Below are 72,089 nucleotides of genomic sequence, written 5' to 3' on the forward strand. Positions count from 1 at the left end.
ATGCACATCAGCCTTCGTTCTGCCCATGCGCGAATTACGTGATCCAGGCGTTCACGTGACATGCTCCGTAGCGTTCTGTTCACAGAAATTAAAAGATTTTTCCGAGTCTTATATATTTCTTACAATGCAAGTTATTTTTTATAATAAGAATAGCCCATTTGTCACAAATAGGATTGGTGGATTAGGATATCTTTTCCCAGAATGAGCATAGTGACCATCACAACCCGACTCTTTTGTATTGGGATGCGTCGTTTATCCATTGTGGATAAAGTATAGGCGCCTTCTTTTTATCATATATGATATGTTTAAAAATCTAAGGTAAACGATATTTTAGGGATTCAATAACTATATTATTGTTAAGATATTCAACTATTTTTTAGCTGTAATTTGGCGATCTTTCGTTACAGATTGCTCAACTAAGGACACATCTCTTCCCAAGCTTGCTTTCACAGGGAACCAGAACAAGCATCATTTTAACCACCTCCCTTCCTTTACTAAAACAATCAGTCCAATTAATGATGGAACTTCTGCCATGTCTTTTTGTTTTCATAAATCGTGTACAAATTATCATATGCTACTGAAAAGGAATTTCTAAGATAAACGTTAAACTTTAAAGCCGTTCGTTGCTCAAGTACGACTGAGTCAACCATTTTTTGTCACGTCATCTACATATTGAGTCATTTTTATATTGTGACGTCCAAACGTGGAGCAAATATCTACTATTTATAGAACATGTTTATGACTAAATGTGTGCCAAATTTCATTTTGATCTGAACTGTGGTTTTGTTTTTGTTTGTTTGTTTATATTGTTTAACGTCCCTTTCGAGAATTTTTCTCTCATATGGAGGCGCCACCACGTGGAGAGCTTAGACTTATATACTCGGCATGCAGAGCCATTGAGCAATGAGGGATCTTTTTCGTACCAGCACCTACTGCGACACGGGACCTCAGTTTATACGGTCTCCACGTCCCACAGTGGGATTCGAACCCGCGACGTAAGGATCAACTCCTTACTCTGCGACTCTAGAGCGAACGCTCTAGCTACTGCGCCACGCGGGCGACCTGTGGTTTTGTAAATAATGAGATAGTTCACGAACTTTTTGATCACCCCTCGTAGTTCACTAAAATATAAAAAAAAAAAGTGCACATATAAATTTAAGAACATAAAATATCACAATCATATATCCAAAAATACTTTGATTTACTATAGTGAAAACTTTGATACTGCAAATACAGTTAACTTTGGTAAACTATAGTTTTTTTTTTGTTTTTTTTTTTTTGTTTTGTTTTTTTTTTTTTGGAGACTATCAGTGTTTTTCATATAGCGATCCTGATACATGCCCAATATATATAGTGTTTCATAGTAAACGTTATTAAGATACATTCGTTTTTTTCCCTGACAATAATTGTAAGTACACAAATTACAGGGGAAACAAGAAATCTATGACCCAGTGCTCTCTAGTGATACCCCACCCGCACAGACAAACGGACAAGATTTGTACCAAAATGAATATCACTGTATAGCATGCCGAACCAAATAGTGTATTTCAAGCATCTGCGATGAGTTGTTGCAGAGAAAACTGCGACGAAAAAAATGTTTCAGAATGACAGACAGACACAAACACTCACCCCGTACACACAACAGAGATATTTGCAGGGTACAAAGTATATACCCCCATTTCCTTCGAAGGGGGGTTTTTATTATTCATGCAATAAATAAGGATAAATGAACCTAAAAGAGGGAAAAAGATATTACATGATATTAAAAATGAAGCAGTATAATTACAGTTAATGATAGCATCTCCATATTGGACGCTTCATATGCCGTGCTTTCTCTAATTTTTCCTTGTCTAAAAATAATTATACAATACGTTTTTGTTTCAATGCAATGGTGTATCCAGAAACTGATACATGTAAAAGCTGGGGTGGAGGCAGGTTGAAAGCGGGCACAAATTTTAAGCTAGAAGTATGGGGCCACAAACATGTCCTTTAAATAGTTTCCGATAACATCCATTCCATACAGGTATATCGTTGTCAGAAACATATCATATCATATCATTTTCGGAACAAAACCTGTGAGAAAAAAAAAACCAAAAACCAAGAAACAAACAAAACGGATTATATATACGAGTATATAATGATAGCTCTATATATATATATATATATATATATATATATATATATATATATATATATATATATATATATATATATATATATATATATATATGAATTTATTCTCCTCAATAATGTATACTCAATATGAATTATGAATTTATGCTCCTCAATAATGTATACTCAATGGGATGCAAGCAAAAAAAAAAAACATACCACGTACATTGTATATCATGCTAGTATTGAGAAGTGGCGTTAAGGAGGGGAAGGTACTTGCTCCTCCTCCAATATACATTTGAAAGAAAAAAATCAGGAGACTCTAGGCCTTCACCGACCCTCCCCAACATCGGATTAACGCATATCACACCACATTTCTAAAGGTTTAATTATAAAATATAGTGAAAAAGTAGGGGGTCAGATTTCTACGGGGGTCATTTTTCAACATGTGTGCAGTCGTAGAATTACTGGCCTGGAAGGGTTTTCTACGGTCGAAAAATGACCCTACTTGCCGTAGAAAATTGACCGGGGGGTCATTTTTCTACGGAGAAATTTGACCCCCCGGTCAATATTCTACGGGGGTCACTTTTCGTCGTTACACCGGCGACAATATGTACCGAGACGAGCCTTATTTTCTTCCTGCATAATGGACGACAAAATGTACAGTCAAGCACCAGCACATATTGTCGTCGGCGACAATATGTACAGTCAAGGTCGGCATATATTGTCGTCGATATATTGTTTTGACGAATACTAGTATTTACTTGAGAAAGGAAAGAGAGATTTACAAACACACACACACGCGCGCACGGAGGGAGACAAACAGCATTTCTAACAATACTGCATGTAGGGAGAAAACTTTCTGGGCAGAAAATTGTGTCCAGGATTGATGTACATCACTATGATATGTCAAAATACCGTAATTCTTTGAGACATCTGATAAATCAGCCTATTCTTTTTTCTTGTAAAATATACTTGGGAGATTGAATACACGTTTTAGTTTTTTTGTTCAGTAGTAATGATTTTTTTGGAAATTAATTTTGCGTTTTTCTTATATACAATCATATGTAGATTAATTGGTGTTGAGGTTCACATTTTTAGATCACCTGAGCTGGAGTTCAAGTGAGCTTTTCTGATCGCATTTTGTCTGACCGTGCTTCTGTCTGTAAACTTTTCACAATTTCAGCTTCTTCTCAAGAACTACTGGGTTAATTTCAACCAAACTTGCCACAAAGCATCAGTGGATAAAAGGGATTCAAGTTTGTTCAAATGAAGGGCCAGGCCCTCTTTCAAGGGAAGAAGTTAAGGATTAGTAAAAATTTAGTGACATCTTTTAAAAATCTCAAACACCACTGTGTCAGAAATGATGAAACTTATGTGAAAGCTTCATTACGACTTGTAGATTCAGTTTTACATGTATTCAGATCATGTCCCTCGAGGCTACAATAGGTGATCAAATTTTTTTCAAAGAATATTTAGAAAAAAAAAATCGTTCATTTTTTGTGCTGGGTCAGAAGAGATGATACTTATGAGAAAGCTTCGTTTTATAGCGTACGATCAATTTTGCGTAGCTGGCACGAAAAAAAATCCCTAACTGCTCAATGACCATGAGTGCCAAGCATAGATCTAAAGAACTACACACGCTAGCTCTCGATTCCCGCCTACATTTTACACCCATTTAATTCAATACTAATGACAATTTGGCCGTAAAATCTTTGTTGAATGCAAAGAACAGTTCAATAGTAATTTTAATTCCAGTGTTAAATAGTTATTTACCTCTAATTCCAGCTCTTTGAATAAGGGGGGTAGACGATATTTTTCATTGAAATCGGGCTTTAAAGCATCACCACGTTTTAAAATATTCTTGGATATGAATAAATTTTCCTCAGATCTTTTCTTATGTATTACTCATATAAAATTAAACATATATCATTAATAAAATGCAATGTTTTAATTGTTAACCCAAATGATATTGGTAAAAAAAAAAACCATTTTGGTAGTTTTTTGTCTGTAAACATATGTTCCCCCCGTGAAACAACAAAAGCTTTGGTATGAATTTGTGAAAGGACAGTCCATATTACCTGTAAAAAGGAATTTTGTTTCACGGGGGGGGGGGGGGGGGTCCGTTGTTTTCTATAGTGAAAAATCACAAGTTTTACCAAAATTATAGAGTTATCTCTCATTGTTTTCCCAAAGAAGTAATGTCTTATGAAAATTCATATGAATATCTATATAGAAATGAAAAATCATTCAAATATGTTAACTTTTGAAAAATGACTTGGAGGTAGGAGGGAGAACAATACTATAGTTTGCAGTTCTTTGCAGCCCTCCACCGGCAAGTGGTGACGTCTACGAATAAAAAAAATCTCTAGATGGTCATTATAAAAACAAAGACAAAATCATTTTTGTTCAAATTATGACCCCATGGAATAGGTTGGGATCACAATGGGTGATTAAAGTCTTACATAGGAATATATACAGAAAATATTTAAAAATCTCATAAACCAGACAGATATAGGACCGGTGCATCCCCCCTCCTCCCCCACCCCCCGGTTTAATTTTTTGTCTGCTTTGGTAAATTCTGTTTGTTTAACTTGTATATACTCTCAATTTAGTCCACAGATAAAATTTCATATTTCAGTAATTTACTTAACATATACAGTAACACACTTTTACATGCAAATGACTTTTTAAAAAAAATTTAGCTTGTCAAAAAAAATTCTGAACCACCGTCTCTTTTGTCTGGATCCACCACTGATAACAGCAGTAAGCCCGTGAATAATGATACGTATATGGGAGTTTCCTCAAGTAGCGCAGATTCAAGCATCTTCATATCAAACCGGGCCTAGGTTTGGGCCACAATAAGCGATCAATTTTTTACATAGGAATATAATTCTTTAATAATTATCTTCTCAAAAAGAGATTAAGGCAATGCAACAGAGCAAAACAAAGCAATGATTAGTCATATTTATATGGATTGTTGATTGATTGATTATTATTATTATACCTCTACTGAATTTTTCCCTATATAACATTAGATCGCTAGATGTGACTATTTCCCTAGAAATCATTTTAAAAGAATGGACTAATCCCCGTGTGTTAGTCAAGTGAGCTAATCCGCGCTTCGAAAGCTAATTCCCGGTTATCCGTAATCCTCTAGGTTTTACATTAAAATTGGTATTATATGTGAATGGACTAATCCCCGTGTGTTAGTTCATTGACCTAATCCCTGCTTTGAAATCGCGCTATCTGAATCCTCTAAATTTTACGTTTGTATCGGTTTAATGAAACAGTTAAAAGTAAATCATTGAGGCTTCGCCTCGGGAAATAGTCCTGGCCTTGGGGAACTGAAATCTTGCTCAATGATATACCTTAACTGTAAATTGTTGTTTAACACCGAGTTGGCAATATTTCAGCCATATTTAGTGTATATGGCTATTTTTGAAGTTCATAGTTTCTCTGGCCATATTTATATGGATCATTGCCGTGCATTGTCATGCGACATGTTCTGATGGATGACAATATGCACAGTGAGGGTAGGTACACATTGTCGCCGGCGGCAATATGAACAAGACGACAAAATGTACCGTCAAAATCACGCTGCATGAAATAGCATACGAGACACGTCAGTGTGATATACACCCCAATTACATTCACAAAACTACCAGAAAACAACAAAAGAAGTCTTTAAGCAACAATATCTGTGGGGCGACAATATGTACAGTGAGGGTGAGGCACATAATGTCGCCAGCGACAATATGTACATGTGTTACTTTTCAGCCGGCGACAATATTTACCGATGGACGACAATATGTGCAGTGAGGGTAGGTACATACTGTCGCCGACGACAATATGTATAAAAACGACAATATGTACCGTCACAAATGCTCTCCTCGCCTTTTGTACTCAATAAATCTTTAACTCCACTTGATTCTGAATCATTAAATTGACCTTAAAAACAGCAATGATTGTATGATGTAATGAGATCAATATATCATCGATTTATTCCCAATGAAGCTCAAGTGAGCATTTTGGCCCTTGATTTATTATTTTTATTTTGCCCCCTAAAAGTTTCAACTTTAATCCGTTCTAATTCACAAGGGGTCATTATTCTACGGGGGTCATTTTTCTTCACGTAGGGTATGCAGGTTTTTAGGGTTATGACACTTTTTCTACGGGCAAAAGGGTCATTTTTCGACGTCGAATAATGACCGGAGGTCATTTTTCGCCGTTGAATAATGACCGGGGGTCAATATTCGACGTCGAAAAATGACCCCCGGTCATTATTCTATGGGGGTCATTATTCGTCTTTACACCGGTCTATAGGGGATGTTTACTCCTCCTATGCACCTGATCTCACGTTTTGTGTTTCCAGAGGTTCGTGATTTTGCCATGTTTACAATTCGTATTGTTTATAAGATTACGAGATCATTCACCGTTTCTAATCTTTATCTTTATCATTATATGCAAAGAAATGTTAAATTTAGGTAGTCAAGTTAGCAAACACTTACGGACAGAAAAAATTCTCATTTTATGATTGAATTTCGTTGTTTATTTTCATTTCTGTGAAAAACTTGCTGTGTTTACATGAATTTGTGAGATCATTTTAATGATACAATGTGCTAAACAAAATCTTCTATATTAGTATATCCTTACATTGTATTTCTGAAATCTAATAAAACATATAGATACCTAACTTTGTCTCTGTTCGTCTGTTTCCAGCATTAAGATCAGACACAAGGATAATTAAAAGGTTTAAGACTTAAAATTAAAAATTGTACCTTGTCTTAAAGTTTTATAATAGACGCATATAAAATTAAAATTTTTATTAAAATTGTTTCTCTTTCACGTTGTAAATTTTCACTTTCAAGTGTCGGGATATAATAAATATTCATTTTATGAAATACTGAAATTCTGACTTAAGTCCACGACTGTTTCATGATCCTGGGCCTGCTTTCTGAAGTACTAGTAAGTGTACAAAGAAAATAACTTAATTGAGGCCATCTTTTAAAAAATCTTTGTTTGCCCTCTCAGACTGGCTGAAAATGGCCTGTCTCAAAACTTTTTAACCTCCAGGAAATAATAATTTTTTTCTTTTCATTCCTGAATTTTTTCATACCGTCAATAAGTATTTTAATTTTAATTTTATATTGATATATTTTGAAAATGTAATTGTATTGGGGAAAAAATTTACCACGTACCTACCGACTCAATTTTTTTTTTACCCGAGTGGGGAGAGGGCAACAAAACTACGGCCTGATATATTGTAAGAAGAAAAGATCAGTTATTCTTTTTTTTTTTTAAAAAATATTTATAATAGTACAAAATGTTATTCTTCAGTACAATGGGCTTGATTCAGGTACTGTACAGACTTAATCAAGGTGCATGATAATATGTACATGTAAACCACTTCACAAAATGAAAACAAGGTTTAATATGTGCTCTGAAAAAATATGAAGATACAAACAGTAATCAAACTCAAAGGTCCATTGGAACAATACAAGTTGGGAGCACAGTAAACACATCGACCATAGAAATTAACTGTCGAAACTAGGAAATCCTATTTGTGTGTGTGTGTGTGAGGGTGTGTGTGTGTGTGTTGGTGGGGTGGGGTGACTTTCTTTGACACTTTGGGACATTTTTTTTCTAATCCTGGATTTTGCCAGTCCCCAAAAGGGGGGAGGGGCAGCATCAAAATACTATCCTCAGAAAAAAGTTCTATTGGCTTGACTTGGAAATTTAAGGATAAATAACACTAACTTTTCTTCAGAAATATGAAATAATATGAAATATGAAATAATTCTAATAGATTTATGTTCTGTTCATATAGATAACTTGAATAATGTTATCCAGAGTAGATATTGAAATTTTGCAAAATTTTAAAGAAATGTCAAAAAATGTATGCATAAATTTTCACATAGAAAATGGCACAAAGTCACATATTTAAACACCAAAATTCACAATGATAACCAAATACAATTTTAGGTACATGTAATATTTTCATTCATAATTGCCGTTAATCAAGACATATCGAATCAAACAATATTTTAGCACCGGAACTATTGACTATAGTAAGTAGGGGTCAAAATTTTAAAATTTCAAAAGTCAATATCGCGCGTGTGTCCTCATCCGGCATTTACAGCAACTGTAACATTATGAGAATAAAATTGATCAGATGGTTGATTTTTCGAATAGGGATGATATTTCACTCCTTCATAAGTGCTTGCCCCAGCTCATTGGTAGGGTAAATGCGAGACAAAGATGAATTTTGATGAATAATCCTTTTAAAAGTACACATATTTTTATATTTAATTATGTTGATATATATATATATATATATATATATATATATATATATATATATATATATATATATATATATATATATATATATATATATATATATATATATATATATATATATCATATTACTGTACCGAAATAAAATACTGACACACTTCACCATTTCATTATGTAAATGTTGGGAAACGATTTATTTCTGATGGACATTTTACCAACGCACAACAGATTCGGCCCAAACCCGTGTAATTGATAAAATGAAATTTAGATTTCAACAAAATCACAAAAATGCAAATACATTATTGTATCCTTTTAAAATTGATTTAATTTAGACGACTGAATTTCTTCATATTTTATGTTGCGCTAGCAGTAATATACGGACTCTAGGTTTTTTGATGAATAAAGCTTTATCATGGCTTAAATATTAGAATTATTCATAACTTCAAATAATACAATTAATTTCATTCTAAATTTTTAGCAAATACTATAGCTTGAAAACGGCAGTTTCTTGGCGACATATACAATGTAATGCCCTGAACGCAATTTAATTCGCATTAGTTTACTTCGCATTAATTTACTGCGAATTAAACTCTCCGTGTGAACAGGGCATAAGAATCAGATATTAAAGTACCAACTCTGTGTGCAATGTCTTTGTTTTCGTCCGTCGTCGTGCGACGTGCATTAATATTTGAGCATTTTCAGCATCTCTCTAGAACCACTGTACCAATTTCAACCAAACCTAGCTTATAACATCTATGGGTGAAGGGGAACAAAAATTATAAATTTTATGGCCCCTGCCTTCCTGAGGGGTGGGGCAAAAACCATCAAAATTATAGCAATATTTAAATATCTTCTTTGCTCCTGGACATCAGGAAGTGAAATTGTTGGCATGATTGGAAAAAGCATTGAGCCCTCTACCAAAATTGTGGAATTCAGTTAATAGTGCTAAAGTTTGGCTCCACTGGTCTTGTAGTGAAAGTGCATTAATTCTTTGAAAATCATCTTATCTGCTCCTGGTCATTTAGAAAACAAATTAAGTGAATGGTTATGATGAGCCAAGGGTGCTTCTTCCAAAATAATTGTGTAACTCATGGCCCCTGTGTCAGCGATCCTATTGGTAGGGAGGGGCTCTTTGATCATATACTGAAAATGCATAAATTCTTTAAAAATCTTCTTCTCTGCTCCTGGGTATTTAGTATAGAAACTAAGTAAATGAGTGCATAGTTATGACAATTACGATAGCATCTTCCATAATTATGAAATTCATTGCCCCTGGGTCAGGGGTTATGGTGTTATGTCGAGGCTCCATTGCTCATATAATTCTTTTTTTATAGAGAAACTAAATGCATGGTTATGTTAAGCAAAAGTGTATCTCACAAATTTGTGAAATTTATGGGCCAGGGGCTATGGTATTACGTAGGGTCTCCATTGTTCATATAATGAAAATGCATTAATTCTTTGGAAGGTTTTTTTTAGTATTAAGCAGAGAAACTATGTCATAGTTATGATGAGCAAGAATGTATCTTACAAACTTATGAAATTGATGGTCCCCAAGACAGGAGTTTTGGAGTTAGGATTCTGTGATATCATGCATATATGGGAATTTTTACTCTGCTATAAGAGAATTCCTCCTTATTATTCACTCATAATAATTAATCAATGTAATTGATGTAAGTGATAGTAAAATTGAACAAAAGAATTCTATAATAATTTCTTATATATAATAAAAGAGTTCTTCCAAAGTCTTTAAAAATCAAGTAAACTTGTAAATAGATGAATAAGAATTAGACAAAATTTCCATGTACATTAGATATAATTCAATCAGGCATTTGTACAAGATTCCAGAGGATGGTATTTCCTGTATATTCCTACTGGAAATCACAATGCAATGCTTTGTTGATATCACAATTTGTGGTCTATATATATAATTTCAGGCATTTTGAAAACAGCTTAGAAATCAGAAGAAAAAAGTCATAAATAATTTTGGTAAATAACGAAGAGATGCAAAATTATATATTTAAGGAACATTAAGGAAAGTTAGACCTTTTAAAAAATCTATTGTTAACTTAGTGAGTGGACTCTTAATGTGGAATATTATGCAAGTAGGAAAAATGAGCCAAAATATTAGTTATATAGAATTAATTGAAAGGTATTTTTGTAACATTAAAACGATAAACATATTTATTATGTTGACATGAAACTTATTTATGTCAGTTTGCAACTTAATTATGTTAACATGCAGCTTACTTATGATAAAATGCTACTTTTCTATGTTGACATGCATTATGAATATGTCAACATGCATCTTATTTATGTTGACATGCAAAGTAAATATACTGAAATGCCATTCATTAATGTTAACATGCAACTTATTTATAATCACATGAGAAATAAGTTGAATGACCACAGGAATATGTTGCATGTCAACAAACTGTAGTAAATAAGTTACATGTCAACATAATATAGCTGTATGTCAACATAAATAACTTGCATGTTGACATGTTAAAAGTTACATGTCAACATGAGTAAGTTCCATTTTAACACAATATATAAGTCGCATTCCAAAATAAATAAGTTGAATGTCAACAGAAATAAGTTGCATGCCAAAAACAAACATAAATAAAGTGTATGTCAATACACATAAGTTGTATGTCAACTTAAGTAATTTATAAGTCAACATAAGTAATTTACAAGTCAACATAAGTAATTTATAAGTCAACATAAGTAATTTATAAGTCATCATAAAGAAGTTGTATCTGGTGGAAGTCACATGTAGAAAAAATTTTCAAATACTTATGTGGTCAACTTATTTTGCAATGTTGACATATTTATAATGCATGTTGACACTTTTATCTTGCATGTTGACATAATTATCTAACATTTTGATGCAATTGATAGAAAAATAACTTGCATATAGGGCCAGAAATATGCCACCATAATTTCCCATCCTGAATATGCGGCTGTATGTTAAAGAAAAATGTCCATTTACATCTTTATACACTTTATAGGCCCTTTATGAAACCTAAGTATGTAGGTTTTAGGCACTTATTTTCACCAAATGTGTCCACAAACAAAAGATAAACGCCTTTGCATTTTTGTGTTCCATGTGGGACTATCTCCAATACAAAAACACCTACAATCATGCATGGTTAGTCATTTTTTTTCTCGAACATTAATACATGTAGTTTTATTTGCTGTACATTCCAGTAGCAAGGTTCCATTTTTTTTTTTTGGGGGGGGGGGGTTTAAGTCATAATTTAACCAAGAATCTCGTTATAATTTTACTGACTGTAAAAGATGTTTTATATATATTATATATATATATATATATATATATATATATATATATATATATATATATATATATATATATATATATATATATATATATATATATGAAATAATTTTTACATGATAAAATAAACTTATTATATAATAATCATTTCAATTTTCAGAAAAATGAACACTGACGACTAGATCTGAGGAATTATTCACCATGCACCACATTTGGACACCTTCTACAGTGTAACACCTACATCTCTAGCCACATTTTCAGATAAAGTGATATATGGGCTTATTTACATGATTAAGCTTTCATAAGCCTTTTATATTGAGGAATGGTTATTAATGTCCATAGGCACTAAATCATAACAAGAAAATTCTATAAAATCAGGATTTATTTTTATTCCATCAATGTCAAAGATTAGTTTGTACGACTTCTTACATTATCATTAATGTATATCAAACATAGGCCTATAAAAGCTCCTTCAGATTTACATAAATTTATAAAGAACATTGTTAAAGTACAATTCTTATCCAATTTACATATAAATCACTACAAAATGCAACAAATTTTCTTGTACTTATTTAGTCAATTTTGATCCTGGTCATTTTTCCATGAATAAAAAAAAATTCAACACAAATATTAAGGAATACACCACATGTCTAGAAATCAACTATAATAAGCCTGGCAACAAATTTTAAACCAGAGATCCATGGCTACAATCCTTGGAGATTTACCTGAATAATACCTTTGCAATGAGACATTATATTCCTTCATAAAACTATTGAACCCAATCACTGAACCCTCTGGATTATGATAAAGAATAAAATTTAAATCTGCATTATAAAGGGATACTTGCCTATAGGTAATTACTAATTATGTTCTGCAGAAAAAAGATTTTTTTTAAAAGACTGTCATATGTATTATCATTTCCATGTAAAAATTCAAATCCATGTTATGACCTAGTCCCATTAGTCATGACATGTTAGATCTGCATAAATTTGTCTAATGTACTCCAACTGTTCTCGAATGAAAGTTTTTTGTTTTTTTTTAAAATCAATTCATGCACCTTTGCAAAAAATTAACCCATTCATGTCCCTCATCAAAATCTGATTTGGTTTTATCTGATTTTTGAGTTTTGATCTGAACAAACTGGAATCTACACTACATGGAGAAAAAAAGTATCTAAATGACACCACTGTTACAATGCAAAATGTAATAATGCAAAATGTAACTGGGATTTTTACATTTTGCGTCGATATCAATGCAGAATGTTATAACACAAAATGTTAAAATATACCTTTTAAGTTTATTACATTTTGTGTTATTACATTTTGTGTTGAATTCAAGGCAGAATTTATTACATTTTGTGCTATTTTATTTTGTGTTGAGTTCAATGCAGAATGTAATAATGGAAAATGTAATAACACGATTTTTGGATTATTACATTTTGCGTTATTACATTTTGCATTAATCTTGACACAAAATGTAATAACGCAAAACATATTAATCCTAAAAGTCTGTTATAACATGTTGCGTTATTACATTCTGTGTTGATCTTGGCACAAAATGTAATAAGGCGAAATGTAATAATAGTGATTTTTACATTTTGTGTTGTTATTACATTTCACATTGTAACACACTGCCCAATATGTGCCACTCCTTATTAATGATTTCCCCATTGTTTGTTGGTCTCTGGTTTAGTAAACTTGAATCTCCCTGGCTCAAAACTAGTTTGGTTAAAATTGAGCTTGAGATTCTAGAGAAAAAGTGTGAAAAGCTCATACATATAATGACAAACATACTTAAGCCAGACAAACTCGGATACAAAAAGCTCACTTAAGCCTCTGGTTCTGGTGAGGAAAAAAAAAATTTAACAACATTTTGAAATTAATTTTAGATTATCACATACAAAATATACTATAAAGTAATAGTACATATATATACTTCATTTCTATAGACAGTAATTTTTACAACAAGCAAGTACAAGTTAAAAGATATAATAAAGATAGTGGTTGAACACAACTCTGTACACATAAAGCATCATTGAATCAGATAACTCTCAAAGGATAGACCTATTTACTTGTGAACACTCCTTGTATGAGTCTATCACCTTACAATTACTTAATCAGAAAAAAAAAAATGTCAATCACACCTTTCATATTACAAGTACTAAAGACTAACTTTTGACCAACATTTAATGACAGATAAAAACAGGAAATCAATTCTGTAGGACAAAAATATAAACGACCAAAGAAAGGGAGAATCGTACAATTCTGTTTTGAAGTTCATTATAAATGCACAATATTCTCCGCTGTTGTATTTTCTATTCTGTTGTATGTTGTATTTTCTGTCTGGTTCTATTCTGTAGAAGTAGTCTTGCTTTGATTGATTTTTGATAACAGAGCCAAGAATTTGACAAAGCTTACTGGATCAGTCATCAGTACCTGACTCAAGACATGCGGCAAGAGAGCAAAAACAAAAGGCACCACTCTTTTTCTTAATGAACACTTGTGAATGTCATAAAAACTTTTCATTATTTATTGAATCTCAATAATTAAAATTTGATCATTATTGAAATTTAAACAATTTTTGAAGCAATAAACTGAAGTGTACATCTAGCCTAAGTGACAAAAATAGAAGTATACCTGCAGTATAATTTCAAAAGGAAGTGATCTGTAACTTTCTCATCTAGTTCCCTGGCAATTTAATTACTTCCTTCTGTACAAAGTTATCTTAATTGCATATATGTTAGTCATAAAAAAATTTTTGTCCATTTTTTTTTTTCAATTATATGAGTAATCTTGGCTGACAGTTTTTGGAATTTTATTATGTACATAGATTACTTGTATGTATGCACTCTGAAAGTGCAATCTCCATGTACATCATGGTTACAGTTGCCCACTATAGTCACAATGAGTCTACATCACAGGGGATGTTACTTCACAAAGCACTAGAACAATTTATATGTACATAAATTACTTTATAAAAGTATATATGCTTATATCTCAAAAATTTATTTTTTGCTTCATACTTTAAATGCAATATTATTTTCCATGGTTTTGGTTCTACCCACAAAACTTAAAAAGTAATCCTCATTCAAATATACAGACAAAGGAAATGACTCAGCACGAGGCCTGTGAAAAGAAGGGTAGAATAAAGAGGAAGCACAGTACAATATCTAAATCGCACGTACAGAATAATTCTACCTTTTAAAGTCGGTTCTGGTTTTACACTGACATTCTTACATGTAAGACTTGGTGCATATACTGAACACACTGCATAGTGACATGTAAACAAATACTACACTGATCAAGAATGCCATAGGTTGCTTCATGTACAATACAGTATTCCAATTCTTATTTTACAGTGTCTGCAACATCATAATATATAATAGCACTAGAAGGTTAACTGGTTTACTCTACATGGCACAGTGTCTGTCAGATGTGACAAACGAAGTTACTAGATGGTGCAAAAAAATACTGATCCATTCAACCCTGACGAAAAAGTAAAATAATCAAGGCACACAATTCAATACATTGATCATTCATGCATTCCCACTCATTGCCTCCAGAAATAGGGGTTTTGCTGCAACCTACGCTGAAAATTTTGGAACCAGTTCTGGACAACATTCAATGTGACGTACGCCTCGGAAGGATTGGGGGTCATCTGAGACTGTGTGACGGCAAATGAAGTCGCATAATTGAAGAAATTTTCCAGCATTTTCTGTGAGAATTCCACAAATGAGTCTACTTTGGAGACACTAGTTCCAGCCTCCGGGGTCTGCTGAGCCAGCTGACTGAGGGGCTCCACAGAAATTCCCACCTGACCCATGTGAGAAACATGTGGCATGGTTTCAGAAAATGGGTTCTCATTTATCATAGAACCTGTAACATGTATTCTGTATCATTAGAATCTGACCACTTTCTGACAGTTAATATACTACACACTGGGATTTCTTACCCTCCCACCCCTGACAGTCAATATACTACACACAGGGAATTCTTACCCTCCCACCCCTGACAGTTAATATACTACACACTGGGATTTCTTACCCTCCCACCCCTGACAGTTAATATACTACACACTGGGAATTCTTATCCACCCACCCCTGACAGTTAATATACTACACACTGGGATTTCTCACCCTCCCACCCCTGACAGTTAATATACTACACACTGGGAATTCTTACCCTCCCACCCCTGACAGTTAATATACTAAACACTGGGATTTCTTACCCTCCCACCCCTGACAGTTAATATACTACACACTGGGAATTCTTATCCACCCACCCCTGACAGTTAATATACTACACACTGGGATTTCTTACCCTCCCACCCCTGACAGTTAATATACTACACACTGGGAATTCTTACCCTCCCACCCCTGACAGTTAATATACTACACACTGGGATTTCTTACCCTCCCACCCCTGACAGTTAATATACTACACACTGGGAATTCTTATCCACCCACCCCTGACAGTTAATATACTACACACTGGGAATTCCTACCCACCCTCCCCTGACAGTTAAAATACTACACACTGGTAAGTTGTTTCAGTTGAATAAAATAGAGCATGCCCTTGCACAGAAGCATTTTTGTTGATATCCATTATAATCTTGTGTAGTAAAGAACAATGATGTCATAATATGACGTCATAATGTGTACTGGCTATCTCATGTTGTGGGTACCAAGTATGTATTTGACAATAAGTTTTAACTTTCTCTGTATAAAAGATATAGTGCTTAGGCATCTTAATTAGATTATTTGCATAGAAATGCCTATACCTAGCCTTAACTCACCTGCGTACCCCCCCCCCCCCCCACATCTCCATTTTATACTCTTGGGATTGCTCTCATGCTCACAGACGTGCAAAATTTTAACACAACTCAAGATTAACATGATTAACAAAATAACTTTCCGGGAAATTCAAAACAGGTCAAACTTTCATTATGGAACTGAGAATAAATGATGGGGAGCATAATTTCATTTTGGGCAGATGTTGCTTCCAAAGAAAATTCAGGCTTTAAATTCTCTTTCAAAACGATGCCAATATCAAAATTAAAATATGAAAATCTACTTCAGTATTACATAAACTGCAGTAATTTTGCCTAATTTAGCAAATGATATGTGTACTACACATTTAAACCCCAAATCTTCCAAAGTATTCCAAAATGAGAACATAGTACATGTACATGTAATTTGTACATATCTAAATCATAACTTGACCCTGTGACACTCATAACCAGTTTAATATCATGAACAAAAATAAAAAAAAAACCCCACAGCTATACTGGCAATATATGCCAAGAGGAGTAACCTCTTATTATCATAACCCTTCTTGACAAGAAAATTGGAACATTGGCCTAAACAAAAAAAAAAGGCTAAAATTGCACACACAAAAAAAAAAAATGCACCCCTTTGTTAATATAACCTACTTTTCTTGATGTTGGTAATTTTGAATATTGCACTTGGTTTTGTGTTGGTAATATGCCCCAGTAGGGCCCAGGATTGTCCTTGTGGATTAGGGAAGGAAAAATACACTGAAAAAGATGTAAATAGATACCTATTAAGACATAGGTTATATAAAACATTCAGACTCAGACATGAAAAAACTTGTGTTTATTTTGGTCACTGCTTGACTGATGAGGATAATACATAACACGACAGGTATTGGCTATGTGTTACCTGCAGCCAAGTACTTAAGGATGTTGGCAAGGTTCCTGGATATTTAAGAAATGAATTTGATTTTTGAGAATTCATGAGGACAGGAACTATAAGATGCTTCACGCTGGCATATTTCATGAAGCACATTAGCGCTTCATGTTAAATATGCAGGCGTGAAGCGTTGAAGTTCATGTACCTCATGAATTCTCAAAACTTATATTTTACATTATTTGTCTGATAACTAGCTAAAAGATTTTGTCATCCAACAATCATTTTTGAACAAAACAGTTTGCACTATATTTTTAACATGGAGTACGGTATTATGACGTCACAATGGAGATATTCTTGCTCATCCTTAGTGATTCATGGGAAAATGAACAGTCTTCTAATTTGCAAAGAATCTTAAGGAAAAATATTTGGAAATGTAAATATAGTATAGAATTTTTCAAGAACTCTTAGGTAGGTTTAATGGTATTAAATAGGTTATTGGTTGGTTTAACCCACCAAGCCAACCTTCTTTTTTAGATTTTGTCAAATCAATGATTTTACAATTCTAAATGCATTTTCTATAGTTGCCCACATGGCGCAGTGGTGTCTGCTCTAGAGTCGCAGAATAAGGAGTTAATCCTTATATCGCTGGTTCGAATCCCACTGTGGGATGAGGAGAACGGTCCTTCGGATGAGACCGTATAAACTGAGGTCCCGTGTCGCAGTAGATGATGGCACAAAAAAGATCCCTCACTGCTCAATGGCCCTAAGTGCCAAGTATAGGTCAAAATTTGCAGCTCTCCACTGGCAAGTGGTGGCTTCTCCATATGAGTGAAAAATTCTTGAGAGATACGTTATTCAACAAACAAACCAAAAAGAAGCATTTTTATTTCATATCATTTATGCATTATATAAATTATTGTCTCCTCTTTTCCTATGACATCTATTTTGGCTGAAAATGTATCAATAGAAACAAGACACAGACATACCGGCATCGTTCTTTATTTTTGAGTTACTTCCCTTAATATAATTATTATTCATAATGGTCAAGAGACTGGTTGACTGTTTCTATTATGTAATTTACTTCATTAGAAACAAATTGTCATAAAAATATTGGTATGGATTTGTTTTTAATTTTTATTCATAGTTACTAAATGGTGCCTACTTCACACGACCTAGAGCTGTCCTCAACCGGTCTACCTTTCAGCATCTGTCACATCTTTGCTCTTCCACATAGCTATGATAAATGATGTTAGCTCTCTGTCCCCTGAACACAATGTACAACAAAGCCATCACTACTTTTCTTTCTTGTTGTTTAGATAGTTCTACCATTGAAGCTTGCCTTGCCAATGTCCTTAACTCACCTCAGATGACCGAGCTCAGGGCTTGACTTGTACAATTTTATGTATCAATCAATGTCTACTAAAAAAAATACCTGCTGCACCAAAGCCATCAGGGAATGGAATCTGCCCAGTCAGAAAGATCACCAAGTGATTTATGTCGTCTGCATCTGGGATGTTGAATAAAAACTGGTTCTCTGACACCTGTGTCACATCTGTCTGAACCTAGATTTAAATGTTTTAATTCTTATTAAATTCATAACTTAATTCAGCATAACCAAAAGGGTTTAAACTGTAAGAAACAAGAAACATGCAGGGTATTATTCATTTCTTTCATTTTTCAGGGAAAAACTAGTTTGAGTAAATTATAATAAATGGATATAGAACTCAAAATAAATTTTCGAGGAGAGATACAAAATCTGTATGGTTAAAAATGCATTTTGCCCCCTAAGGCCAAAGTAAAATTATTATTTCTTTGGAATTGCCTCAAACAAAATACTGTACACTTACTTTATTCTGCCTGGGATTAATTTTGGCTATGTATGCTGTCACTTTTTTTTTTGTTGAAATGTCACAGCATACTTAAAATACATTAAGGGCATATAACGACAATTCAAGAAATTTGGGTAATTTTCTACCCTCACTTAGGACAGAAATAAGATTCCACAGAATTATGACTCATTTAGTGTCAGATCTAAGCAAAAACTGAGTTCCTGGCTTAACAGGAGATACCTTTTACAAAGAAGTCAGAAAATAATGTGTTCAGTGTTCCTTGCAATTTTTCTCACTGGTTTTCAATTTACCAAGAGATGTTTGTAAAACACTTATCCCCCCCTCCCCCCCCCCCCCCCAATAATTGGAATTTCTCTAAGTCCAAGGGGCATAACTCTGTCAAAAATTGCTTGATCATATCCAAAACAGAACTTGACCTAGATATTCTTATGATAAATCTGTTTGCCAAATTTCATTTCAGTATGTGCAACCTCTGCAAAGAAAATGAATGGAAACCCCCTCAATAATTGGAATTTTTCTAAGTCCAAGGGGCATAACTCTGTCAAAAATTGCTTAATTGTACCCAAAACAAAACTTGACCTAGATATTCTTATGATAAATTTGTATACCAAATTTCATTTCAGTATGTGCAACCTCTACAAAGAAAATGAATGGAAACTGCAAATAATTGGAATTTTTCTAAGTCCAAGAGGCATAACTCTGTCAAAAAATGCTCGATCGTTCCCAAAACAGAACTTGACCTAGATATTCTTATGATAAATCTGTATACCAAATTCCATTTCAGTATGTGCAACCTCCGGGGGTCATGATTTGAACAAACTTGAATCTTCACTACCTGAGGATGCTTCCATATAAATATGACCAAACATGGCTGTTCTTGAGAAGATTTTTACAGATTTTCCCTACGTATTCCTATGTACAACTTTTATCACCCATTGTGGCCCAACCCTACCCCTGGGGGTCATGATTTGAACAAACTTGAATCTTCAATACCTGAGGATGCTTCCATATAAAAAAGACCAATCATGGCTTTGCTCTTCTTGAGAAGAAGATTTTTGAAGATTTGTCCTATGTATTCCTATGTAAAACTTTGATTGCCCATTGTGGCTCCACCCTACCCTGGGGGTCATGATTGGAACAAACTTGAACCTACACTACTTGAGGATGCTTCCATATAAATATGACCAATCATGGCTTTGCTGTTCTTGAGAAGAAGTTTTTAAAGATTTTTCCTATATATTCCTATGTAAAACTTTGATCGCCCATTGTGGCCCCACCCTACCCCTGGGGGTCATGATTTGAATAAACTTGAATCTACACTACCTGAGGATGCTTCCATATAAGTTTCATACTTTCAAGCACAGTGGTTCTTGAGAAGAAGATTTTTAAATGATGCCATTAATTTTTCACAAATTCATAATTATCTCCCCTTGGAAGAAGGCGTGGCCCTTCATTTGAATAAACTTGAATTCCCTTTACCCAAGGATACTTTGTGGCAAGTTTTGTTGAAATTGGCTCAGTGGTTCTTGAGAAGAAGATGAAAATGTGAAAAGTTTACGACTACAACGACAGGCAACGGACAAATTTCGATCAGAAAAGCTCACTAGAGCCTTCGGCTCAGGTAAGCTAATAAAATCAGCTGGAAAAGGTTTAATTGAGAACTGCTTTGACTGTAATCAGGATTTTTGCCCAAAGTTGGTGTTGTCATGTGAGCCCAGTTTTGCTGCCTGAACAGGATAATCACCAGACCCACGGCAACTTTACTTTCAAAGAAATTTTCAGATATGGTGAACATTTTATTCATCACTTTCAATATAATCATATATATACCTGTTAAAAATATTCTCTAAATCTATTGCTGTGCTATTATTTCCATAATTTCTGAATCATTTGTTTGTTTGGTGCTGAACTTATGAAGGTAGAAACCTTTGAAAAGCATCATAACACTGATTTAGGTACCTCATCTATTTGCACTTGCCAAAAACAGAATACAGTCCAGGGACATAATTATTCGCCACTTCTGTGCAAATCACGTACACAATATTTTTGTCGTCTGCTTTATTGTTTGTCGATAAATTTATGTAAAAACAACATGGGTCAGAAGGGGAAAGAATTAGATACATCCGTCAGAAGTATGGTTGTTAAAGCTTATAAAGAGAACAGAAATATATCAGAATTGGAGAGAATATTAGGAATTCCTAGGTCCACAATACGTAGTTTTGTGAAAAAGTTTGATGAAATGGGACAGGTAGAAAATCGACAAGGAAGGGGAAGGAAGAAAGTGTTTACAGACAGAGATAAAAACAAACTTTCACGCATGGTTAAAGAAAACAGATGAAGAACTTAAGAAGACATAACAGGTAATATAAATGAGGGAAAAAAATCATAGATTTTGTACTAGAACTATAAAAAGACAAAATTCAAGAGCTGGGATACAAATGGAGGGTTGCCAAGAAAAAAGTCACTATTCGCGAGGCCAACAAAAAAGCTCACTGCAAGTGGTGTAAGGAGAGAAGAAATTGGACTGTTGATCAAGAATGGAATAAATGGGTGTTTAGTGATGAAAGCCAGAGAGTAATTGGAAAAAATAAGAAAGTTTATATATGGAGAAAAGACTAGGAAAAGTACAGTGCGCACCTAATGTGTCCGCCATCCCGACCACATCTGAGTATCATGATCTGGGGTTGTGTGTGTATAAAAGGAATAGGAACTTTAACAAATGTAGAAGGTAACATAAATGCAAGAAAATATATTGAGATATTAGACAACAACCTTTGGCCCGTTTTAGCCAGACATCTTCCAGGTAACCAGTACGTATTTATGGACGACAACGCTCCCGTTCATAGAGCAAATTTAGTAAAAGAATACATCAATCGCCAACAACAACATAATTACAACATCATGGCCTGCCCAGTCTCCTGACCTTAATATTATCAAGAACATTTGGTTAAAAATAAAAAGAACTCTGGAAACCCGTGCCGAATTCATTAACACAAAAGATCAGCTTATGGCGGAAATTCGGACTGCCTGGGAAAATGTACCAACCTCCTATTTTGAGGACCTGTATAAGACAATTCCTGGCAGACTAAATGAAGTATTAAAGATGAAAGGCAATTTAACAAAGTATTGAGGTAAGATAAGCATTTATTAATTGTTTAACAGATCCTAAGTATCAAGGTGCGCGATGTAAAAAATACAGCGGCCATTTTGAAGTGGTGAATAATTATGTCCCTTGACTGTATGTCATACATTTGGAGAAAAATATCTATTGACTATTATTTGATTAAAATTTTCGTAATGTTTTAGTAAATTATAGGAACCTTTAAAGCAAAACTGCATTAATTCCCTATTCAATTGTACTTATTAGGAAAATTTTTAATTGAATGATTATTACCACCGAAATAGGTTCCACAGAGATACAAATGGAATACCGGTTTGATTATTAGCCCATCTTCAGTTGATTAAAGTCAGCTGATGCTGCAGATTAATCGATTCAGATTTTCAAACAATTTGACACCACTTAATTATTACTTAAGTAATATAGGATGCTCACTTGTACAGTGCTTGCTTTTGTAGAACTTTCTAGATTCAGAGTAATAAAGTTAAGTATTGGTTTTTAAATGATGATAAAAATTTTACCTCCTTATACTCTAACTATTTGCTTGGAAATATCAACACTATTTTAAATAAAGTGTTTTAATCATATATCATTTTCATTAAAAAAAAAACAAAAACAAAAACAAAAACAACTTTGGCGTCTTCAACATACAGAACAAATAACATAAAACCTTGTATAAGTACGTATGCCATACACAGGGGGAAACGCTCCTGTTTTTTAGTAAATTGTGACGATACAAAACGGATTACAAGTTACTCACTAGACGTCCTGCTACAATGAGACCAAACATGCTTTAAAAAAATGTTTCAAATCGCTGTTTGTAGTTGGTTCATTTGAAAAACAGAAAGTAGATCTATGTTAATATACTGGGAGCCAATTCAATATTCAGAAATCTTGTAATCAAACGCTTTAGTGATTTAAATAGAATATAAAATTTGAAAGGGTCCCATTATTTCATTTTGAAGAGAATCATTTATTAAAAGAATTATTTCAATGTAAATTAACATAATATTATTTAATTATATCATATTTTTTTTCTTTTCTAAGAATTCTTAATTTTTTTCGTTTACTTAATCATTATTTTTATTTTCCTTTCTGGTAGTATTCCGGATTTAGAAAATGCCAACATGGCGGACAGAGGGCAAGGTTGGCCAACTCAGCAGGTAATTTTTACGTATAGTATTAAGTAGAAGGACATTCTCAAGAATTTTATCCTATGAGTTGATCGTCTACCCATCATGTACCAATGTTCCTAAACAAACAATCCTACAACATGTAATTTTATACCATTAAACATGGATTCACATCTAACATTTTGAAATAGACATGTCAACTTACATGGTTTGATATTGTTTTGCAGAACGACTCTGCAATCATAGATCTTGGGGATGTGAATGACCCAGATGATGGATCTGATTATGAAACAGATGGTTAGTAAAGTCATTCTTTTGTACATTTACAATAAAATCAAAGAAAGATTTAGTTTCAGTGGTCTATTCGCTAAATGAATGTATTTTAGAAGGCAGGGATTTTAGGCCCACCTTGATGCCCCCACTAGGTGCAGACAGGGACCTATATCTTGCAAGTTACCAAGTTAACTGGTTAAAGGATTTCAAATGTCAATTTTAAATCAAATGTATCTCTAATCTTATCAAGTATATCCCTATTTACTGATTTCAAAATTATTCTAAATGCTGTATCTCATTTGCACTGTTCATATTAATTATTTAAGTATTGTCTTTTATATATATATATATATATATATATATATATATATATATATATATATATATCCCTGGGGGTCCAGGGCAAAGCCCTGATTCAGGTCTAAGAATCAAAGCCCCTGGACGCTCAAGGAATTTTTATATTTGTCGATTGTTTGTTGAGAGGTTTCTGTCCTAACAACTCTCAGGCTAACTGTTCATATTGATTCAAGTTATGTAAATTGACGATCACCTACTTAGAGGTTAGTTTGAATCAGCTAAATAAATGAGTACTTTTTTATCATGTTTATGGGGCATATAGTATGTGTCATGTCTCTGTCTTCCATTTCTCAGTTCTTCCATTCCTTGGTCTCCGATTAGTCTGTTCATCACACTCTGCATTAATCTTCATTTCAAGGAAACTTTCGAAGATATATATTTTTAGTGTGTGTGTCTAGAGTGAATGCCTGCAACATTAATCATTTACTTTGATAAGTAAATTACTAAATTATGATGTTAATGCATATGAAAATAACATTATGGTATTGTGTTTGAGGGGGTGTGTGTACTTAGCTCTATATGTAAATTTTATACAAAGTTCTTAACAAGCATTATTTTTTTAAGCTTTATGGACATCTATTAATTTATCATTTCCACATTTTTTAGTATCCAAAGGTCCAACAGAAAGCAAAAGAGAAAGATCTTTTGAAGAGGATGCCAGAAAGAGATTGACTGACAATGTTACTCAGATGGTATAAACACTTGTATTGACTGCCATTGTTACTCAGATGGTATAAACACTTGTATTGACTGACAATGTTACTCAGATGGTATAAACACCTGTATTACATATTACATGTACATGTACCAGCACATATCTTGTATTCTTTTGGTCATTTTATCTTAGTCTACCAAAAGAAGTAATCACACTGGGTGAAAAAGATTCATGTTCAAGTAAATCATACCCTGGGGCATCTTGTGTCTACATCTTTACTCCAGGTGTTTGTGGGGAATCCTGCATCTACATCTTTACTCCAGTTGTTAATGGGACATCCTGCCTTTCTATCTTGACTTCAGGTGTTAATGGGCATCCTGTCTTTCCATCTTCACTCCCTCTACATCTCCCCTTCAGTTTTTATTGGGACAACTTTCCTTTACATCTCTCCTTTAGGTGTTAGTGGGGCATTCTGCCTCTACATTTCTCTCCAGGTGTTAATGGGGTATCCTGTCTCTACATCTCTTCTCCAGGGGTTAGTGGGACATCCTGTCTCTACATCTTTACTCCAGGTGTTAGTGGGGCATCCTGTCTCTACATCTATCATCCAGGTGTTAGTGGGACATCCTGCCTCTACATCTCTCCTCCAAGTGTTAGTGGGGTATCCTGCTTCTACATCTCTCCTCCAGGTGTTAGTGGGACATCCTGCTTCTACATTTCTCCTCCAGGTGTTAGTGGGACATCCTGCTTCTACATCTCTCCTCCAGGTGTTAGTGGGACATCCTGCCTCTACATCTCTCATCCAAGTGTTAGTGGGACATCCTGCCTCTACATCTCTCCTCCAAGTGTTTGTGGGGTATCCTGCTTCTACATCTCTCCTCCAGGTGTTAGTGGGACATCCTGCTTCTACATCTCTCCTCCAGGTGTTAGTGGGACATCCTGCTTCTACATCTCTCCTCCAGGTGTTAGTGGGACATCCTGCCTCTACATCTCTCCTCCAGGTGTTAGTGGGGTATCCTGCTTCTACGTCTCTCCTCCAGGTGTTAATGGGACATCCTGCTTCTACATCTCTCCTCCAGGTGTTAGTGGGGTATCCTGCTTCAACATCTCTCCTCCAGGTGTTAGTTGGACATCCTGCTTCTACATCTCTCCTCCAGGTGTTAGTGGGGTATCCTGCTTCTACATCTCTCCTCCAGGTGTTAATGGGGTATCCTGTCTCTACATCACGTCTCCAGGTGTTAGTGGGGTATCCTGTCTCTACATCTTTACTCCAGGTGTTAGTGGGACATCCTGTCTCTACATCTCTCATCCAAGTGTTAGTGGGACATCCTGCCTCTACATCTCTCCTCCAAGTGTTTGTGGGGTATCCTGCTTCTACATCTCTCCTCCAGGTGTTAATGGGACATCCTGCTTCTACATCTCTCCTCCAGGTGTTAGTGGGACATCCTGCTTCTACATCTCTCTTCCAGGTGTTAGTGGGACATCCTGCCTCTACATCTCTCCTCCAGGTGTTAGTGGGACATCCTGCCTCTACATCTCTCCTCCAGGTGTTAGTGGGGTATCCTGCTTGTACATCTCTCCTCCAGGTGTTAATGGGGTATCCTGTCTCTACATCTTTACTCTAGGTGTTACTGGGACATACTGCTGCTACATCTCTCCTCCAGGTGTTGGTGGGGCATCCTGCCGCTACATCTCTCCTCCAGGTGTTAATGGGGTATCCTCCCCTTACATCTCCCCTCCAGTTATTAATGGGGTATCCTGCTCTACATCTTTACTCCAGATATTACTGGGGCATCCTGCCTCTACATCTCCCCTCCAGTTTTTATTGGGACATCTTTCCTTTACATCTCTTCTTTAGGTGTTAATGGGGCATCCTGCCTCTAATCTCTCCTCCAGGTGTTAGTGGGGTATCCTTTTTCTACATCTCTCCTCCAGGTGTTAATGGGGTATCCTGTCCTGCATCAGACCTTCATTTAGTCAATTTCTGAACTGCTTTTATTAGGCCTTTTGTAGAGAAGTTGAGGGGGAGTATTAAAACGAGCCATCAACTTCTCAATAGAGAATAGGGGCATCCTGCCTCTACATCTCTTCTCCAGGTGTTAGTGGGGTATCCTGTCTCTACATCTTTCCTCCAGGTGTTAATGGGGCATCCTGCCTCTACATCTCTTCTCCAGGTGTTAATGGGGCATCCTGCCTCTACATCTCTTCTCCAGGTGTTAGTGGGGCATCCTGTCTCTACCTCTTTACTCCAGGTGTTAGTGGGGCATTCTGTCTCTACCTCTTTACTCCAGGTGTAAGTGGGACATCCTGTCTATACATCTCTTCTCCAGGTGTTAATGGGGCATCCTGTCTCTACATCTCTTCTACAGGTGTTAATGGGACAGTCTTCCTCTATATCTTTACTCCAGGTGATAGTGGGGCATTCTGCCTCTACATCTTTACTCCAGGTGTTAGTGGGGTATCCTGTCTCTACATCTCTTCTCCAGGTGTTAATGGGGCATTCTGCCTCTACATCTCTACTCCAGGTGTTAATGGGGCATCCTGTCTCTACATCTCTTCTCCAGGTGTTAATGGGGCATCCTGTCTCTACATCTCTTCTCCAGGTGTTAATGGGGCATTCTTCCTCTATATCTTTACTCCAGGTGTTAGTGGGGCATTCTGCCTCTACATCTTTACTCCAGGTGTTAGTGGGACATCCTGCCTCTACATCTTTACTCCAGGTGTTAGTGGGGCATCCTGTCTCTACATCTCTTCTCCAGGTGTTAGTGGGGCATCCTGTCTCTACATCTTTACTCCAGGTGTTAGTGGGGCATTCTGCCTCTACATCTTTACTCCAGGTGTTAATGGGGCATCCTGTCTCTACATCTCTTCTCCAGGTGTTAATGGGGCATCCTGTCTCTACATCTCTTCTCCAGGTGTTAATTGTGCATTCCTCCTCAATATCTTTACTCCAGGTGTTAGTGGGGCAATCTGCCTCTACATCTTTACTCCAGGTGTTAGTGGTACATCCTGTCTCTACATCTCTTCTTAAGGTGTTAATGGGGCATTCTGCCTCTTTATCTTTACTCCAGGTGTTAGTGGGGCATCCTGTCTCTATATCTCTCCTCCAGGTGTTAGTGGAGCATTCTGCCTCTACATCTTTACTCCAGGTGTTAGTGGGACATCCTGCCTCTACATCTTTACTCCAGGTGTTAGTGGGGCATCCTGTCTCTACATCTCTTCTCCAGGTGTTAATGGGCATTCTGCCTCTATATCTTTACTCAAGGTGCTAATGGGGCATCCTGCTTCTACATCTCTCTTCCAGGTGTTTCCCTCTTTCCCTGCAGGATTCCAATTTAGGGGCATGTTTTGTGTTTTTTGCTGGCTTCTGCAGAGTCTTTCTCGATTTCTTTTAAATGAATACTCTCACAATCTACTTCGTTTATTATTTAAATCTTAAGAATTCTTCTGAATCAGTAGTTGACATGGTTTCTTGGTGTTTCTCAAGGTTTCTGCTCCAGATAGTAGGATGAACTTCACATTGGAGTTTCTGTAAAGATACTTTTTCCACTCTGTCCAAATTCCTCGGAATCATAATTTCTGTTCAATCCATGGGTACAAATTTATGTGAATTTCTTAGATTACCACTATGTGCCTTAAATGTACTTTAAGTACACAGGGACAAATTTCCGTGGAAAATTGTGACATCGTACATAGTGTAAATTAATACCATGTGGAAAAAGTACTTCTACAGTAATATCCTCAGCTTTGTACTTCTTGATGGCAGAAGATTATACAAGTGTGACAGTCAGATGACTAATCGCTGGTAACCAGATAAGAGCACCTGACTTGTGATTCTGGGGGCCAGGGTTCAATCGAATCCTGCTTTGGTCCATCACATTTTTCTCCCCACTGGTTACACTAGTAAGAGGAAATGATTAAGAAACAAGGGGGGGAGGGGGGAGGGTTCATATAAGAAATTTCTGTTGAACCACTGGTATAGGAGTACAATACTCTTTTGTAAAAGTGTTTTCTCTTATGTAATTACAGTAAAGTCTTTAACCAAAATAAAATAAATTAAAAAAAAAAAAAACATAAATAGATAAAAAATAAGGCTATTCAAAGCTTGATGCACAAAGATAATCACACATATTTGATTTTGATGTGTTATTATCATTCTGACATTTCTAGGTATGGAATGCAGGGACTCAGCAAGCCAAGCGTGCATGGAGCCTGTATGGTAACATAGATATATTGCGACCTTACTTTAACGTGGAACCTCATGAAGTCCGCACAAGGTTAAATCAGAATTTCAGCTGGATTATAAGCAGTACAGTTAATAAAAAACACATAAAATATAGATGTGATGAATAATTTTCTTTCTGTATATTAAAAGATTTTAGAATATACATGTAAAAATGAGGGTGCCAATCTCATTATGTGAAAAGCAAGTAATAAGAGAGTGGGGAAGGAGGTACTTCTCTCATATGAGAGTGGTGAGGGGATACCTTTCTCCTTTGATAATTTTGGGGGTGGGAAAAGACAAAGAAGAGTCTAGCTGTTTTTAAAGTACATATAATACATATATATATTTTGAGAAAATTCCTTTTTTTTTATTTCAGACTTTTATATTCATTCATACCCAGAATGCCTTCATCAGAAAAACAGGTATGAATCTGAAGGTATTTTTATGTAAGCTTTCACATTACAACTTACGGAAGCCGGTTGGTGCCAGGTAGAAAAAATATTTTATCTGGCGGCCGCCAGATAACTTTCTGGTGGCCACCAGATCTTTTTATCTGACGGCCGCCAGTTATTTATGTGGCGGCCGCCAGATAAAATATTTTTCTACCTGGCACCAACCGGCTTCCGTAACAACTGTATATTGTGCTTGAAAATATCATTTCAGAGGATATACATGTATCAGTAAGGTTTATAAATGCTGAAAAAAATGTATCAACTTTGTTTTACCCACAGCTTCAAAATCAGTTTATGACAGATATATTCATGTATTCAGAGCTAATATGTGATTGGCCAGTCCTTTATTGTACAAGTAGAGTTTAGATAAAAAGGTACATGTACAATAAAATCATACAGTATATAATTTACTTGTATATGTATTTGGAGTATTTATGAGAACACTGTGTCTATTTTATTTGTAGAGAGCCTACAGAGAACTATATGGGCCACTGATGGTTGTCTTCACACTTATAGCTTTACTCCTGTTTCAGATGAAAGCTGCAGAACATAAAGTAGTAAGTCTGAATTTATAGTAAATAAATAATCTTAAAGAGATAGTATTCATTTTGTAGGTTGAAGAAAACTCCTACAAAAAGCTCAATTTTTAGTTCTCTGTTGACAATGATTACTGTTCATTGTGTACACAAAACTGACAGTCAATAATTATTCATGTAGCTCTAAAATGCATTGTACATAATTATTCCTTCTGATGTATTACCATGTTTATACTTTCAGGAAGAGGGCACATTGATGGGCACGGCCTTTGGTGTGTGCTTTACTTACTGGTGGGGAACCTCAGCTCTCATGTGGTTCCTCTCTTATGTCTGTAATGCACATATCACCAGCATCCAACTGTTGTCACTTCTGGTAAGTTGTTGTCACTACTGGTAAGTTGTTGTCACTACTGGTAAGTTGTCACTATTGGTAAGTTGTTGTCACTATTGGTAAGTTGTCAGTATTGATAAGTTGTCACTACTGTTAAGTTGTTGTCACTATTGGTAAGTTGTCAGTATTGATAAGTTGTTGTCACTTCTGGTAAGTTGTTGTCACTTCTGGTAAGTTGTCAGTATTAATAAGTTGTCACTACTGTTAAGTTGTTGTCACTATTGGTAAGTTGTCAGTATTGATAAGTTGTTGTCACTTCTGGTAAGTTGTTGTCACTTCTGGTAAGTTGTCAGTATTGATAAGTTGTTGTCACTACTGGTAAGTTATTGTTACTATTGGTAAGTTGTCAGTATTGATAAGTTGTTGTCACTACTGGTAAGTTGTTGTCACTCTTGGTAAGTTGTCAGTATTGATAAGTTGGTGTCACGACTGATAAGTTGTTGTCATGCTGTTAAACTGTTTCCATTATGCTCTACCTCCCTCAATTCAAAATTTGAGAATATACATACAGTGTTTATTTAATAGCAATTATTCTGTCTGTGCTTAGATCATAACTACATGTATGTAACAAAAATATTGGAATCCCAAACTTGAAACAAAGATTGCTGAAATTTATAATCATGTTTCTGGCTTGTTGTTAAAAGGTTTGCAATTTGTAAAACTATTTCTATGAACCTGAGCTGTTATTTTTATTCCAAGAAAGAAATCTTTCATGTACATGATGGTATCTCCTTGTAAGAGTTTAACAAAGTTAATTTATTTTGTTAATTGACTTGATTAAAGATAATAGTGTAGAATTTTATTGAATATACATGGTTTACATGTAGGCCGTGCGCCATTATTAAGTGTGTAATTTATCTTTCAGGGATATGGTCTGACTGGTCATTGTGTGGTCATTCTACTTGGGACTCTGATTCATACATCACATGATCATCTCTTCTTTTATTTGTTATGGGCAGTGTTTGGAGGACTGTCCACATTAAAAATGGTAATGTTTACAGCTGTTTACAGCATACAAGCTTAGTACCGTACAACACACAATATCAATTATCAAATTGTGGTCAAAATCACTTTATTTGTTGATAAATTTATGTACACCCCAGCTACATTTTTTGAGAATCCTAAAATTTTATTTGTTTTTGAGAAATCTTAACACTGCGGATGAAGGTCACAGGGATCAAATTATAAAATTCTTATACAAGTCACTCTTTTTGAAAGGCAGAGACGGCCATGCTTTACACAAAAGTTGCTTATTACTTGTCTTGAGGGTGTAATTTGACCCTGATATAGGGTATATGGACAGGTAAATTCCATGGGGAACAAATGTGCAAAATTATTGTCTGTGTCACAACTTTGTTATGCATAAAATGTAAAAGGTAGGGTTGCATATAAGTGAGGATGTGTCATGTCTGGTCAAAGGCCATTTGGAATAGCCCAAGGTCATACAGATTAAAAATATTTATTGAATATTTATTGAATATGGGGAAAAAAAGGTTTTAGAAGCTTGTAGATGTGACAAAGAAATGCTTTTTGATCACAAGATGTGTCACAGCTGTAAACCGGTTTACACATAACCAGTTCAACATGGTGAATATAAGGGCTCATAATATGGCATTTATCTTGACTGGGTTTTTTTTATTGCCCTGTTCCTATTTATTATGTCCACTGGAGGTATATGTCCCATTAAAGTCAAAAAATGGGTCAGGGTTCCAGGTCCTCATTTTATCTCGTTGACCTTATGAAGGATTATTGTATTAATGAATATATTTTTTTTTCAAAAATTTTAAAAAAAGGAAATGGAAAACAATTATATCTGAATAGATGTATCTGAATATTGAGACAAAGTTCCTGAAAATGCAAATAAAATATATGCATGCTCATGATAACAAATATTATTTAACTGAGGAAAATTTTTGCTCATCTTATAATCTTTTTTAAAAATTGAAATATTATTTAGTCACTGTAAATTTATGATAGAATTCATTCCTTTAATCTATAGCATACATAACTGTAACAGTAGCTTTTTCACTGAGAGAAAGATTTAATATAAGGAACATTGTTCTACTAAAAAAATAATGTTGTTTTGACATTTCAGGTAGCAGTGATTGCATCACGGACTCATGGGAAATCTCAGCAGATAATTCTCTCATGTACATTAGCGGCCATTCATCTATTATTTCTGCTTTATCTACATTTTGCCTATCATCAGATTGTTGAAGGTCAGTTTTGGAAATAAAAAGCCTGTTAATTATTGATAAGTTTAGTATCCCACTGTCCTGCAGTATTTTGTTACATGCTGAATAGAAAGTAGTCCCAATTTCCTAAAACTGTAGATAGGAATTCTAGTTCTGGTGACAAAATAATGTATAATGTTTTTATTACATTTTCAACACTGAAATACTGTCATTTATTGAATAAAAGTGATATTTTTTCACAGTATCATAGTGGTTTCAAAGTGTGAAAAAATATTAGAAGTAAGGCAAAACTCATGATTTTCCTTCCCTTCGCGATGAGTGTTGTAAAAAATACTTGCTACTTAATACTTTTTAACAGTGAGAGTAAATAAACCATCCTGACAGAGACTGCCAAATTTTTGTTATTTAAAATCCATGTTTAAAATGTCTAATGTGCTATGACTCAACTACATGTATGACATCACAGTCTACGACACTGTGTTATGAAAAGACAGAGACAAAACGAAAATCAAAGAAAATGTAATAACAAGAAAATTCAATAATTTGTAGTTGAATATGGAATTTATATCACTTGTGAGACAGGTTCTTTTTTATATTCTCACTTGTGCTTCTTACTAGTGAAAATATTAAATAAATCCTTGTTCACCCTTGAAATTAATTCGATATCCAACTACAAAACATTGAATATCCTCTCTATCTACTGCCATTTTAATTCTTTCTTCCAAAGAGTATTTTACAAATGTACCAAATATATATGACTTATTACTGGTATGTTTTGTATGACATAATTACCTGTATCGAGTTTTATTTGTAGACTTGTCTCGAGTTCTTGACTCTGATCCCATTATCAGAAAACCTATAGTGAACAGTGTCAAAAAGGTGACAGAAAATATGCTACCCAAGGGTAAGGAATGTGAGCTTGTGAGACTTCAGTGTATAACCTCTAACTATATTGTAGAATTAGCTACTAAAAGTCTATACAGATTATGCTAGGCATTAATGCTAGTTGTAATAAAGAATTATCTCCTCATGAATTTTAAAATCCATACATGAATCTTTCTTCTGAAAAAAACACTTTATGTATTTTTTTTAAAAATCTATCCATCTCATCCTAAAATTTATAATTTGGCAATAATTGTGCTCAGAATCTTTAAACATTGCAAAAGTTTTAAAATACTCCTCACACTGACTTCATATTAAAACACTAATTATCGTGTCATAATTGAAATACACACTTACCTCTGTTTGTCAGCATGCTTTGTTGAGTGCATGCTTGTTTCACATTCTAGACATATCAAACACACACCTTTCTAATGAAGGGGTGAAACTGGTCAACAAAACATTGGTGAACATTCCTAAATTGGTATCCAAAGTGGCTGGTAACAAAACTCACTGACACACAAGAGGGCAGGTTAGAACTTATTGGGTGATGGATCATATTTGATTGAATATCTCTTTTATTATTATAGCACAGTAGCACCTCACTAACTTGAAAATTTTGATTAAAAATTTAATACAGTTAAACTTCGTATCTCAAACACTGATATCTCAAATACCATGGATATGTCAAACTGATCTGGAAAACCCTACCACTTATACTTTATGTATTTTACCCTCAATATCTCGAATCCTCGAATATCTCGAAGTTTTTTCTCGGTCCCCTCGAGTTCGAGATAACGAGGTTTGACTGTATATGTACTTGCACATTTCAGGATCTTTTATACACCATACTGACTACCTGTTCTTGTACAAATTAAATTTATTGGCTGCAAATTTACTTCTTGCCTTTGATAAGAAGACCAAATTATTATATACACTAATGGAATTCACTGTATCTAGCTTTTGTATGTGTATGCACAGTTCACTTGTCATATGAATTCTGTGTAAATACATGTACATGTAAGTCACTGATTTAGTATAGGCGTAGGTATTATTGCATTAAATCAATTTATGATACAATGTAAATATTTAAATGTACATGTAACTTCACACACATATACAATCATAATTTTACTTTCTTTTGAATCCTCTACTCCTTTGTATCAATATTAGATAGAGTGCTAGCTAAAATATATCTTTTATAGCTGCATGTAGATTTGAATCGCTTGTTTTTGTATGAGCAGTAAGTTTCCTGCTATTATTTAACCATTTAAGGTTGTCCTTGGTCTATTTTCTCACTATATACCGGTACCTTTCTGAAAATAATGGCTGGAAAAAAAAAATGGCTTTGATTTATTATTAACTCAGTCCACAAGAATCACTCAGTAGGATGGATTAAAAATAATATTATAATTCTAGCATTATGTTCACTGCTGATCCTTCATTGAGTCAGTAAACAAAGTTGATTCTCAGTAAACTTTTTAATTAAAATGAATATATAAGTGAGCAAATCTATTTTTCTATTCTAAAGTAAACAGATTCGTCAATAAATCAGTGTGAAATATTATGTGTACACCTGATTCAGTTCACTTGAATACATGTCCTAGTTGTATGATACTTATTTAAGATTATCATTTTTCTTTTGCAGAATCATAAGATCTAAATCTGGAGAAGACAATCCTGCCATTTTACAATGTTAGATTCTTCGAGATGTTTTATGGAGCTTTCTGTGAAAGGAAGAGACCATGTGATCCGACCCTTTCTGATGTTATTTATATACTGTTTTATTTTGATAAACTGTGAATCTTGATCATGATAAGCTAAACAGACACAATAATGTGTTTACACAGCTGCCTGTGTATAAACAAAAGATGATGTGTCCAGATAGCTTGTCTGATGTTTATACTATTTTATTCAACGACCTGTGATCAATGATGTACAGACACATCAATCTTTCAGTGTATATATCAGTGCTGTATATATTATGTCTTGACTATTAAATTATTGAATTTATAAATGTATTTATATCTGTTTTATTTTGATAACAATCTTTGTATTGTGAGGGAGAGAAGTACTTATATTTTTTTGTTTTGTGTGATGAATATAATTATCATCATGACGTTTGGACTTAAGAAACCAGCAATACCTTGAAAAGGGGACATCAGTTTTTTCTTTTGTTTTGAGTTTACCTGAGCGGAAGGTTCAAGTGATTTTTTTTTTTCAGATCAAAATTTGCATCATCATCATCTTTGTAAACTTTTCACATTTTCAGTTTCTTCTCCAGAATCAATAATCCAATTTCGATCGAACGTGGTACCAAGTATCCTGGGGGTTCTAGTTTGTTCAAATGAAGGGCCATGCCCTCTTCCAAAGGGAGATAATCAAGATAGGCAAATAAAGGGTGGGGTTATATAAAATTCTTTTTCTCAAGAACCACTGGGCTAGAAAAGATGAAACTTCCATGAAAGTTTCCTGACATAATGTAGATTTAAGTTCAATCAATGCATGGCCCCCGACATAGGGAGGGGCAAGAATGGACAATCAAATTTTACGTAGGAATATTTGAGACTAAATACCTCTCAATGACAACAGGGCCATGATTAGTCATATTAATGTGTATTGTGTATGCAAACTTAGGAAGTGCAGATTCATGATTGTTCAGATTATGGTCCCCATGTTAAGGATAGGGTTCACAACAGGTTATCTAAGTTTTACATACTAAGGGATATATAGGAAACAGTATGTAGAAACTTTTTCTCAAGAACAACAGGACTATGATCAATCATATTTAAAATGTGCAAGCATTCACAGGTATTGTTCAATTAATGGCCTGAAAGGGGGGGGGGGGGGGGGGGGGGGTCACAATATGAGATCAAAGTTTTAAATAGGAATGTGGAAAAAATCTGTAAAGATCAGCAGGGCCATGATTATAGGGATCAAAGTTTTATATAAGAATATTTATTTATGTTGCTATGCAAACATTCCTGTATCATATTGATTCAAGTTTGTTAGAATTATGGACACTTGTTAAATTGGGATGGGGTTAAAATTGGGGATCAAATTTTACATAATACATGTACATTTATATGGGTGGAAAACTTCTTTAAAAAATTCTTGTTCTAAACAGCATGCAGAACTGCAAGGCCATATTTGTAACATTGATATTCAGAACCCCCACTTATTTAGGTTTGGTGAAATCATGACCCACTGAAGCTTTTTAGCTCACCTGAGCTGAAAGCTGATCACATTTTGTCTGTAGTCCGTCTGTAAACTTTTCACATTTTCAACTTCTCCAGAACCACTGGGCCAATTCAACTTAACTTGAAACAAAGCTTCCTTGGGTGATAGGAATTCAAGTTTCTTCAAATAAAGGGCCACATCCTCATTCAAGGGGAGATAATTCAGAAATAGTGAAAATTTGGTGGTATATTTTAAAAATCTTCTCAAAAACCATTGGGCCAAAAAATTTAAAATTATAGGAAACTTTCTTAACATAGTGCAGATTCAAGTTTATTCAAATGGTGACCACTGGGGGTAGAGTGGGGCTACAATGGGGGTCAAATTTTTACTAAGGAATAAGTAGGAAAACAATCTTTAAAAATCTGCTGCTCAAGAACAGCAAAGCAATTCTTATATCGATATGGAAGCATCCTTGGGTAGTTTAAAATTCAAGCCCCCCCCCCCCCCACGTAAACTTTTCAATACTGAACTGATTCGTGCTTTTTCTAGCCAATGTGACCGTTCATGGTAGCTCAGTCCATAAAGCACTCATTACTGATCGGGAGGTCATGAGTTCGAATCTCGGCCGCTACAGACCTAAGTCGATAAAAAATGGGTAGCAACTGTTCCTTCGCCATCCGCTTGGCACTTTGAAGTGAAAGTTGGGGGTCCTTCGGATGAGACCTTAAAAACCGAGGCCCTGTTACACGGCAGGCGTTGGCACGATAAAGATCCCTCACTGCTCAATGGCCCTGAGTGCTGAGTAAAGGTCAAAATTTGAAGCCCTTCACCAGTATATGGTGACGTCTCTATATGAGTGAAAAATTCTCCAATTGGATGTAAAACAACATACAATCAATCAATCTAGCCAATGTGCACAGGTGGGCGATGTGGCCCATGGGCCTCTTGTATTTAAATGGAAATGCTGATAGGCATGAATCGCGTGATGGTATGAATTTTAAAAAGAAAGAAAATGGAAACTGATACTATGAAAGAAGATGGGCGAACAAGGCAAGTAAATTGCATATGGTGCGACAAATATAAAGGTGAAAATTAAATCTCAATTACAACAAAATTTTCTTTGATATTTCATCTAACATTAAAGTATGCTTTATGTCACTCACGCTAGCTCTTAATATTAGCAGTTAATGCAACATACTCCTAACGAAAGACTGTCGCAGGACACTCCAGATGACAAGAGCCTTTGTCTCAGGTGAGCTAAAAATGTGTGATGTAAATTGAAATTACATCGGGTTTGGAATACTGATAATGGCGACACCAAGAACATTGAGCATGGTAAACAAAAATATTTTTATATGTAGAACTGAGTGCATTTATTTAACTATTTAAACATTAAAATAAGTAACTCCAACATCTTATTAAGGAATAATTTTGTGCGAAACAGGTAACCCATGGAAAACTTATGGAATAACACAATAATTTGAATATTGCAGAGGAAATTCGATCTAACCATCCATAAAAATGTTTTTAAAATAATTCAATACAGTATTGATTTACTTACCAAAAAGATAAGCATCATGCTGCTGCTTTTTCATGATTACGACGACTTTTAATTTGTTTTTTAATCTTCAACATATATATGAATGTCAGACGGAGGTCACAAACCAATCGTATTCAGGTTAAACAGCTGATAAACATTAAAAATAATCAGTGTCAAATCTATCACCTATATTACTTTTATATAATCGGTATAGTGAAATCACTAGTAGAGGTAAAGCCAAAAAAGACATGTTTACTGTTTTCAGGTACAATGAAACCTAGGTGTCTTAAGTATTGTATATAAGATAGGTTATGACATATTTGTCATGAGGTGGTTGCTTGATAATGTAACAGGAAAGGAGCTAAGTTAAGGCTTGACTGGGAATCGAACCCTGCACCCCTTCATAATTGCTAGTCAGGTGGTCTAACCACTGAACTACCCTGGCCGATGTCATTGGCGGATCCAGAGGGGGGGTTCTGGGGGTTGGAACCCCCCCTTTATTTTTTGCCAAGTGGAAAGAGAGAGAAGGAGAGGGGATAAAACATTTGCTGAAATAGATATTTGTACGTCTAACTCACGTTTTAAATATGTTGTTCAAAACAAATAGAACGGTTGGTCATATTCCACTTGCTAAATTAAATAGAGTCTCACAAATTTTCCTTTCCCCCATTTACCTTCACTTTTCATACATTTCACTTTTTTTATTTATGAGTGAATGGAATAAAATACTCTACTATAATTTCAATATATGATAACAGGCAAGGTTTAATTTGATATCTGATTTCGACGATCTTTGGCTATATACATACCATTTTTGGATTATCTAGCTTTTGAATGAACTAAATAAGTCAATATAGGCAATATGCATAAGGCCACAGTAAACCTTTTACTTTTTCACCGTAAAACAAAAATATTATTTACCACGACCTAAGAATTTTCCGTGTGTGTGAATCTATGTTTGAGAGTGTGCTTGCAAGGGGGGGGGGGGGGGGGTCACCACCCTGGAACCCCCCCTTTCAAAAATTGCTGGATCCGCCCCTGGATGTCCAATTGGTCCACAAAGCCTATTAAACCACATCAAAGTAAATTGTATGCATCATACTTTAGTTTAATTTGTGATGCACATTTTTTTTTATTATATTGAACATGTCAATAGAAATTATAAATTGAACCAAATATTATCTTCAACTTAATTAGACAGATTAAAGTTGGACAGATCACAGTACATTTTTTAAACCCAGAATTAGGAGTAGAAATTTGGAACATATTTGAACATATACATGTAAAATGGTTATTAATAAGCAATTAAGAAGTCATTTATTGCAATTTCAATGACCTACTGGGGAGTAAAATTAATGCTAGAAACTTTCAAAATATTTTTTTCGTCTCCAATCATACAATTGTGAATGTTGTGAACTTTATAGAGGTTTCTGTTACTAATAATGATGTAGACTTGTAGTATTATAACACGTTTTATACTTTTTTTTCAGTTTCTGTTTAGAGGTGACTTGAGCAGATTGGCCACATCTGTCAAACTTTTACAGCACACAGCAGCAGTTAATAGTTGTATGAAAAGCCATGAACGATATAAATTTACATCCCCACAAATCCATCCAAATCCAAATGTAAAATTTAAAAAGCACAGGGCCAGAAAAACCATGAAACAGATGTGGGAATTTGTAAGAAATTATTTTAATTTGAAAGCTTTTACTGTATGTTATTATTTATATTGTTAAGCATATAATTTATTCCTTCAAGTGTAGGGAACATTTAATGGTTCGTGAAATAAGATTTTATTAAATTATAATGATTGGAGTTAGCTTCTAAAATTGCTCTGCTTAATAAAATGGTATAAATTTTACACATGTTTTCTTTACATACATGCATGACAATTACTACACAATTTTATTCTAAATATTCAAAAAAGCCATATCTTGCAATTCATTGTTTTTAACTTTTAAGATTGAGGAAAAACCAGATCCACATCACGTGACAGAACCAACCCGCTTATATACAAAAGCCAAGGAGATAGCCATTACATCTATTGGTAAGATGGACCTGTGTTAGAGCTCTATAATTCTGTTGGATTGAAATCATACCAGAATGAGTTAAACAGATTTTTTTTTCAAAATCTTTGGTTGTATTACCACACGCATGTAATTGTAGTAATATAAGTAAGGAATCACTCCACTCTGCAGTGTGTAATACATGTACATACACTTTGTTTTATAATTCTAGTTCAGTTTTATTTCAACGTACATACATGACTACACTTTATGTCAACTACATGTACATTCTTGCCATGGTGATCAAGCACATAACCTCTGCCTTCTGTTTTGTAGGAACTATTATGAACCCATATATTCCAATGGAGAAAGATGTCAGAAAATCACTGAGTGAAAAAGAGGTAAGATTTTGTGCAAGGTTGAATATAATTCTTGTACTTACTGTCATCCAAGTTAATCTTAGAGAGTCCAAAATCTGTCAGCTTCAGGTGCCCCTTACTGGTGATTAACATGTTGTCAGGCTTCAGGTCATTGTCTTTTATTGTAAACTCCTTATGTTCAAATTTCATCATATTTCATGAGGTACATGTTAATTTCAAATTTATTTGGACAGCTCATGCTAGGAATAGTGTTTGTATACCTGTGAATCATAGAGATGGAGAACAAATGAACATTGTAACTGGTACATTCACTACTGTAACATTATTGCATGTAATATTGAAATGACTGTAACACTAGAAGATAATGTATATATATTTTTTTTGGCAGTCATTTGAAGAATTCAGAAAGCGAACTCGGGCTAAGATCAACAATATCAGATTTGCAAGGATTGTTAAGAAGTACGATAAGACACATAACCAGAAGGAGTTTCTAGCCCAGGCTCACCACATCTATATCACAGCGCATAAATGTATCGCAAGGTAAACATGTTAACACATTAACAAACTCAGACATCTGTATTATGACGAGTTTATAATATTTTACTCTTTTATGAAACCTGAGGGGTAAGTTGCTGTTCCAGTTATGAATTGATGTCCATTGGATGACCAGAGTATACTTAAGAATTGATGTCCATTGGATGACCAGAGTATACTTAAGAAATGAATTTCATTTTGATTCATGAGGACATGAACTACGACGCCTCACGCTGGCATATTTCATGAAGCGCGTTAGCGCTTCATGATAAATATGCTGGTGTGAAGCGTTGTAGTTCATGTACCTCATGAATTTTCAAAAATTAAATTCATTTCTTATATTTACGTTATTTTTCTTATGATTTGCCACACATAACACCATTCAACTGTCATTTTTAAAGCAAAACAGTTTGCACTATAGTTTTGACGTCAAGTAAGGTATTATGATGTAACAATGGAGATATTCATGCTCATCAATGGTAGTTCATGAGAAAATGAAGTGCATTCTGTTTTGTAAAGAATCATAGGGGAAATTTATTGGAAATGTAAATACTGTTCTATATTCAGGAGATTTTGAGACGTGCATTTGAGAATTATTCCTGTTTTTTTTTTTTGCCTTTTGTAGGATCAGAGAAGATGATGAAGAATTACTGGATTATGTCACGCAGGATGTTTTTGGGGTAATTAGCCATCAATAATATTTCTTAATTTGAAAAAGTGTTTTCTATAAAATTGTAAAATTGCAAGAATTGTAAAATTCTTGTGTTGTACAGTCAGCATTGATAAGCAAAGAAAAATATTAATGTGAATCTACATGTAATTATTCTAATGAATATTTAGTTTTGACTTGTACATGTAATACCTCTTTTGAATTTTGAAATATGTGCACTTTTAGCAAATGACGAATGGCATGTATGACAAGACTCTACAATGGGAGTTTATTGAGTCAGTAGAACAGCCAAGAATAGTCAACGTAGCAGCTGGAGATTTATTGGTAAAGGATAACGCCTATGCCCAGATTACTGTCAGATTTCATACCTTACAGGTAAATCAAGTATTTGTCTGTTACTGTGTTCTATTTTGAAAATCTTCTTTAATCCTTAGTGCTTTTGATTGATTCTGCCACTGAATGGGATCAAAATTTCTCAAGGGAATTGATAAATGTAAGAGAAGATATTAAAATATCTTGTTCTCAAGAGCCTCTGGCTCATGCACCATGTGTCAAACCCTGACTACTATTTGTGCAAAGCACAAATCTATTATATAAATATATTATAGGCACCTCTCGCGATATCGCGTTAGTTGCGGAAATTTATAAGTCAATTTTAAATATATTTCTTTAATGCTATCAAATATTTCAGAACAAAACTTTTATTTATTGGTCGAAAAATTATTCAGGATTTGTTAGCTCACTACTAGCTTCTATAGGCGATCAAAGTTTTACATGAATTTATTTAGGAAAAATCTTCCTCTCAAGAATGGTAAAGCCATGATCAGTCATATTTATATGGAAACATCGATAGGTAGTGTAGAATCAAATTTTTTCAAATCATTACCCCAGGGGATAGGGTATGGCCACTATTGAAGATCAAAGATTTACAGGAGTATAAATAGGAAAGATCTTGAAAACTCTTCCTCTCAAGAACAGCAAAGCCCTGATCAGTCATATTCATATGGAAACATCCATTTGGGTAGTTTAGATTTAAATTTGTTCAGATCATGACCCCTGGGTGTAGGGTGTGGTCACTACGGGAGAATTCAGTTTTACAGGGGTATAAATACGAAAAATCTTCTTCTCATGACAAGAACAACAAAGCTATGATCAGTCATATTTATATCAAAGCATCCCCAGATAGTTTAGATTAGAATCAAATCATGACCCTCTGGGTAGGGTTGATCCCATTGGGAGATCAAAGTTTAATATAGGAATACATAGAAAAAATCTTTTAAAATCTTTTTCTCAGGAACACAAAAAACATGATCAGTCATATTTATAACAGAAGCAGCCTCACAGGAAGTGTAGATTCAAGTTCAAATGGCAGGGCCACATGAGGCAATTTAACTTTTATATAGGAATATATAGGAGAAAATCTATAAAAATCTTTTAAAGCCATGATTAGTCATATAAATATGGAAGCATATTCAGTTAGTGTAGAATTAAGTTGATTCAAATCATGACCCCCTCCCCCTCCTAGGTAAGAATGGAACCACTTGTATTTAAACTTATCAATACTGAACTGATTTCTGCTTTTCTCTAATCAAAGTGCTCAGGTGAGTGATGGACCTCCAGTTTAATACTCTATCTGCAATATATTTTCAGAAACTAGCTATTTATAACCGCTTTGGGAGGCTGACGTATGGTGACAGGGAACAGCCTCGCTATGTACTGGAGTATGTTGTGTTTGAGAAACATATCTCTGATACTGAGGGAAGATGGAGGATCGCAGGTAAAGTCACACCTGAGTGGAAGAAAAAAGGCTTCTCCTTCCTCCACACATGGAAACAGGAAGTTCCCGAGAAGGAGCCTATTGGATTAGAGGACTTGGAACCCTTTAGGGTTCATCGATGCAATCCCGAGTATCCTGATGAAATGACAAATTATCCTGAGGAACAAAGTCACAACGTGAAATCATCTGTAGAGACTGGACATAACAAGAATAGTCTGAAAGAAAATGAAAAGTTTCAATAAATAACATTATCTCTTTTTGGAGTGGAAATTGTGTAATTCATTTTGTAGGAAGGAGGACTTTTCACAGAGGGTTCATTACTTATGCTTAAGTAATGGATTTAATGATAGAAGTACACTACAATTAATTATTAACGTATGACTTCTGGACTATTTCCTAATGGTGTTCAGTATTTAATAATGGAAGGGAAACAGTGCCTGGCCCAAGTGTGCACTGTTTTGTATACAGGTGCTTGTGGATCCATACCAGTATTGTGGATCAAAATAAAGAGTATCATTTGATGTTTCAATGTACTCATTTAAAAGGATCAGGGTGGTTATACATAGATTTTTGTAGAAATTACGTCCAAAAGTCAAGGTTAACCTGAAGTCTGTGATAGGTGTTCAAATTTAAAAGCTCCATTTGATCCATAAGGTTGTCCAAAATTAGTTTTATGTTTAACATCACCTGTGCACGAAGGTTTCGGAGAATTGGCATTTTGGAAAATCAAGCTACCGGTAATCAGTATTTAAGTTTGTATGCCAGTTAGCTTTTAATTTTAGCAACTGAAAACTGCATTCCATAGGAATAGACAACATTTGGGCCCTATTTGAGATGTATTTGAGATGAGTATCATTAACACTGACAAATTTACTAAAAATGATCATTTAACAATAAGCTTATGATGCACAAATATTTACAGATAAATGAGTACTCGTTTGAAATTGTTGTTTGATTTTTTTCTCCCTCCCTCCCTTCTAGGTTTTGAAGTTTTTAGATGATGTTAAACAAAGAATTAAGTAAAGGAGAAAGGCCTCAAACTGTCCATTCTGTGAGAGAAAGAACTAATCTCGGGCCTAAGGCCCTCGATTAGTTCTTTATCTCACAGAATGGACGGTTTGAGGCCTTTCTCCTACTTAAAACATGATTTCCTTTGTTCTAAGAATTAAACAAAAAATGTACAATACTGGTATCAGAGAAGACAGGTAGCACACATACAATGACAAGTTCATTGTTTACAGAATGGACAGTCACAGGTAAGCTGGGATTCAGAGCAATTTGTTGAATAGGTAGTTCTTGTGTTCTCAAATGCAAATAACAAAAGGTTTTTGTCTAAAGAATGGACAGTTACAGATGGATTTTGGGGGATACTAGTATTTAAACAAGGATGCGATGCTTCAAAATCAGTTTATAGTTTGTGTTGAAAAGGCAAGCATGCTTTCCTCTGATGGAGAGAGTATAATTATGACACAATCAAAATCAAATGAATTAAAAGATGCACAAAATCAGTGATAGTTGGACCTGGGAACAGAGTATAGCAAAAGAAAATATTAGCCAAACTTTGACCCCAAAATGAATTTCTTCTTCGACAGATATTCAAATTCGAATCAAGTCTTGAAATGTTTTATTTCAATTCAATTTTTGAGGGTATATTGACTTGCAGCAGTGTTATGGACTGAGATGCAAATTGTGTTCTGAGTGTTGGATTAGCCATGAGCCAAACTTCGACCTGAAAATGTATTTCAAATCAAATCTGGGAATGTTTCAATTTTAAATATTTTCTATGGAAGCAGTGTAGTGCTCATGGTGCAAACAGTTTTCTGGGTGGTGGATTTAATATTAGCCGTACTTCATTCTAAAAATGGATTCTTTTCAAGGGAATAATGTTTTCGAAATTTAAATCAAATGTGAAATTGTGTCATTTAAATTCCAAGTTTTGTGAAAATTGAGTTTTAAGTATTGAAATAATGGGGCATTATTCATGGATTTAAAAGTGTAAAATCGAGCGGATGCTGTGCAGACATTGTGTTCTGGATTAACTTAGACCTCTACCTTCTTTTTGTTATTTACATGTAAATTATATCGTATTTAATGTATTTGTTTTTGTTTCCTCCTGGGCACATTACAAAGTTTACCTGTCACTCTTCATTCTGTTTGTTTTAACTGTCCATTCTTTTGGAATAAAAACTGTCCATTCTTAAAAAGAATGGACAGTTTTCCAAAAAGAATGGACACTTACAGGTGAATTAATGGATTGTTTGGGGAGTTAGCTCAACATTAAGCTATAGAATGGACAACACAAACAAAAGGTTTACGTCACAATCATGTTTTAATTTCAGTTAACCTAGGCTTCATATTTGCCTTGGATGCCAATTGGCTTAAGGAACTTACTGATTTTAGGGTCATAAAGCCAAGACAGTGATCGGCATACACGTAAATTTGAACATAACGTAATAGCAATGATAGAATGAATTTCAAACCCTTGACTGCAGAGATGGTTGCTTTTAGCTAAATGAAGAGATATAATGAGCTTTGGATCAATGAGTCAAGGCTTCATCTCTCCTAAAAAAACAAAACTCTTACAAAAAATGGTCACTCAGGTGACATGTTTGTTGCTATGGACATCTCTCAATATCTAATCTTTTCCTTCAAAAATACTGATTGCAATCGAATTTCATTCATAGCATCTTTATACGCCCCCACTACACACACACAACAGGGGTTCTAGTAAGAAATATGGTTAAAACTTGAAATATGATGAAATTTTTAAGAATTCTTTGCTCAATCTAAATGATTACAGTCATGCATCATAAATCAGGACTATTAACAGATTAAATTGTCTGAATAAATGAAGCATCCAGATTACTGAAATGTACATATTATAATTGGAAGATATGAATGTAAATTCTGTTCCCCACAATGTTTTCTGGAAGGTGATAATGCGAAGCATCTAAGTACCAAATTCCAACTGAGCTATGAACCCTCTACCAATTTTTTTCTTTACCCATGATCACATCTTCATGCACTAGGATAAAGCCTTCATTATTATATATCATTAATCCAGAAAGAGAATTATTATACTCCCCACAAAGTTTTTTATTTGGGGGGGGGGGGGGGGATATAGGAATCCCCTTGTCCTGGCTATAACTTTGTAATGGGGAGTTATTGGAATCTCATACTTAGTACAAAGATTGTTTTATGACCTGAGGGTGACCCAAGGTCATTCTGGTAAGTTCAAGGTCACTGGCAGTAAAAAGTATAAAATTCTTGTTCAGGTTTTAACTTTGTAAAGAAGAATCTATTGGCATGTATATAATGTGGCTGTTAAGAACTGTGAAAGACCTAACACTCCTGGAAATTTAACAGATAATTTGCTTACATGGTGTAAAACCCTTCTTCAAACAAAAGCTTGCCATTAACACATCACTAAAAAGATGCTGTGTGGTACTTGGGTGACTGTTAACTTTGTAACTTGTTCATTTCTGAATGAACCATGTTCAATTCACATCCTCTGGACATTATACTCGGTCCTAAAACAACAAGGTGAAGACTGTACAACACAGCTGTAGAACTTACAAGGAATGAAGTCTTGAAAGATTTTCCAACAGCTCCAATAAAATAAAAGCATGTCATGAAAACTTATAAAATTGTTTATTAATCATTCATGTTTCTGTCCTTTTTGTATTGAATCACTTCAGTACCATATTTAGTTACCATATACAACAACAAAACATGGCAATGATGTAAGCATTGAGTATCAAAACCATTCATAAAATTTACACATTCTTACACTCTTTAGTGTCTGGCAGCCAGATTTAAGTTAAAACTACTTTTTGACTACATATAAAAATAAATAATTGGAAAAGCTGATAGTTGCCTATAATAAAGCAGATCACATCATGGCATAATTACTTCTAAATGTTTGGTGAACAATGAAGCTTGTGACCTATACAGTTTGCTATAATATCAAAGTGCTTGAAAGTTTTAAAAAAAATCAAAGTGCTTGAAAAGTTGAAAAAAAAAAGACTTGTGGAGACTTTATACAAAGTCAGTTTACACAAAATCTAGTCATTTAAAATAATGAAATTATCAATAACTAATAACAGTACATCATTTTAATATTAAGTTTCACACCAGATGAATTTGAAATATACGTGTACATGCCTAGTAGACACTTCATTTGAACTTTGTGTACAGAAAAAAGGTGCATTCCACACTGCATTTTTTTTTCACTGCTCATTCATATAAACTGTTAAATGTACCAAAGGTACCAGATTTTCACTACATCTTGCTGATGTCTGGAAGTATACGACTAGCACAATAACAATGTGAAACAATGCCCCATACGAACCATGGGTCAAAGAAAATTGCTGGGTTTATTCTCTACTAAAACTGACAGAAAGCATCAACCCCTTAACCAGGTCCAAGTTGTTCCAAATCAAAATATAATTCCATTCATTGCTAAATAAAACTTCTTTAAGATCAAGAGAGGAAGTTTCAACTTTTTCATTCTTTGTCAAAGACTTTAATCTTTTCTGATTACCCAAGTGAACAAATTACTGAAAAAAGGGTACAATGTATTAAAAAAAATCAGTATTATCATAATATCTTAATGCAACATTTATCTAAAAACAAAGCAAGACAGATTTGTTTAGTACAAAAAAAAACTATTCCACCATATCTTATATCATGGTCTGACTTTAAAAATACAGAACTTAAAAAGTATCTGAGTTCAATTCATTTTTTTTTATTTCATGTACATTTTCAGTGTATTTCTTAACACCAGGTACCATCTCCAAAGTTTTAACACAAATTATCACTGAAATACATGTATTAATACATGTAATGCTATTAATGGCACTTTTACAATATAACATTTTTGTTTTAAAAAATTCATATGATTTTGGCTAATTTTCTGTGCAATCAACTTCCGATCACTAGTTTGAAGGAGAAAAAAACCACCACAAAATCAAATAAATACCCAAACACACATAGGAGCTAAAAAATCTCTGAAAAAATACTGTGGAAAATGTATAATGAAATAAAAACCCATGAACACCATTTTCCTCAAGAGATTTCTGCATTTGGAACATTTAATTGAATACAATTAATAATGGTTAATTGATAATTCTTTAAACTGAACATATATGAACATGAAATTTACTTTTTCCTTCAGAGCTCAGAGTTTTCCTAGCACAAATCTGCAACTTTCTCTTTTTAAACTTTGATGATTCATAAAAAAAAAAAAATCTATTTTTTTTGGCAGATCATGATAAAATCTACATGACCTTTTTGTACATTGTTCTTTCAAGCAGAAGCAATGCTAGACTGTTCAACATCACTGCCTTTGTGGCAGTTGACCTATCACAATGTCTGTTCACTTCCCTGGAAAAAAAAACATTGCATACTGTAACACCCTCCCCCCCCTTATTAAGATATTCTAGTCTTTTTAAGCTTAAATAAAATGTAGCATCTCTTATACCTCAGATCAAATGTTACATCTTTCATTCAAAAACTTATCAAATGCAAGCATTGGTAAATTTTAAGCAATACTGACTCTCTAACAACACTTTAGCTGAACTTAAAATACATAACAGCATCTTCTATAATACAAGTTTAAACATCAGTCATACATTTACTTTAGTATTTTGAACTTTTTATGCCAAACAAAAATAATGGCAATATCCAATAAGTTGGAATAATCAAAGTTGAGACCCAAATCCATAAATCATTCCTGACTGATATACATGTATCACTTTGACACATCCCTAATATTCAAAATAAATGAAAATCTTAGCAACAATATTCTTTTGATATACATACACTTGGACTGTGGGCAAGGTTTTTTCAATTTGAGGTACCGATTTACTATGCACATGAACATGCGAAATATTCATAATTTAATACCGTCAGATAAATTCCCACACTAAAGACTAAAAAAGGTTCTCCAAATACACTCTTTAATTAATTTACATTTTGTTGAAGTCAAGTTTAGAAACGTAGTCAATAGGAAATATAATTACCCTTCTTGTTTCAATCTGTGACTATTTATTTCCCTCAACATTTCAATAACATAGTCAACAAGTCTATAAATAGTAACAATATAAAAACAGAAGACAAGTTTGTCTATCTGTATATAACACACGGGGATGTAAGGAATGGTTCAACACCTATCCTAATTTAAATTAAAAAAATAACTAATTCTTTGTAAATAACAACCTAAAATCCTTCCAATCATGTTTGTATTGAGCTTTTGAATTTGGGTAGACACAGTCCAAACTTGGATTCCATCCCATTAAATGTGGCCAGAGCCAGTCTGTAGCCACCGATGTGATCCGGGTTACGAGAAAGTTGTTTCTCCAGCTGTACGGACTGAGGCTCTGATCCCTCGGGACGTCTGAAAGACAAACATGTCATGTAATAATAAAACTGATCTTAAACCAAATATCTGCTTATAGCATTAAAAAGTCTCCTATCTCAGATAACAAATCTAGATTTAAGTATAATTACCGTATAAGCAGAATTTTTAGCAAGGATTGAATTTTGGCATTATTAGTGAGGGTTTTGAGATCGCTAAATTTGAATATTGCTAACAATTTATATATCGGTTGTTATAGCTATCTTTCTTGACATTATAAAATTGCTAAAATTACTTCTTGCTAAAAAATATATACCATTTTTTGGGATAAATCGCTAAATTTGCGTCTCACTAAAAATTCCACTTCTACGGTATCTTTTTCTTGACACTTAGCCTCCGAGACAAGTGTTATTAATTTCATGTATTTGAGAACAAACATGTTTAGGCAGGCAAAATTTACATAGTTTACACCAAATATTTCCAGAAATAACTTTGATGGAATTATTTATGACAGTCACATTATATATGCTGTTCTTACCTTCCACCAAAGTCCACATAGAACAGTCTCTGGAGAACTTCATATGTCAGCAGTGTCACACCAAACTGGGGGGAGGATCTAAACACGCGAGCTGAAATAAACACAATGAAATCCATTTCTAAATAGCTATCGAATAATTGTACATAAAAGGGAGTCAAATGTTATGATCTAAATATTCCAGAACCAAATATATGTACATTAAAATTCCCTCTAATATTGGACAGAAAATACACCTTACTTATATCATTTTGACCTGTGCAATCAATATTCTTAGCAGATAACAATGTATGATTCTTGTAATTCAGCAAATTTCCTTTTAAATGGAACTTTTTATTATTCATTTTTCAAGCAACAGTATTTGTGAGAAACCTGATAATTTTTTGTCTACACATAGTAAAATCTGCCTAAAAAAGTGTTTTTACAAAGCACATCCATCCACAGACCAAATATTGAAAGATGATATCCAAATATTTTACATCAAGTCTTATCATTTTATTTCTTTGTTTTAGATTTTTAGTCCAATAATGTTCACAATTATCAGCTTTATGTGTTGGATCTTATTATTTTGGAAGAAAATAAATTAAAAAGCAATGTACATGTATAACAAAATAACCATATACAGTTAATAAAAACACGGTTTGAAATATTAGTAATACCACCACTAGACCTCGTCTAACAGCTGTGTAACAGATTTCTTACCAGGCGTCCCTTTCCAGAAGGCCCAGCCTCCCTCCTCTCTGTATATCTTACGTATACAGTCTATGACCCCATTATACGCTGTCTGTCCCGTTCTAGCCTGCACTTGCAATCTTGTTTTGATCACATCCGCTGGTGTAGGGATAGCAGCAGCCGGCATACCTACAATCAGATTATAACTGTATCAGCTGTTATTTTTCCAGGTGCCTGTGTACATCTGTCCAATACACTGTAGTGGATATACATCAATATTTATTATCAATGTTGTCTTGAAGTAACTTTTAAAGATTCACTAAAATCAAATTTCTATTAAACATTAGGTAAAATCTACACTTACTCAAAATTACACATTTGATTTATATAAGTTATATATATTATATGATATAAAATTGTTAAGGTACCTGCTATTGTAGCAGACAGAAGCAGTGTTCCCCATGAATTGTAGCCATTTTCATCAGCCAATGCTTTCTTTGTGTTTGCATAAGCAGGGAAATAAATGGCTGAAAAAGGTATGTCTCTCAAGAAACATGCCCTGGACCCCTACAGCACATCAAACAACTTATTTAATATTTCATGCATTTCAAATAAAACATATTTTTCAAATTCATGTTAAAATTCTTATATCCATTTAAAGGTTTAACTTTTTCTGTTATCTGTAACTCCTTGTACCATTTCAATTATTTCTTTTTTACGACTACAATGTATCAACATTTAAACCCAGTTTCAAGAATGTTTCCCATTTGCAACTCCAAATCAAACACATATGCCGTCCAGATGTAGTAGTGTTAGAAATTCCCTTTCCCAATCTTACATATTGTACACGCTACATGTTCTTTTCCATTTTAACTCTATAGAAATAATTTTGGACTACAAAATCAACAATTCAGGTGATTTTATACTAAACTTTGTTTATTTTCAATAGCTGGGACTCTGGAGTTTCTTTTAAGATATGCTTCCCAAATTTTTGCATTTGTGTTTTGGTTAGCTCTGACAAAAAGCAGACCAGAAAAAATGTATTGTGTCAAAAGTTGCTAGCCAATTCTGGTTTACCCCCAAAAATTAAAGAAGTTCACATGTTCAAAACTTTATGATCCTTTTATGACTACAGATAATTTAAGCATAATTAAATTGTCTTTATCTAGATTTTAAGGAGAATTCAGCCAGTATTTCAATACCTTGTACAATCCCATGAATCCTAGTTCCTTGATGACAGTAAAGGCACTGACTTTAGCCTTTCCGTGAACCTCTCCTGCCACCTGTAGCCGAATCTTGACGATTTCCAGAGGGTTAGTAAACATGACTTGAGAGGCCCCAGCCTGTTAACAGATAAATACAGACATTTATCAATCGCATGTAAAAAAGAAGTATCTATATATTGAAAACATCAATAAGCTGTTAAAGTTTACATCTATATGTAGTCATTTGTACATAAAAACATACTAATGAGCTGGAAAAGTTTATGGTTAATTATCAAACAATATACAGTGAAACTTGTCTAATCCAGATGTTGTATATTCTGAAGTCTTGTCTAATATGATGTAAACTTTAGAAAGTTAAACTACTTAAAATGTTGTCTAATCCAGAATGTTGTCTAATCCAGAATGTTGTCTAATCCAACTGATCTATGTGAACCAGTGGTGTCCAGATTAAGCAAATTTTACTGTACATTACTGTCATTAGGTTAATAGCTAGCAATTATCCAGATACTTGTCTCATAAAGTTTACAGACAGCATTTTTCTGATATCATGGATGTATCGTTAAACTATAAAAGTTTACAGCTATAGTTACTTTATACAGATAGAGAAAGATTAACAATGATATGCAGCATTTCATTTCTAAAGGGTACATGAACCAAACTTACTTGTTATAGGATTAAATCATCAGAAAATATGAGGGGTGAGCAAAAAGTTAGCGAACTATCTCTATATTTACAAAATCACAATTCAGATCAGAATAAAATTTGGCACACATATAGTCATACACATGTTCTATAAATAGCAGATGTTATATAATGTTTTGCTCCGTGTTTGTGACGTCACAATGTGAAAATGACATCAATATGTAGGTGACAAAAAATGGCAGACTCAGCCGCACTCGAGCAACGAACAGCTGTAAAATTTAACGTATATCTCGGAAATTCCTTTGCAGTAGAATATGATAATTTGTAGAAGGTTTATGAAGACAAAAGACTTACCAAAAGTTCAATCATTAATTGGATTGATTGTTTTAGTGAAGGCAGGGAGATGGTTAAATATGATATTTGTTCTGCTGCCCAGCGAAAGCAAGCCGGTAAAAAGATGTGTCCTTAGTTGAGCAATTTGTTTTGAAAGATCGCCAAGTTACAATTTGAAAAATAGTTGAATATTTGGGCAATAATATAATTATTAACTCCCTAAAATATTGTTTACTTTAGACTTTAAACATATGAGATATGAAAAAAAGAAGGCGCCCATACTTTTTTCCACATTGGACAAACGATGCTCCCGAGACAGAGGACTCGGGTTGTGATGGTCTCCAAGCTTATTTTTGGAAGGGATATCCTTATCCATCCATCCTATTGCCGAGATTTGGCCATTTCTTACAGATGGTCTGTACTTGTTATAAAAAATAACTTGTATGGTAAGAAATATAAGACTCTGAAAAATCTCTTAGCTTCTGTGAACAGACCGCTATAGAGCATGTCACGTGACCGCCTGGATCACGTGATTCGCAAATGGGCAGACAATGACAGATGTGCATAAAAATCGGAGAGGACTACTTTAAAAAATAATGAACACTGAAACCTTATTTTATTTCTTTTAAGGGAGTACTTCAATTAGTTTGCGGACTTTTTGATCACCCCTCGTATCTACAAAGTGATTCAAATTTGAAGTTTTACGAACTACATTTTGTTTTTGTTGAACTTACTGTGCCTCCTGCAATCATTTCAGCCCAGAGAGGAATATAACCATCTTTACGTGTTAACTTATCCCTCATTAAGTCATTCATCTGTAATAAAGGTGAAAAAATTGATCTTTGGAATATTTGCAAGTATTAAGGTTAGATATACAGTCTTGTTGTAAACACAGTCAATCTCATTTGTAATCATGGCTTATTGGGATTGTGACAATTACGTCACTAAAATTCAAGTCTTTGCTTTTTTCTGTGGGAAAATGAAATTACTTCAGTGTTACCATGTCATTTTTGCACGAAAGAATTTTCACTTTTGGTGATTTTCATTTGGAACTCTGGCAATCTGCTAGGTCTTTCTAAACAAGTTTATTTGTCCAGGATTGACATTAATGGTTGTCCAATTGCCTGGGGCAAGTAAATCCTCAGTTTGGGCGAGCAAAACTTTCAATGTACTTGTGAATATTTCTAATTAAAACATATTTTTATCTTACATTAGTCATACATTGAACATTTGATTTCCCCTGGGAACGCAACATTATTGTTGTCTGGTACACAAGGCCTTCCGATGTGCTTCATGCTTGCACTTCGGAAGGCCTCAGGTCAGACTAAATGTTGTTGTTGCAGAACCCCTTGGGTAGTGTTTCTACAAAGGTCATTTTATATCAATTCATTTAACAATTGAGACCCTAAATCTGTCTTCTTTCATGGAAGTTACAAAAAAAAATACATTTTCCATCTGATAACTTTGTTACTTTCTAATTATGAATAGGACTGTGTATCATGGGGGAAAAAGTATCAGGATATATCACATTCGGAAAAATATCACAATATAATATGATATATTAAGTTATAACATTTACTAGTTTCTACATACTTATTTTAAGGAAGAAAAATTTAGATTTAGCCTTTCTTTTACAAAATACCTTTTTTGAATGGCATAAAGTACATTCTAAAACCAAATTGAGATTTTTAAAAAGTGGGAATAGGTGGAAGACCCCTGAAGGGTAAGTGGATCTGAAAGTTAATGACTTCTCTTGATTGTTATTGTAAATGAACCTCTACAACACCCCGTTTTCATCCAGATTTTTGTATATCATAAAATATAGATAAATACCGTAAGTTTGATGGCTTTCTCTGGACAGACCCCTACAAGCTGTGGTCCCAGACCTCGATACAACCCCAGCACTCCTTCGTGTCGGATCACCTTTTTGAAGCAGTCCCAACTGTTTTTGTACATTAACTCTCCTACCATTGGACCTGTTCTCTGGTTCTGCATCCTAGTCTTCACCAAGTCGATTGGGTACACTGCTGTTGCTCCAGTAGCTACAATTTTAACATTCCAGAATGCAATGGATATATACATTATGATGTAAAATATTCAGGGAATAATACATACGTGTATTTTAACTTTATCTGAATAAGAGATTCTGATCAAATTTATTAATTCCATACAAGCACTTGCCAATCATTTTACAATTAAAAGAATACTACAACATATGCTCTGTAATTTAACTGAAATGGTAGTTTGTTCACCTCCAGCAATAGAACCCAAGGTAAATCTGTAGACACTCTCTAGGATTTCCAGGAAAACCGTTCTCTCTGTTCCTTGTTCCAAAGCCAACTTTTCCTACAGTGGACAAACAAAGTTATTGGTAGGGAACTGATATATAAAGTACAAAACAAATCACTGAACAGTAATAAAATCCCAGGATATTCAAACAACTGTCAACATGTTTACTGCATCATAAAGGACATGTAGTTACATTTCAAAGTTTACATTCATTTTACATCAAACCTATTAGTTTCAAATGGTGTAAATTCTCAGTTTTTCCAATTTTCATCACAACATCCTATAGAGCATTATTTCTGAAACTACTTAATATCTTACATTGAACAAAACCATGTCATCCCTAGTAAAACAACTAATTCGAGAAACCATCGATTAAAATGAAATGCATTGGTATCAACAACTTTTTTATTGGTAGAAGACATACATTGGTATATTCACTGCTTAAACACCGAGGGGTTTGAGAACTTGGAGGATTTTAATAATTTCTAAATACAGTCAAACCTCGCTATCTCGAACTCAATGGGACAGAGAAATTACTTCGAGATATCCGAGGATTCGACAAATCGAGGGTAAAATACTTAAAGAATAAGTGGTTGGGACTTCTAAATCACTTTGACATATCCATGGTTGAGATACCGAAGTTCAACTGTACAGTACTACTATCAGCATGTAAAAGTGCTTGGAACATTAACCTGATCAAAGCTTCACAAGTCAATGTGATGATTCACATATATTTATTAACATGTATTTATTTATTTATTTTTTAAAGTGTTTTTAGTGTACTTTTTTCATCAAGAAAAATCAAGAGTACATGAAACACATACATGCATGATTTCTTTCGTTTCAGGAATGAATTAGACAGAAATCATTTTCTACTTCAGTTGGTGTTATAATGAATTACTTGTTTGGAATTACAAGGTTTTCATTTGAATATCTGGTTAATATCTCATGGTTCTTTAGAACCAGTCTCATTAGCAAGGCTATATAAGAAGTGAATAGTTGTTTAAATGCCAGTTTAGGACAACACATAGAGCAAAATAAAAGTTTAAATTTTATCAATTTTTATTCAATCGAACAATACAATATATGTGTTAACTTTATAATTATGGATTTTCATATTTTACGTTATATGTACGTGTTGTTGCTATGCAGTGTGCTGTTGTTTATTGTACTTTCATTTGAAAGTAATGAATGACTTTAAAGCAGAAATATATATGAACAAGATGTGTTTGTGAAACACTGATGCCCCAGTACGACAGCCCAGGTCGGTAAAGGTCAGGAGGTCAAAAATGTTGATACACAAAGTAAGGTCTTGTCACAAGAAATACACATGTGAAATATGAAAGCCCTAGTACAAACCGTTCAGAAGTTATGATCAAGGTAAAAATTTTTGCAGACAAACAGACAGATGGACGGACAGACCATAAACTATGTGCCCCTGAATCTCTGATTACAGGGGCATAATAAAAAATGTTAATAATTGCAGTAGATATCATGGATTTACAGTCAAACCTCGTTATCTCAAACTTGATGGGACCGAGAAAATACTTCAAGATATCCGAGGATTTGAGATATCCAGAGTAAAATACTTAGGAAATAAGCGCTTGGGACTTCAAAATCACTTTGACATATCCTTGGTGTTCGAGATATCAGTGTTCGAGATATTGAAGTTCAACTGCACAAATGCATTATGTTTTGATGTATACAAGTACATGTATATCTAATTTAAATACACTTTAACACTTACAGTGTATGCATATTCTTTTGAGCTATATTTCTACCTAACACAAGCAATTTTTTTCTACAGTTTATTAATACCTATTGGCAAAGGCATATCCTATGTCAATCCAAGTGCATTACATGTTTATTGAGTAAAAAGAAATTCAAAGCTGAGCTGTAACATCCATCTCTTAAGTACAGTTTATTTCCATGATCTACCTTCAACAGTACTTCAATACGTTAAAATACAGAAAGAAACTGACCCATTTTAAATTGAGTTAAATACATGTATATGTTAGATTTGAATCATTTTCTCATTTAAAGTGAATTACTGCAAAGATACACCTGTCTGACTTCAAACAACACAGCAGTAAAAACAATTAGGAGCTTGCAGTACATACATGTAATAGCTTTAGTGAGAATAACATGCCAATGTAAATAAAAATGGTAAATAAAAATATTATACACTATATCAAATTTATTTCTATTATTATAATACAGTAAAATTAATCACAAAAATTTTATTCCAAACTATCTTGTGTGGTGTTACCATGCAATGGAATTAATATCTGTACATAAACTATGCCTATTTATATAAACATGTACTATATGCATGAACTGGTAACTTTGCAATCAGTTTGTCTACAGTCTAGAAGCACATATTTAACAATATCAGATATACATTATATACAACTCTTATATAGATTGCCCATATATAGATAGTGCAAATGATCAAGTCTTTCTAACCTTAAAGTATACTTCCCCCCCTTTGTTTTTATTTTAAACCTATTTTAGTGTGTGGACTAGCTTGTGAATTTTTTTCAAAAAAATAATTATGGGTAGATTAAATATTAAAATCATAGGAACAACAACCATGCACTTCTCACATTTAAATCCAAGTAATGTTATATGGTGCATACTGCAGTCAACTGTTCAGAGAAAAGGATTTTGTACACAAGTCGAATATTGGGAAATTGTTCATTTTCTGTTAGCAGTAGACACAAGTTATGTATTTTCATCAATAATGCCAACTGTAATTGGTTGAAAATGTAGATGACAGTGGAGGCTTCAAAAATTGGACAAGATTTTTTTTTTTAGATAAAGTGTTTCCAGTTTAAAGGACATAAAAAAGCAAGCTGAGAAAAGCTTTGATTACAAAAGTGTGAATACCATACCTTCAAGTTTTCCTATTTTATGTCCCATAAAAATAATTATATAAAGTTTAAAGTTAAAACAAATAGTTAAAATAATTTATGATATTCAAAGGTCTATGAGAAGAAAAGCATTTAACCTAATTACTCATCCAGAAAAGAAGTCACTTGTAGCATCCAAAACCATCAGCATGATATACATTATACAACTTAAGCAAAACTATTCCATAAAATTACTCAGTTCTTACTCTCCTAAATGAAGAAAACAATTCCTTGGGCAAAAAACTTTTCAGAAGAACCACACTCTCTGTAGATCATTTCTCCAAAACCTTATTCCAGGCTAAAGGACATGGTTAATCATATGCAAAAAGAATTATATGTCTACCTCTACAAATGGGCAGAGCTATGATGAGATGTGACAAATAGACCAACACACAAGGATAACATCTATATACCCAAACTTTCTTTAGAAAGTGACTTTTGTGATTTTTCTCTCTCAAAACTGAAGTAATATCAACACCAATGAAGAAACAGAGGGAGAATTTGACATTCTAACAATTACATGTACCCTAGACATAGCATCTCTGCTATTTTATAAAATGCAAAATTGTTTATCAATCAGATATCAAGTACATTATTTTCTCAAACAACTAACACATCAAGTATGTTTTTCTTTACACAAAAAAAAAACACATTACAGAATTATCCCTATTTACCTGTGCTATCCTCATTTGAATAGAATATGGTGTCTCCCTTCCTTCAGCTGGGGACAGGTCTGTGATGTCTTCAAAGGTAACCCTCCTGTAGGATTCAATAATAGTTCATCTTCATAATTTATTATAGATCATTTATCAATGATCTTAAAATTTACTGAAAAGGGCATTTCTTTTTAGATATTTTTACATAATTATTTATATATGTATATCATTAAAATATTTTTATGGCTCTTCTGGATAAAATGCTGAAGACTTTAGGAATGACTCTAATTCTTGGCCAAATTATTCGAGTATAACCTGGTTTGGGTCAGTTTACGCTTTATAATCCGCGAAGCGGATTATAAAACAGCGTAAACTGACCCAAACCAGGTTATACTCGAATAATTTGGCCAAGAATTAGAGTCATTCCTTATAATTTAATTCTAAAATCATTAAACAACAGTGGGTGTAAAATTTCGTTGCTTTTTATTAGTTCAAATTTGCCGCTCAATAATACAACCCTAGTAACGGAAGTGATGGGAAGCAAGGGGAGGTAAAAACTGATACATAGTCCTAGCAGCCATATTTTTTGTTTGCATGTGGTAAGATCCGAGTTACTGTTTGAAGCTAAAGGTACATTTATTAAATCTGGAATTTTCCATGAATCCCGAGGACTGGAAATGAGAGCATTGCATGGATACAGACGATTCAGCTGGTTGTCGGGGGGGGGGGGGGGGGGGGGTGTCCCCATACCAAACCAGGTTATACAGAAATAATTTGTGTTCCTTTTTGGATATTAACCAATCAGAGGCTAGAATACAAACAAAATTAAATTATATTGCATTAATTTATTAAATTGTTTGGTTTGCAATGATTAATATGCAGTATTCCAGCTGAGTTTAATGTGAAAGTTCACTGTATATATTTTGTTGAATGCTGTACTTATATTCAAAGATTTACCACACATTTACCCTGTTTGATGCTTCAGTCCAACCAGCTGAAACAAGATGTCAATCTCTAGTGGTGTAATTTGAGCAAACTCCTGGGCTTGGTACAACATCTCCTCTTTAATTAAAAAAAGACATGACTCAATCTATTGCTTTTTTTTTTAAATTTTTGTCCAAACAGACAGTGCATTAATTTATACATCTTACATGTACATATTCTAATTCTAAAAAAAATCTTAATATATACAGTATATGTACATGCATGTGGAAAGAAGTCCAAGTTCAGTCCCTGTGCTTCATTCACAACTTTTCTTATGCATAAGCATGCAGTAACAATTGATAACATTTATTATACAGAATTTCATCTTGAATGTTGATGCATAATGTGCTCATCCTACACATTTCCATGTCTTACCTTTTGTGACCTCCATAGTTTTGTCACGCCGTGTACAGGCAAGATAAACTTTCTGGATCAGCTCTAGGTTGTTTAACAAGGACACAAAAGCAGTAAAGTAGGAGTAGCTAATCTGTCTGTGTCCCCCTCCCATGGCCACCTACATAGTGAAGCAATCTTAAGAATGTGCACCTCATTGTACATGCATGCAATTTCTTCCTATGATATACTTTATGTAAAGTATTAACCAAGTATCACTGAAAAAGACCTTGTTGTTAGAAGAAGTGATTGAAAACTATTATCCTAAAAGACAGAGTTTTCCCTTTATTTCAAAGTAAAAGGTTAGAGATAAATTGTAACAGGCTTTCGGTTAAAGTTTATGACAGATCTCTGTAGACCTTACAACAATCAAAATTTGATTTCTTTATTTCAAAGCAGAATTTTTATCAATTGAAATGGTCAATTTGGCTGGTAGCCGGTTCTTGGGGAAAACACTATAAAGACAAGTGTTGCACAAATAGTTGTTAAACTAATGCAGAGCCATCAAAATGCTAAAATAATCTGTGATGAAACAGTCTACTACCAGGGGAGATTACTCACAGTGACCAGGTTTTCTTTGACAAATGGGGTCAGGAGGTAACTTTTTAATTTACACATGATTTCCTCAAAGTCCTTTGCATTGATGTAGCCTGTGTCCCCTTTGTCTCGCCTCCGAAAAGCTTGCAAGGCATGTTCTTCATGAAAATCCTTATAAAGAAAACAATGTTTCTGAGTACTGTGTCATCCAGATGATAATTACAATTATCCTTATAATTTTAATTAAAATGTAGATAATTTTCTTACATGAATCAACTGTGTAAACTCTGGGTAAGTGATTTTTCTTTGTTTGTCTTTCCCAAAGTGAAGTTTTATGAACTCGCTATTGAAATTAAATGGAATTTCTCTGTTCAGTGTTGTGTGTTTTATGATATCTTCAAATTCATCTACAAAACAAATACAATAAATAAAAAGATGGGCTAAATAAACCAATAATTACAAAAAAAAATTATACAACCCTAAAATACATGTATATGTTTTTACCATTCTTGAAAAATAAATATGCCACACAACTTTTTTTAACTCCACTATAACATGGTAATAATATAATTTCCTCCTTGCAACCATGACATAAAACATTATAAGATAATGCTACTGTGATCTCTTAATCGTTGTAACATCTTTACCAAGCAGAACACTTACAGGGTTCGACACTAACGTTAGTCCGTTAGTCTCATGCAGACTAATACATTTTCATTCGGACTAATAAAATATGTGGCTAATTAGTCCGAACGGACCAATAAAAATTTCTGAAAAACAATATGAATAAATTACCGATGTCCGATTCTCAACAACTTTTACTGGAAAACCCCGCGTGTATTTTTAAGATTTCTAGCTTTTGGCGGGTAGTTACGCAATGATGGGTCAATTCAGTGCTTAATTTTTCGACTGATCGATAAGAAGTACAAGGTTTTAGCGATCATGATTTAGTATGACACTTTTAAGAAAGATGTTGGTCGTTTTGGATGTAATGTAAAGACAAAAAAAAAAGAGAGAGAGATCAGGAATTCGATCGTACTTGCTGATTGCGAGATTTCAGTGAATCTGTGGAATAATATATTTCACGTAAATACTTTGTTTATTTCAAAAAATAATACGTATATTAATTGTCACGTTAAATTAATGTTAAAAAACATTGATGTTTCTTTCTTTTTTTTGACAGACTAATAAAATCGCGTGCGGACTAGTAAAAGTAACGAAGCACTAGTCCAGCTGGACTAAAGCCTTAAAATGTTAGTGTCGAACCCTGCACTTACCACAAGAAAGATACCCATTTCCATTTCGGTCAAAAACCTGGAAGGCCAGAGCATACATGGCATCAGGCAGACACAGAACAGCCTCAAAGGCCTGAAATTCTGTGAACGAAATCTTCCTGAAAATATGTTTAAAAGAATTCTGTTAAGAAATTTATACATTTACTACACAAATTATTTGTGTATTGTTGTTAAGAGTATAAATATTAGAATGCAGGCATCCCTAATGTGTGGTTAACAAATTCAATCCTTTACAATTCAAAAAGTTTAATAAAGTATTTATCACGTATAACAAAAACCACTTCTTAGTACTATAAGTGACGAACCAATGAATTTAATACACCAGTTTTCATAATATTTATAGATGCAGCTGTTAATATTTACCCATCTCTAGAAGATTCTACGCTGACTTACCCATCTCTTGAAGTGTCTACACTGGAAGCAAATAATTTCAGGGTGAACTCATCGCAACCTTCACCAAGAAAATTTAGGTATTTCTGAATAAGGTCTCCATATGTCATATAATGTTCACCATCCTCCACAACACTGGCATACTGTAAAATTTAAAGAATGTGTAAATATTGTAATCACCGTTTGTCATAAAGTTAATTAAGATTGCTCAAAATTTACTCACTGTTATTGATTTCAGTGATTGAAATGCATTTCTTTAAATGTATTGCAAAAAAAACAATCTGAAAAAAAATATAAGCACAATTTTTCTTAGTAAGCATAATGTAATAGTGTCTCGGGACAAGCCCTCATCACATTTAGAATATGTCCCATATAATCACTCCAGCAAGCTTTTGGAGAATACAAAAGGGGAAGTTTCTAGTATGCCGGTCCCCAGAATCATGTGATTGCGCATGAGCAGTTATTTCCCTTGCCGTTGCTTTGCAGAATGTAAACAAACCGCCATTTTCCCCTCTCTTCAACAAAACGCATTCGATCGAGTGATTAGGGTTAGGGTATATTGTTTTAAGATTGGAACTGTTTTATAACTCCACTCTTAAATCTTCCTGACTTTGGGCTAATTCATGTAATTTTTGCTTACAAAAGGCACTGCCAAGTGCCTTTTGTGACCAAAAACTTCGTGAATCAGCCTAATGTCGAACCGTGCCGATATACCATCTTATAGGAGTAGAGCATGAAACATGCAAAACTTAAACAAACCGTTAATTAAATATGGTATTGTATGCGGTCTACGGATTAGGGTTAGTGTATATATAGCTCGGATATTGTAACTGTTTTATATTCACCCATGCTCGCATCTATATCACTTTGGGCTTATTCATCATATGCAATTTTTGCTTACAAAGAACCGGAAGAACAGGAAAGTTTTGCGAAACTTGGATGAATTAGCCTTGGTCTAATGTTGAAAAATGCCTGATATTGTGCGCTAAGTTTTGGCAAGTAATTGGTAAAAGCGACTTACCGTTTACTTAAGCTCGATATCCTAACCTCCTAATGTCCATATTCAGAATATTTTTCTTTCAAATCAATGGTGATGTACAATTCAATCAACCAATTACTAGTAATTAGTTATCACTTGTTAAATCCCTGCATTTCTCACAAAAATCTCGCAATTTTAGTAGCATTTCACTTTGAGTCCTATCAGCTATACTTCTTCATCAGTCTTCATTAGTCAAAACACAAGTGACGCACGTCATGAATATTTATGAGATTACATCAAAAACTGATCATGTGACCACATTCCTAAACAACGCAAAATGGAGTTTTATCTACTAAACAAGTACGTTATTTTACGAAACCTTTTAATTCTCATTTAAAAAACTGGGTTTAAAAACCAGTTTTTTAAACCCAATTTTTCACAAGGAACACGATTTTTGGCTCAATTTTGCGATTTGTGGCCTTTTTTATTGATTTTGTCAATCGCTCACGCGATCATATTATATTGTACACCGCCTTCGGCGGCACCTATTTTAGCGCCATATTTATAGGGACCGGTATACTAGAAGTGTTCCTACAAAAAGGAGTTGCACTGAAAATATCTGCAAAATTTAAAGTTAGTGTACCAAACATTTTTAAACTTATGTATGCCTTCTTCCCAAAAATATAATCCATACAAAAAAGAATCAACACATTTTCTTAATGGGTTTTTTTTTTCATGCTTTGAATTTACACACCATGATAACATTTGGAACTCTCTGTACTGTTTATAGGATACACAAAGATTTGAATTCCTATCTGTACCTATATTTTGCTGCATTGCCAACACATGGAGCAAATTCAATCATTAAACTGGATACATAAGACAATATCATTTTAACGAAAGAATGTTCTATCTCAACTTCTTTACCTTCAAAAATATTTCCCTCAGTTGCTCTGGGTCAGCTCTATTAAAAACTTCCACCTAAAATTAATTACAAAATGAAAATTTAAATCATTTCCTTTCGAGTGGTTAAAATAAGAGGCAATTAAAGCTTGTATCATTATATAAACAAAGATATGATTTGTTAAAACTGAAAATAGACTGTTTACCAACGGGAAATAACTCTTTCAAGGTAACAAGTCATGCCCTTCAACACACAGTCTGACATTTATCAAATGAACGACATACAAGCTAAAGCAAAAAAATTATCGACACAGAAAATATACAATTTTAATTTTTAAAGAATTCTTTCCGTCTCACCTTTCTCTGTTCACATTTTGCAGTTTTGATGGGCCAAACTTTGGAAACAATTTCAAGAGGATGCTGAAAATAAATTAAGATTGCAGTGAACGTAGTGCTGTTTTGATAGTTTAATATTTATATTTGAAATCAAACTACATTTGACATCTGTGTCGGTCTACTTTCACGGAAGATTTGATAATCTGCACATATATTCCTGCAAAACATGAAACCGCGGTCACTCACGTCTTTGCCATTAGCCGCCATGTCTCGCTAACAGAAAAGATCATGCCCTCAGTTTCATATGATTGGTTATCCTCTTTCCGAATTCCGTGATCGCAGCAGACGTGTCAAGGACAATTTAATGACAAAGATCCTAAATCTTAGAGAAGTTACGAAAATTAGTAGCTTCGGAACTCTTAAAAATGGCGGGTAAGTCAATATCGCAATCTCATACATTTTTTGACAGAAACTGTGCCTTCAATGAAAAAACTTAAAACCCTATTGTGAAAATTGAGAAATAATCATGTAAACAATTCTGTGGCATATGAAAGATGAAATGAAATTGATATCGTAGTTGATAAGGTGCGTGTTAATTTGAGGTAGTTCGAAATTCCTCTATGTTAGAACGTTTAACTCTGTTCATTATTGTCATTCTTATAATTTCACAGCTTAGATTTAGCACCTGCCAAGAACATCGAACCACTAAGTGATGCAAGAAATAGGGAATTAGGGGGTGCTTAAATGTAGTTTTTAAGTAATACAATTTTAACATTTTACAATATTGCGAATTCAGATATCTTTTTCATCTTTTTATTTTAGGTTTATCAAAAAATAAATTTGATGTTTACAAATGTTCAGCAAATGAAGCCATACATTTTAAACTTGGTAAGTATGAAGACAGACAGTATGTGTAAAGTTATAGACTTTTGTTTTCTATGTGATAATTTGCAAATTTCACCCGTAACAAATTTTTGCAGGAGGTTATTTTTTTTTTCTCTGAGTGCAAGTTCCACAAGGTTATTGTTATAAACCAAGGCATAAACTATAAGGCAAATCCCTTAAGCAACAGCAAACATTTGCAACTATATAATGCATTTGCTAAACAGGTCCAGCACAATACCCTGATAAAGGTATATAGTTTGATGAAGCTATATATAGCTTTATCAAGGTATTACAAATACCTTGATCAAGGTATTTTATGTAATGAAAATACAAAAAAAAATCTGCTAAAGGAATGTAATGGAATTCTAACTATCCTTTTAATTATCATTTCACAATACATGCATATCTTTACTATATTTCCTTCTCAGTGACTTAGCAAATTTTAAAAAATGGTTAATAATTCATATAAAAGGTCATTACATGTATGTTTAAACAAGTTTGAAATCATAATCTGCTTGAAATTTCATACCCACAGTGTTTTCCCTAAGAACCAGCTACCGGCCAAATTGACAGCTTCAGTTGATAAAAATGCCGCTTTGAAGTTAAAATCAAAATCAAAATTTAATTGTTGTAAGGTTCACAGAGATTTGTCATAAACTTCAACCCAAAGCCTGTTACAATTGATCTCTAACACTTTACTTTTAAATAAAGGAAAAGCATTGACCCAGGATAAAGTACCGAGGAAAAATTCGCAAAGAAATATGCTAGCAAATTCAATGTAAACCTTACTACAGTACAGTTTATCATAGCTAGAGAGTTTGTTTTATATTTAATTCTCTGTTTCTAGTTAGAAAGGAAGAAGACCTGGATGATGATACATCAACATTCCCTCCTGAGATGACACATCAGGTGTTTGGAGAGAAGTAGGCTTTTTATTTTTTACCTTTTATTATGTACATGACATGGTTGAATAAGGATCAAGTCTAGGGATCTTTTTGAGGAGGGGATGAAAAGAGTATATTAGATAAAGAATTTCACAATCAACTATGAAAAATCTCCTGGAGAAGTTTTAGATAAAGTACAACCTCTCTGTAACTGAGTCATGTAACTTACCCTTCATGTCAATTTTGAGCAATAATATATAGGATACAAAGGAAATGAACCTCTGGAGCCCTGTTATGGGTGCCCCATACATCTCATCTTAGAACTAGAGCTATTCTGCTTTATGAAATGAATATTTAAAGAACTTATTGAATGATCTTTCAAAAATCATAATTTTATGAAAAATATTATCTACAGCCTTGTTTATTAGCTCACCTGAGCTGAAAGCTCAAGTGAGCTTTTCTGATCACATTTTGTCTGTAGTCCGTCTGTCCGTCTGTCCGTCTGTCTGTAAACTTTTCACAATTTCGACTTCTTCTCCAGAACCACTGGGCCAATTTCAACCAAACTTGCCACAAAGCATCCTTGGGTGAAGGGGATTCAAGTTTGTTCAAATGAAGGGCCACGCCTTCTTTCAAGGGGAGATAATTAAGAATTAGTGAAAAATGAATAGCATCTTTAAAAAATCTTCTCCAGAACCACAGGGCCAGGAAAGATGAAACTCATATGGAAGCATCCCCAGGTAGTGTAGATTCAAGTTTGTTCAAATCATGACCCCCGGGGGTAGGGCGGGGCCACAATGGAGGATCAAAGTTTTACATAGAAATATATAGGAAAAATCTTTAAAAATCTTCTTCTCAAGAACAGTAAAGCCATGAAGAGTCATATTTATATGGAAGCATCCCCAGGTAGTGTAGATTCAAGTTTGTTCAAATCATGACCCCCGGGGGTAGGGCGGGGCCACAATGGAGGATCAAAGTTTTACATAGAAATATATAGGAAAAATCTTTAAAAATCTTCTTCTCAAGAACAGTAAAGCCATGAAGAGTCATATTTATATGGAAGCATCCTCAGGCAGTGTAGATTCAAGTTTGTTCAAATCATGACCCCCGGGGGTAGGGCGGGGCCACAATGGAGGATCAAAGTTTTACATAGAAATATATAGGAAAAATCTTTAAAAATCTTCTTCTCAAGAACAGTAAAGCCATGAAGAGCCATATTTATATGGAAGCATCCTCAGGAAGTGTAGATTCAAATTTGTTCAAATGATGACCCCCGGGGGTAGGGCGGGGCCACAATGGAGGATCAAAGTTTTACATAGAAATATATAGGAAAAATCTTTAAAAATCTTCTTCTCAAGAACAGTAAAGCCATGAAGAGTCATATTTATATGGAAGCATCCTCAGGAAGTGTAGATTCAATTTTGTTCAAATCATGACCCCTGGGGGTAGGGCGGGGCCACAATGGAGGATCCAAATTTTACATAGAAATATATAGGAAAAATCTTTAAAAATCTTCTTCTCAAGAACAGTAAAGCCATGAAGAGTCATATTTATATGGAAGCATCCTCAGGTAGTGTAGATTCAAGTTTGTTCAAATGATGACCCCCGGGGGTAGGGCGGGGCCACAATGGAGGATCCAAATTTTACTTAGAATTATATAGGAAAAATCTTTAAAAATCTTCTTTTCAAGAACAGTGAAGCCATGAAGAGTCATATTTATATGGAAGCATCCTCAGGAAGTGTAGATTCAATTTTGTTCAAATCATGACCCCTGGGGGTAGGGCAGGGCCACAATGGAGGATCCAAATTTTACATAGAAATATATAGGAAAAATCTTTAAAAATCTTCTTCTCAAGAACAGTGAAGCCATGAAGAGTCATATTTATACGGAAGCATCCTCAGGTAGTGTAGATTCATGTTTGTTCAAATGATGACCCCCGGGGGTAGGGCGGGGCCACAATGGAGGATCAAAGTTTTACATAGAAATATATAGGAAAAATCTTTAAAAATCTTCTTCTCAAGAACAGTAAAGCCATGAAGAGTCATATTTATATGGAAGCATCCCCAGGTAGTGTAGATTCAAGTTTGTTCAAATCATGACCCCCGGGGGTAGGGCGGGGCCACAATGGAGGATCAAAGTTTTACATAGAAATATATAGGAAAAATCTTCAAAAATCTTCTTTTCAAGAACAGTAAAACCATGAAGAGTCATATTTATATGGAAGCATCCTCAAGAAGTGTAGATTCAAGTTTGTTCAAATCATGGCTCCCGGGGGTAGGGCGGGGCCACAATGAAGGATCAAAGTTTTACATAGAAATATATAGGAAAAATCTTCTTCTCAAGAACAGCAAAGCCATGATGAGTCAAATTTATATGGAAGCATCCTCAGGTAGTGTAGATTCAATTTTGTTCAAATGATGACCCCCGGGGGTAGGGTGGGGCCCAATGGGGGATCGAAAGTTTTACATAAGAACATATAGAAAAAAAAATTTCTTCTCAAGAACAGAAAAGCTATGTTAGTCTTATTGATATTGAAGCATCCTCGGGTAATGTAGATTCAAGTTTGTTCAAATGATGACCCCTGAGATGGGGAGGAGCTACAATGGGGGATCAAATTTTTACAAAGGAATAAATGGGAAATTTTTTTTAAAATCTTCTCAAGTACAACAAATTCATTTGTTATATTGACATGAAAGCATCATCAGGTAGTTTAAAATTCAAGCCCCCCCCCACCCCCCCCCCCCTTGTTCATTACTGAACTGATTTGTGCCTTAGTCTAGCCAGTGTGCTCAGGTGAGCGATGTGGCCCATGGGCCTCTTGTTAAAATGCTGAATACAATAAACGTTGAAAGCATATTTTAAGAGATATTGAAAGTTGAAATTCAAATACAGCAATATGCATATTTCAGTCAGATTTTGGCGAAATACTGCTCTGACGTCATAGGTGACAATTCAGTGATAGAGAGATGAGAATATGCATACTATTTATGGAGTTATCAACGACAAATGCAGCTTAATTACGAAAAATGCTGAAAAAATAAATTCCTAACGTGCTTTTCAATTACTATAGAAACATTAACTAGTTCTAAGGCATCAGACTTTTGAGATATTTTCGTTTTTTTTTATTCCAAACATTTCGAGTCTGTAGCTCTGATTACGATAATCTTTTGTGATCGGAAAATTATTTTTCAAGACCGCCATCCTTTACAGAACATATGCATAAATTAATATTATGTTAAAAAGGAAGAATAACCAAGTTATATAATATTAAAGAGCTAGGTTCACTTTATGCTTAAAATGGCCCTGTCCTTATATCAATTAATTGACTATCACCCCCTGTCCCATTTCACATATCAAAATAAAGTAGAGACTTAGTGCTTTCATTTCCTATAATAAAATTTTTTTTTGAGAATCCAGGTATTGGAAACTGTCTTTGAGAAAATGCAGTGTTCTTGAATTTTGCAGAGAACATTGGTATTTAACTATCTTCAGCAAAGAATTAAAATATGAGCACAGCCCACGATCCAAAAATTAAAACATGTTTTGTGATCTTCAGAAACAGTTCTTTCATTATGTAATTGCATATTTTGGATCAGAGGTTGTGCTCTATATGAAATATTGAAAAAATACCTCAATTTTTGGCCATTTTTAAGGGAATTTACAGGATATGGGAAAAATGACGCATTTTATGACGTCATTATGCATTGACTGGAGAGAAAATTACGTCACGTTCAATAGATACACTGTCTCAAAGGGTCCAAGTTATAAATACTGCATTTTCAATCAAAACTGAGCAGTTTTGATTTTTCAGATATTCTCAGGGCCAAAAAAAGCCCCAAGTGGCTCTTGCTCTTTGTGAATCAAATAAGTTAATACATGTGATAAAATGACAAATCAAATTGTATTGTGATGGCGAGTTTCTTCGTCTTTGCCGTGTCTCCCTCGCTATCGTCCCTGCTATTTTTATAACGTTAACAGATTTTCATATTTTTTCTTGCGGAGAATTTTAAAATATAAGGTTGGATATTCAATTTCATATTGATTAAAATCCACAACTTGGAAATTCAGGTTGTATCGCGTATATTTTAGTAAGATTAACGTGAAGAGCTGATCAGTCATTGTCGTCTTTGACATCACAGGGTCACATGATCGCTATCTAATTAACTTAGATTTTTAGTTCAGGGGTTTTCATTTGAGTCAGTAATTGGTTAATTACCACGGTTTATCCGCAGTAAAAACACAAAATTTATTAACTGTGGTCATAAGGAACGTTTAACGCTTTTAATTTCAAATAATTTGGAAACATGCGATAAGTCCTTTAAAAGACATTTTAGGGAAATAACTATATATGCTTTTTGTAGAAACAGTAAATGTACAGTATGTAATTTTTTTATACTTGTTTTTAACAGTGAAAGTATTTTTGGATACAAGGATTTGGTGGTAGAGATGTATTATACTGCTGCTAAATTAACAACATTCATTAACCTACAGTACATCACTAAAGTTTCACCAGAATTACATGAAGGACTACAGGTATTCACCTAAATTTATTTAATTCAGAATTGAAGTGATCCAACTGATCACAGTTTGTCTACTTTTGTCTCTCATCTAAACATATTGAAAATTATAAGCTGAAATTTGCACAATTTGATTAGGAGAGGTATAGATATGTTCATTGTGGGAAGAGAAGCTGGTAAGGAATAGGTAAAGTTGGACAGACACTTCTGATTACCATAGACAAGGGTCCTCTGAACAGATCTGATTAGAATTTGTAAACTTCACCTGTTCAGCTTCTTCAGCCTAAAAGTATTTCTTTGAAACATTAACACAATGTATGCTTTTGTCAATATTTAGATTCATTTTATACAAGTAAAGAATGTACTGTATTCCCTTTAAATGTTTAATGGATAATGAGAATTGTTAATGCCATACAATAAAATAGACAAATCTGCTTAATTCTTTCAAAATGCTACTCCTTCTTTGGTTTTGAATCAATAAAACTTTCTGCAAATGTGGAAAAAATCTTGATGCATAAAGATGCATAAATCTGTTTTTAGAAATATCTAACAAATTTGAAATGGAACTTTGTTTTTAGACTTTTACTAGAAATCAATTGCATCTGCAACAGATATGAAACTTTTCTGGATTTAAAAATTCTCCCAAGCATCTTATTTTATGGAGAAAACCTAGGCAGGAAAGGGGGGGGGTGTTAGCATCCTGAATCCTGATAGAGACTGGGTGTCTGTGATTTTTGTTACTATTGTGTGTGTGTGTGGGGGGGGGGGGGGGGGGGGGAGTTTTGCAGAACTTACAATGTCAAATTTTGATTCTATCCAGGCTGATGATGTCATTGGTCAGTTACGAGATGTGG

At 34.1% G+C, this 72,089-nt stretch overlaps 5 protein-coding genes across 9 annotated transcripts in view; 3 read left to right on the plus strand and 2 right to left on the minus strand.

Annotated features, from left to right (window-relative positions):
* Positions 1-12,071: 12,071 nt before the first annotated feature.
* LOC133186894 (protein Hikeshi-like) lies at positions 12,072-34,333 on the minus strand. Its single transcript, XM_061322279.1, has 5 exons — positions 34,324-34,333; positions 23,086-23,141; positions 18,790-18,919; positions 17,138-17,242; positions 12,072-15,582 (listed from the first exon to the last, which is right to left on the minus strand). The coding sequence occupies exons 2-5, from the start codon at positions 23,113-23,115 to the stop codon at positions 15,257-15,259; spliced, it is 591 nt and encodes a 196-aa protein (XP_061178263.1). The 5' UTR covers positions 23,116-23,141; positions 34,324-34,333; the 3' UTR covers positions 12,072-15,256.
* Positions 23,442-35,438, plus strand: LOC133186892 (protein YIPF3-like). Of its 3 annotated transcripts, XM_061322276.1 has the most exons (12): positions 23,442-23,488; positions 23,686-23,755; positions 24,695-24,780; positions 28,914-29,020; positions 29,345-29,390; positions 29,885-29,977; positions 30,198-30,329; positions 31,213-31,335; positions 32,443-32,566; positions 33,357-33,446; positions 33,832-33,953; positions 35,070-35,438. In XM_061322276.1, the coding sequence occupies exons 1-11, from the start codon at positions 23,453-23,455 to the stop codon at positions 33,936-33,938; spliced, it is 1,014 nt and encodes a 337-aa protein (XP_061178260.1). In that variant the 5' UTR covers positions 23,442-23,452; the 3' UTR covers positions 33,939-33,953; positions 35,070-35,438. The 3 variants fall into 3 exon arrangements, with proteins under 3 accessions (XP_061178260.1, XP_061178261.1, XP_061178262.1); XM_061322277.1 differs by lacking the exon at positions 33,832-33,953; XM_061322278.1 differs by lacking the exons at positions 23,442-23,488; positions 23,686-23,755; positions 24,695-24,780 and adding an exon at positions 24,819-24,858.
* Positions 35,439-37,896: 2,458 nt separating this feature from the next.
* Positions 37,897-44,029, plus strand: LOC133187325 (large ribosomal subunit protein mL45-like). Its single transcript, XM_061322684.1, has 8 exons — positions 37,897-37,936; positions 39,632-39,820; positions 40,104-40,188; positions 40,484-40,548; positions 40,916-41,067; positions 41,687-41,741; positions 41,957-42,106; positions 43,382-44,029. Exons 1-8 carry the CDS (start codon positions 37,910-37,912, stop codon positions 43,748-43,750), a joined length of 1,092 nt encoding a protein of 363 aa, XP_061178668.1. The 5' UTR covers positions 37,897-37,909; the 3' UTR covers positions 43,751-44,029.
* A 3,111-nt stretch (positions 44,030-47,140) lies between these two features.
* LOC133186889 (electrogenic aspartate/glutamate antiporter SLC25A13, mitochondrial-like) lies at positions 47,141-65,307 on the minus strand. Of its 3 annotated transcripts, XM_061322271.1 has the most exons (19): positions 65,195-65,307; positions 64,970-65,032; positions 64,637-64,690; positions 62,734-62,873; positions 62,323-62,438; positions 61,313-61,452; positions 61,070-61,216; positions 60,491-60,629; positions 60,100-60,193; positions 59,150-59,234; positions 58,458-58,469; positions 55,527-55,620; positions 55,108-55,316; positions 54,009-54,089; positions 52,276-52,416; positions 51,502-51,640; positions 51,104-51,262; positions 50,405-50,495; positions 47,141-49,905 (listed from the first exon to the last, which is right to left on the minus strand). In XM_061322271.1, the coding sequence occupies exons 1-19, from the start codon at positions 65,213-65,215 to the stop codon at positions 49,743-49,745; spliced, it is 2,088 nt and encodes a 695-aa protein (XP_061178255.1). In that variant the 5' UTR covers positions 65,216-65,307; the 3' UTR covers positions 47,141-49,742. The 3 variants fall into 3 exon arrangements, with proteins under 3 accessions (XP_061178255.1, XP_061178257.1, XP_061178256.1); XM_061322273.1 differs by lacking the exon at positions 58,458-58,469; XM_061322272.1 differs by lacking the exon at positions 58,458-58,469 and having other exon boundaries at positions 55,527-55,614; positions 59,132-59,234.
* Positions 65,308-65,358: 51 nt separating this feature from the next.
* LOC133186891 (histone acetyltransferase type B catalytic subunit-like) overlaps positions 65,359-72,089 on the plus strand; it is an 11,793-nt gene continuing 5,062 nt past the window's right edge. Inside the window, exons 1-5 of the mRNA XM_061322275.1 lie at positions 65,359-65,380; positions 65,771-65,836; positions 66,681-66,756; positions 71,128-71,251; positions 72,056-72,089. The exon at positions 72,056-72,089 is cut by the window's right edge and continues 108 nt beyond it. Coding sequence (XP_061178259.1) covers positions 65,374-65,380; positions 65,771-65,836; positions 66,681-66,756; positions 71,128-71,251; positions 72,056-72,089 — 307 coding nt within the window. The 5' untranslated portion in view covers positions 65,359-65,373. The remainder of the gene's footprint in view (positions 65,381-65,770; positions 65,837-66,680; positions 66,757-71,127; positions 71,252-72,055) is intronic.

The sequence above is a fragment of the Saccostrea echinata genome, unplaced genomic scaffold (genome assembly GCF_033153115.1).
Source record: "Saccostrea echinata isolate AGI-Se365-2 ecotype Australia unplaced genomic scaffold, CSIRO_AGI_Sech_v1 ptg000014l, whole genome shotgun sequence".
Lineage (NCBI taxonomy): Eukaryota > Metazoa > Mollusca > Bivalvia > Ostreida > Ostreidae > Saccostrea > Saccostrea echinata.

Bases quoted from the DNA above. Each gene is read 5' to 3' on its own strand.
- LOC133186894 (XM_061322279.1), bottom strand. From the start codon at position 23,115: ATGTTTGGTCTCATTGTAGCAGGACGTCTA. The intron at 18,920-23,085 runs GTGAGTAACTTG...ATTTAAATCTAG, and splicing joins TCATTGTAGCAGGACGTCTA to GTTCAGACAGATGTGACACA. The intron at 17,243-18,789 runs GTATTTTTTTTA...CATCTTTTTCAG, and splicing joins TGATGGCTTTGGTGCAGCAG to TGTATTTTTCCTTCCCTAAT.
- LOC133186892 (XM_061322276.1), top strand. From the start codon at position 23,453: ATGGCGGACAGAGGGCAAGGTTGGCCAACTCAGCAG. The intron at 23,489-23,685 runs GTAATTTTTACG...ATTGTTTTGCAG, and splicing joins AAGGTTGGCCAACTCAGCAG to AACGACTCTGCAATCATAGA. The intron at 29,978-30,197 runs GTAAGTCTGAAT...TTATACTTTCAG, and splicing joins AAGCTGCAGAACATAAAGTA to GAAGAGGGCACATTGATGGG.
- LOC133187325 (XM_061322684.1), top strand. From the start codon at position 37,910: ATGGCGACACCAAGAACATTGAGCATG. The intron at 37,937-39,631 runs GTAAACAAAAAT...CTTTTTTTTCAG, and splicing joins CACCAAGAACATTGAGCATG to TTTCTGTTTAGAGGTGACTT. The intron at 41,742-41,956 runs GTAATTAGCCAT...GTGCACTTTTAG, and splicing joins TCACGCAGGATGTTTTTGGG to CAAATGACGAATGGCATGTA.
- LOC133186889 (XM_061322271.1), bottom strand. From the start codon at position 65,215: ATGGCGGCTAATGGCAAAGAC. The intron at 62,439-62,733 runs GTAAGTCAGCGT...ACATATTTTCAG, and splicing joins GTAGACACTTCAAGAGATGG to GAAGATTTCGTTCACAGAAT. The intron at 60,630-61,069 runs GTGAGTAATCTC...TTCACTATGTAG, and splicing joins TCAAAGAAAACCTGGTCACT to GTGGCCATGGGAGGGGGACA.